This window comes from Tetrao urogallus, assembly GCF_951394365.1.
Source record: "Tetrao urogallus genome assembly, chromosome: 6".
Lineage (NCBI taxonomy): Eukaryota > Metazoa > Chordata > Aves > Galliformes > Phasianidae > Tetrao > Tetrao urogallus.
This window is the reverse complement of record NC_136819.1, coordinates 51,728,527-51,800,615: the sequence shown is the minus strand read 5'-3', so window position 1 is coordinate 51,800,615 and position 72,089 is coordinate 51,728,527. Positions and strand designations below refer to the sequence as shown.

Sequence of the window (72,089 nt, the reverse complement as noted above, 5' to 3'; positions counted from 1 at the left end):
GACTAATAAAACAATTTTATAAGTTTGGGGGTTTGGCTAAATTTAAGAGCAATTACTTTACAAAAAAGAGCACATTTTTTGCATCAGCAAGGTTTAGATTCAGATAACAAAAGTACCTCTATTATTGCACACAGAAAAAAGAAATTTGTGCTTTAGAACAACATCCAACATAAATTCTGCACAGATAACAAGGAAAAGCCCTGACACTTCGTATATTAGTATCAAAATACTTCTGCCTTATTATTTAGCAGCTACTTAACAATGTCAATTTACCCCAGATTTACAAGTTACACTTGCTTCTAGTTACAAGGAAGATTAAAACACTTCGATGTTCCTATGAATTCATAACAAGATTAGAACTGTTAATCCTGCTGCTATACATCTGTATTTTGATTAGTGCAATTCAGCATGTCCCTCACGTGATTCTTCTGAGCTAAACAAATTCAACTGGCTTTAGGCTCACCAAAACCTGACTTCTTTTCTTTTCACCCACTTGTACTGTAGAGAAGTGCTGATATTTGACTCAGGGGCTCCTGAGGTCCCTGCTTGCTAGTAAACTGCCCCATTCTGTTTTCACTCCAGCTTTGCACGCATAGTCCTTATGGCCCGGCATAAGAGTATGATGGAGCAACTTCAGGAAATATTTATTTTACAATATATAGAAGAATACGATCCTTGAAATCAAGTTCACTATTTACTTAGTTTCATTTCTAAGGCAGTAGTGGAGCATCTAAAAGAAGAATCACACAGAGCAACACATGAAAAGTTGTAACCATACTGATTTACAAATCTCAGAACTGTTTGATTTTAGAAGGGAAACACTCTCACACACTAGAGAAGTCCTGTGACCTTATTACACCACCATAAAATGACTCAGCTTGTTGTTAGCTTAAAAGAGGCAATTCATACACGACAAAAACAAATAATGTCCTACCCTGCTGCCTTGGAAACAAAGTCAAGATCTCTGGGAAGCTGCAGCAGGTCATTGTGGTTTTTTTCAACCTCCTAAAATTGAAGTAAAAAAATCATTACCTTTCACTGTTTGTCAAAGGGCAGGAAAGTCTTTCAAGCTGGACAATATCTGGATTGAAAAATGAATGCTTCAGTTTTTGTCCTTATAAGTGCTAGGGTAAGTTTAGCCTTGTTCATTTCTTTCTGTCACAGTTGGCAGCCGTAGGGAGGAAAGAAGAAGGAAAAAAAGGCTCTTAACTGCTCAGGCTTACATCCCATGTTCTGCCACAGCACGCAAGCTGACCTGAGATTTTGTCTTCATAACACTAAAATTAACCTCATCTGACAGATGCATTTGGAAGGCACGTCCCTATGAGAGAGCAGTTGCAGAAGAAAAAGAAAACACAAAGCAGTCATGTTAAGCAAACCTGAGGAAGAAAACTAACACTAGGTTTTCTATGCATTGCTGCTAATGGGTTTCATCTTTATTTTTGCCCAGGGAGCGGTGGCAAAGCGCTCATTGTATTTCAGATACAGAGGCTCACTCTTCTGATGTCTGTGGTGGGTACTGCTGAAATTACAGCCCCTTGGCTTCTGGGGAATTAATAGTAGAGAATAACAAACACAGAAATTATTTCACAGTTTTGTTCTACCTCCAAAATGTGGTGAAGCAGAGTAATGTGGCTTTGGTTTGCTTTTGTGTCTGTTAGTTTGAGCAAGGCGCTGATTTTAAAACCTCCAGCATCTCCAGTGTGATGCCCCTGGAAGATACAGAAAAAAAGTTCCTTGTGTTTGTATCTTAGGCTACATTTGGAAATGGAAAAATTAATTAAAGAAAAAATATCAGCTTACTTACATAGTTGAGAAAGTTTCCAACTTTAAGAATCAACTGACAGAAAACCGGCAGTCGACGACTGGTAAGAAGTGCTGAGGAATAAAAAAGCATTCTCAGTAAATTAAATGGAGCTGTCTGAAGCAGGGTTTTCCTTACATTTGACAGTGAGTTAACAAAATTATCATCCAAGATTGTTTAAAGCCTCCTTTATGAATTTGGAAATCAACCAGTACAGAAATAATTCAACTTAATGAAAGTAGAATGAATGAAGTTTCTGTTTTAGTCTGTTTTCTGCAAGTATATGGAAAACCAGTTTTTCCATCAAGTATGGATGTGTCATCACTGCAGCTGCTTATAAGGGAGACCCACTAAATGAGGCAGTGCTTAAATTGGCAAAAGTTGATAGCCTGCATTTTCAGTACATTTATTCTAGGTTAAGAAAAGCATAGCGGTTTTTTTCTTTGCCTCAATGCCATCCTTTAAGGCATAACTGGTGTTAAAACAAAAACCAAGGCTAATTTCGTGTGAAGGGAGTTTCTGAAATGCTGGTGAACAGGGACATTTGTTTTGGAAGCCAGTACAGACTGTGATGTGTCAACCAGCATGCAACCAGCATGGATGGAAGGAAAACTGGAACCGATTTGTTGTTAGGGTCAAAAATCATTGCTGTGGACAAAAATTCAACCTCTACTCAAACAACATCTGGCACTGACACGTAGGAAATTTCCTTCTTCTGTACAGGGGTCACTGATGGAGAGAGGCAGTGTGTTTTATTTATGTTGACAGAAGCTCCACTTAAAGCACAGCAGCACAAATTGCCATTCTACTGAGTGAACTCTAAGGGGAAGAATCTGTTGTTTTGATTGTTAACTACATTTTCTGCAATTAAAAGGTTAATTTTTATTAGATCATAGCCTATAAAATCATTGATGCCATTTCTAATAGCATCAATATTAGAAATAGAAGCTTCCCATGACTGAGCACTGGCCATAGACACATCTGTGATACACTTACTTTCACAAGCTGTCCTGATGGCTTGTGCTTTTGGCCACAGACACTGCAGAAGAATTTGTGTTTCCTCACAAATCAGCATACATTCAATTCGCAACTGGTAGCTAAAAGAAAACAGCAGGGGAAAAAGAAAAACAAACTATGCACCTAATTAATCAAATTCAGCAGAGAATAACCCATTTTAGGCAAAGTGCAGTACCATCATTGTTATGTTCACTTTAATGTTCTGACACAACATGCTTCTCACTGAACTGCATTATAAATAAACCAAACACTGAGGCATTTCCAAAGATGCCTCGTTCAGAAAGCAATGTTATGCTGAAATCTGGCAGTCGTTTCCTTGCATAACAAGGCAATAAGTTTTGATGATTCCTGGGCAGTGCTAGCTAGGATTTTTGTTCTTCCTTTTTAATTCCAAAATAGAAATTCTGATTCTATTTCAGTGATGCCCTTTAATGATATTTATGCCTAGCCATGGATTAATGTTGTGGAAGACCCATAAAAACATTCTCTAAAGTAATTTTAAAGCTAGCTGTAACTTTGAGAAAAATAAATGCCACATTTTAACCACTGCATTTTCAAAAAAGGCATCTCAGGCTATGGGACAGGCAGCTTCTCATATTTATGGAGGCTGTTCCTATGATTTACAACAAATTACTCTGTTTTTAAGAGCAGCACAAAGGTATGTATGCATCTCATCTGACTTCATAAAAGTCAGGAAATTCCTGGAAGGTGGTCAAAGCACAAGCAGTGCTGTGATTCACCCTTTGGTTTGTGGGATCCCTTTGGTGTACCAGTCTCTGGAACAGAGATGGAGTGAGTAAGATCCTGGTGGCTGGGTTCCGTCTGCAGCTTTGTGTCATGCAGACAGTGCAGCACAACAGTCAGAAGTTTTCTCAGTAGCTTATTAATACCCAGGTTAATTTAACACTAGTTTGCCAAATATGTTTGACCTTTGGGAAAGAAAGGTTTCTACAGCTAGCTGTTCAATTTGCAGTCAGATTATTTATCTTGAGTGCTGACTGTTAGAAACATCCCTCTAGTACAGGAAATGGAGGTGTTGATTCTTACAAGTCAAACTCAAGGATTGAAAACAAAGGCAATTTTGCTTACCTAGGAACCTCCAAGAGATGGAGATAAAACTGGTCTGCGTTTGTTAGTTCTGACCTTTCTTCTTTGCAAGATTTCAGTTTGTTTATCTAGCAACAACAGAAACAGCAAAACACCCATAGAGTTATTTCTGGTGCCCAGTGCAGGATCCAGTCACAGTTTCTTGCTCTACCAGTGAAAATATTTCAAGCCAAGCAAGCACAACCAGCTCTGATATGGTAGCAGGCTTCGTAATACCTCATGGCTTTCAGGCAGCAGTTTAAGTAGCTGTTTCAGTATCCCAGCATCAAACCTGGATTTGTCCCCTTTCTGAATCATGTTAGCAATCTCTTCATTGGAGCTGTGAGAAAGAGAGATGCTGTGAGCAGAAGAGACATTGAAGCCTGAAGGAAATTTTCTAACCATTTAGATGTGCTTTCTGAACTTTGTTCCTCTCCACGCAGCAAACCCAGAGGGCTCTTCTCTTACTGCGTCCAACATCACTGAGGAGAGATTTACGCTTGAATCCTTCACCACTTCCAGCAAAGCTCAGGCTAAAAACTGTTAGCTCTCCTCCTGCTGACAGATAGTTAAGAGTATCTCAGAGAGCCTTACTCCAAATCTTTGCCTGTAACTTTGGCAGTCCACATGTCTTTGAAACGAGCCCAGACTGCTCTACTTTGGGCTCAGATCTGGCTGTAGGGCAGCTCCATCCATCATGGTGGGGCTCAGCTTGCTGAACCACAGCCACTAACTGCCCTGAGGAGAGCTTCACAACTACCCAGGGAATCATGCAGAAAGAAGAAATAGCAACTGGGTTAGGTTATTCACAGATCTTCCCCACTGAGAAGAAGAATTTGTAATGGAAAAAGAATTTGAAAAAAATCCTTCAGACAAACTGTGGTTTATTCTCAACATAAAGGCTGAATTTCTTTTCAAAGGCCTTCTAATACGGGCTGTTGCACAAAAAGGCAGGCATCCATGGACTTCATCCTGCAGTATTTCAGAGCATCTGAAAATAATTCTATTTTACTAGGAACTAACACAGATTCCTTTCTTCTGCTTCTTTTCATTCCAGTGTGAAGACTGTCACTTACCAGATTTCCATTGATTAATTATAGAAACCCTTTTCTATTAATAGAAAAACCGAATAAAAATTGTGAATGATTTTTGGACCTGAACTTCTCAGGATGTCTCTTTCCAAGTTACTTAATTTTTAATGTTCAGTCAGGAATCTTGACTCCTTGCTAAGAAAAGATAGAGGTTATAAAATGTTCCTGCTACATTTCATTTAATGTCTGAAACATACGTACGCACATCAAACAAATACACTTATCTCCAACCTTACCACTTAAATTGCTTCAGAAATATACTCAGAAGGAGACTTTTCTTTGGACTAATGAATGTGACCTGCCAAAAAAAAAAAAAAAAAAGTAGAAAAATGCAGTCACCTGCCTTAATTTTAACAGAAATTTTAGAGCTTCTCTTGTTTGTTGGGCCAGATTCACTCTTCTCTAGCAATAACATTATCATCATTCTGAACAATTTACAAAACTAACAATTTACAGAAGTACATGTAATAACATTTGAGAGAGGCAGAAGCATAGAGAAGGGAACAGATCTGTCTAGAATAATGCATTTTTTTTAAGAATTAGCACTCTAATTCCCAAGTTCTTCCATTCTAAAGTACTGTACTGTACTCAGAGTTACTGCAACAAATACAATTCTGGACCTCTCCTGTTTCTGTTTCAAGGCAGCTGTAGGCAAAGCATACCAGAATATCTCAGCTTTTCTACTTTGTTATAGAAGATTGCCAACAGTAAAGAGTGAATAAGCTTTTCACATTTGCCAAGCTGTACAAAAAGTGAGCAGTCCAAGTACCTGTTTTGACTTCTTTGCTGGTCTCGTCTCCTTTGGTTTTGTTGGTGAGGCACAGAAAAGTAGCTCCAAGCTTGCATAGTCAGGCTCTACAAGCTCCTTGCTGCCATTTGGTACCACAGCCCACATGGAGCGGCTTTCTAGAAGAGATCAACACCTCAAGATGGATTAACAGAGAGAGGAGCGCTTTCAAGGCACTGTGATAAGTAGAAATAAAGCAGAAGGTAAACAAAACGTGACCATGGAGGTATTTAAGAGATGAGTGGACGTAGCACTAAGGAACGTAGTTCTGTGTTGGGACTTTGGAGGTCATTTTAATGGATGGATTTGGTGATCTTGAAGCTCTTTTCTAACCTAGATGATTCAATGACACTCATTAGCCCTGGTCTACTGTTAATTGTTGAAGATTTGCATACACCAAAGACAGCCTCCCAAATGTTTGAAGGATAATTAAATCTGGAAGACTATCTCCACATGTGATTCACTAAAGCAGCAGATCAACTCAGTTGTTCTTTTTACTAGTACTGCTACTGCTACGGACTACCCAATGCAGAATTGTGAGAGCCACACAGGGGATGTTGCATTAGTTAAATAAACTTAAGTATCGCTGGACAGAAAATAAAAACTCCAAAACCCTGGGTTATTATAGGATCACTAGAAGCCACCTGAATAACACAGCACTTCAAAGTATGAACTTATCTACAACACTGGAATCTTTAACAAAGGATCTCACCTCCTTTTTCTTCAGGAGAGATTGCAGTAGTATAACTGAAGATGTTAGATTTGAGGCCGAATTTGGATCATGACCTAGAGAAGACGACTTGAGCCCAAACTGTTTTTAGCATGTGTATTTGTATGTTTTATCATAACAGCAAGTTCTTAGCTCTCTGATTTCCCCCTTTCTTTGTGACGATGGAGAACTCTTACAAGATGTATCATGAGTTCTAAAAGCTGCAGCAAAGTGGAAACTTTCAGCATTCTCTTTGCTGAAAGTGGAACAGGCCACGCAAAGCCCTTTGTCAGATCACATTAACCACAAACCTTAGTGTTATTTTTCATGGAAAAAAAAAAAAGGAATTAAAAAAACCACATAGCTGTGGTCAGAACAAAATGAAGTTGGAAGCTAGATCCTGCCCTGAGCCTATGTGTTCCTCAGCCCTATTGACAAGGGTTTTCCTGGATGATGCATCTTCCGGCTGTGCAAGGGAAAAACAAAGCAAAAAAGTAGTAAAAGCTTCAGCTGAAACAGCAGTCAGGGATGGCATGCCAGGAGTTCATTAGAAAAAAAGCTCAAAGAATCTCAGGGCATTGCTTTTCCACACATCTTTCCACTCAGTGCAATTCAGTGTGTTTTGAAAACCGTAATTAAACTTCACAGCATCACGTAACGATGTTGTGGAAATTAAGAAAAAGAGAAAAAGACATTTTAGTGGCCAACAGAGCCTCAATTCAGTGCTTTGCCCAAACTATTATTTCGTTCACTTTGTCCAAATTTAGTGAAGAATTTGGCTTTCCCTATCAGTGATTACTGGCTTTTTTTTTTTTTCTGTAGGACAGAGGTTGAGCAATAGGAGCACTTGTATGACCTGACGTGCTGAGCCAAAACCTAGCTCCCAACATTAGCATCAGCCTGGTTGTTACAAATAGGCACGTACGTCTCACCACGTCAGAGGGGAGCTTCTGCCAGTGAAACACCTTCATCCTTAGCTTCGGTGTCTTCTTAGGGCAGGGCTGCTCGCTGTATCCACAAGTGAAATGGCTGCACTCAGGATTACTGCACAGCTGGGGAGGTGGGAGTGATGGTGCATTTATGCCAGGCATGAGAAGGGGTGGGGGAGGAATCTTACACCTAGGAGGAAGGAATGGAGGTGGTGGAAGCAATGGTAGCAGAGCTGGCATAGCAGGCTGCCCTTGGGAAGGTGAGGAGACACCTTGCTGGAGTGGTGACGTGTTCCCTGGACATTGCTGAGGCTTCTTGGAAAGGCTGATTTTTGGAAAAAGAGTCAAATCTATACTAGGATTCTCCACTTCCAAGTCCATGTCAACCTGAATGCATTTGTTCACCTTCTCAACAGATCTTCTGGGTAGTGATTTGCGGTGATTCAGGCACTGTGTGCTTGTTAGCAGGTTCTTCATGCTGTCCCTTGGTTCCATATGGCTGCCCTACGAGACAAGGAGGAAATGCATAAATTAACAAGGTTCCCCACAGCTGTTGGTTACTGCAACACCTACAGAAAGACAGAGAATTAGCAGTCAACTTCCTATCAAGACAGATAGTATTTTTTTTAATCCACCAGTAGCATTTCACAGTTGTTTCAGCTCTGTGAGTCAGTAGCAAGACAGTACTTCTAAGATAAGGCTCATTTGGGTCTTTCGATCCTTCTACTTTCTTGTTCTGACATAGAAAGTTAGGAAGAGCAAGTGCCATCAGCACTATAAATCCCTACCTGGTTGCTTTTTTGGCCCTGTTGCTCAGCCATTCAGTGGAGTTCCTCTTTTGAAGAGGGAAATGAATTCTTCCTGCAGGTGCTGTGCTGTGCGCAGGGGACTTCTCAGGCAGCAGGGACAGAGTCACTTATTCCTAAGAGACCACATTACCACAACTTAGAATGACTGCAGAAGGGTGGGGATTTTGAGAGAAACATTAGCCTAATAAATTAAACAAGCTGCAGCTGAGGAGAACTCAGCTGAACTGCTTAGAGAGTTGTGATCCCCTAGGGAAAGGACTGGGAAGAGTGAAAATAAATAATATTGTCTTATTTTACCCTTTAACCACATTTTAAGCTAGGGCAACTTTTTATTTTTGCCCTGAAATTGTAGAGTTTTTCTCAAAGCTTCCTGTACAATACTACGCAGAAGTCTCTACTTACATGCGTGTCTGGTTTTAGACGCGGAACTGGACCTGCTAAGGTTAGCAGGGATACTTGCTGGTTTGTGGTCGTATTTTCTTGACTGAATTATTCTTTCTTCAGCAAACAGTTATATATTTTATGCCTAAATAACTTCCTAGGATACTTACACTTAAGTAACTGAAGTTGCCTTGTGATTTCTCTCTTAATTTCCATAGTAATGGCTATCAACGCTGGTAGAAACATCCCATGTTGATAAGGGAGTGATGAGCAAACCATCAGCATTCCACAAGCAGCACAATTAGTGACTATATGTAGAAGGAAGCCAAGTCCTCTGTTACCCCAGTCCTTGTACAGATCTTTAACAAAACAAATTTGAACAGTATACGCAGTTCTGATGGAGTCAGCTGGATAAACGCTTTCACTTTTACGCTCAGCACAGAATCAGTTGGGAAAATACCATGTTTATACTTCCAAAGGACTAGATTAACAATTATGAATGACCATTTTCTTCCTGGCCCAGCAATTCTAAGTAATGACTTTTACAGACAAAATTATCTTAAGGGAGCTGCGTTAAAGCCTACAATTGAGGCTTCTCTATTCTAGAGTGCTCCTCTAAAGCATCTCCTGTGATTGAAATAGTTTGTCTTGAAAGCCTAGCAATTTGTATTGATGATAGCATCCAGCCCTAATGACAGCCTCGGTAGAACTGTGAACCAGTGAATCCAATGCATAAGGAAGATACAAATCTTTCGCTTTAAATTTTAATCATAATTTGGTGATAAACAATTTACACTAAGAAGCGTTAAATATTAAATCAACTGGAAAATAACTATTGATTTACACATGAAATGGAAGGTAGATGTAATAGCTAAGCCAAGGAGATATAATAGAAAATGAGAAATAACTGTATTTTCTGTTTACTTGAATTAATTTTAGTTGCCATCCATAAATATATATTTTTTAGCACAAATAAGCACTAACACTTTCCCAAAGGTAAAGCAGGATTACTTTTAATTTATGTAAATGACTTAATATATCCCCCTTAAGGCCTCACTATTTTTCTGCTGAACTTGTGCAGGTGTTTGTTATTACATTAACAAACCTCGTCCCAGGGGGACAAGGGAGAGATTTGGTGCTATGAAAGAACCAATGAGGAGCTACTCATTTTCTGCCAAAAATATTAGGAGTAAAATGACAGAAAATCTGATTAGAAATAATATAGTTAAAATTTTGCTGCCTATTTATATTAATTAAGCCATTAGAAGAATCAATAAAGCACCACTAATTAGGAAGGTTTTTTTTCCTTCTAACTAGACCCTTCCTCTAAATCATGATAGGCATTGTATAAAGGAAACCTTTGTTTTGTAAAATAAAAATATTACACAAGAAACAACAAATATGCTTTGAATGATGAACAGGTTTATAATAATGTAATAAAAGATTACACTTCTGAGACTAGAGAAATTCCTACTTTTGAAAGATTAGAGCTTCAGTATAGCTTCAAAGCAGAAATAACTTACATTGCTGATACTGTTCAAATGAGCTCATGAGTATGAAGGAATTTTACCATCTCATGTAAATATATGCACTCGTGTCAATGCAACCAAGTAAGGACTGGCTTGCTCCTGAAAGCTATGAAAGCAAGGTAATTGCTTGAGACCATTTAGGCAAGGCAGGGAATGGAGACCAATTCAATTCACCATTCTAATTCTGATGATACAGTTGAAATCAATTAATTTACAATTAACTTTGAAGTTGTTTTCAGTACTTTGTTTGAGGACTACTACAACATAGACTCTCATTTCTATTTGCTTACTAGTGCACTGAAAATGTGCATGCTTCTTGTTTGGCTCAGAAAGATGAGTTGTGTTTTGATAGGCTAGGATATAAGCTTTTAAGTTTGATCAGAAAATCTGCTTAACCTCTATGTCTTGGGCCACATGAGTGCTCTCATTTTCTTTTTCCTTTTTTAGCATTACTGATGAGCTGATATGGGGCTATGTTATCAGGTAAGAGCTAGTTTTCTTTCTAGCTAGAAGTTCTTCTATTAGTCATTATTATTGTAGAAGTGGAGATTCCAAGAAGCACTTCACAAAACCTGGTATTTGCCCTTGTAAGTCATTCCCAATTAGAATATAATTTGAAGTTGATTAAAAACACTATGTCTACAAACTTTCAAGGTAACAATCAAAAGAATATGCAATGAGTCAATTTGTGTAGCTTCAGATATTTTAGACGTGCTGTTTGCTGAATAGCTAAAAGTGAGCTATAACCATGGATAGCGTTAATCAGTCATGCAAAACTGAGGTCCTTCACTAGTACAGAGCTGTTGTTTGCCTCCTGATAGGCTACACTTGCTGCGGTTTGGATTTGTGTTCTTGATTGCAATAAGAGACTTATGTCATATCCCCCATTGTTGACTATTTAACAGATGTGATTTAACCTTGATATTTAAGATTACTACAATGATAAAGAAGTTAAAGAAATTAGAGCTTGCTCAGACAATGTTTATTGAGTATCGTGTTGTCACAAGGCTTCCTTTCATCTACATTCCTACTGTTTACAAGGGTTTGCTCCAATCTGATTTCAGGTCTTACAATTATATTGTTCCTTTCAAATTTGTTATAATGACAAATGTCTTTTGATGTAACTGATTTTGTGCATATTAAAATTATCTCTTTTGTTATATTGTTAATCAACAGTTGTCAAATTGTTACCTACTGCTCCTGTTTTACAAATGGGGAAACTGTGGCATAGAGAAATGATTTGCTTGCAACCATGGCTGCCAAGTCTATGCGTTTGATGCTTCTAGGCTCAAGCCTAGTGATGGAGTTAACAAAAACTTCTTTATGGGAACTGGCTGCACTTCTTAGCAGCTGGCAGAACGATAGGAACCTTGGGATCTGCTGTAGGTGGAGTCTGGGCTAGCAGCAGCTGTGGATGGCTAACACTGAGTGAAACTGTGCTAAGACCTCTGAGCTGGTCATTGTGTGAACACAATGTGAAGAGGACAGAGAGGCAAGGCATTTCAACCAACGAGCCATGCAATAAGGTGTGAAGATAGAAGATGTATTGTAGGACTAACTGAGAACTTGGTGGTAAGTAGGGATGAACTTTTCAAAATGAAAGGGAATTTCACGAGTTACTTTAGTAGGGGCTTATACACGTGAAGGGATTGCTGGCAGGATATAATAGCTTTAGTCTTTAGTTGTTTGCTAAATTTGGGATAGGTCATGGTTTGGAAAAGGTTACTATATTAGCTGCCATTTGATCTAGGTGTGGTTATGCAGACTTGGGCAGGTAGATGTGTCTTGTGGAGCTCAGGATATCTTTTCTATCCTCTAGACCTCTGGAAGAAAATAGAGCAGCTGAAATTACCTGGAGGCAAAAAAAAGTCCCTCAGTTCTTTTCTTCCTAGGATCCTTCCTACTGAGGTGATATTTTAGAGAAACAAAGCATGTATAGCTGAGATCCAGGATGGGTTTGTGGACTGCCAATGCAATGAATGTACTGTTATTTTAGGGGCGTATATTTTTGAGCATTATCATACTGTTGTTTCACCAGAGAGACTGGAAGTATAAACCTGAAAGAGTTTCTAGAATCCTATCACTCACTTTTTTTTTTTTTTTTTTAAATTCAGAACTACTCATTTCAGTTTCTTGCTAAATCAAGAAAATTATGAATATTTGTTGGGAAGTACATTGGACATCATTTGTCCAAGCTCTCATTCAGAGGACTGTCACCCCCACCACTAGAGATCAGCTCAGCTCTTGTTTTGTCTGACTGAGCCATGAAAGCCTTGAAGAATGGAGATTATGGGATGTGGCAGTCTATATAGGAAAGGTCTGTTGGCCACAAAGGATAGCTCTTGAATATTGGGTGCTATATTGGGTTTTATTTTGATTACAGAATAGACTTCTGGATTTCAAAGGATTACAACAGCATATGCAGATTTTTCTCCCTTTTGCCTGTGCAACCTCTTTTTTTTCTTTCTACTCTCTATCTATTCTGACTGCTGGATTTGGTAATTGCTTGTCACCAAATCGTGGCTAAACTCATTGCAGATTATGAAGCTGCTTAAGTGCTAAACAAGCACATCAGGTCCTGCATGCTGAGAGCTAGGCAACTGTATGTGATGTAGCTGTCAAAAGCAAAGTGTGTTGATGCTAGAAGAAATCCTGCTTTGACAGTCTGGGAGTCTATCAAAACTGACTTGATAGGAGCTGACTGTCACAAGTAATTTTGCTGACTTTGAGTAACGTAGGCTTAGTCTGCTTGAAGTCTCCATTAGAGAGAGAGCTGTTAATTCCTGCTGCCACCTGGCTCTGTGTGAATTGTCACACAGAGTTCTTGCAGAATTGTACATCCCGCAGCAAAGAATCTCTAATATGAATTAAGAGCTAGATCAGCATGGATGAAAGAGTGAGTTAAACTTAGTGCTGAAAATGTTGATGAACTTGCAGTGATCTGTGGAGAATCTGGAATGATATGTGCTCTACACTACATAGGTGGAACTCTTTCTCTTTACAACAGACCCACACTGCCATTGCAAATCCTGCTGTCCCTACATAGAATAACCACTAATAAGAGACTCAGCAAGGTCCTGTCACTATTGCTGCCTAACTTTAAATACTCTGTAGTCAAGTTTCTAAATGTGGCAAAGCTGTTTTTCATACCCTGCCTACAGTGTGATTGTGGGGTGACCGAACAAAATGGTGGTTTATGATGGAATTGGTTCATGACTGTATTTGCTTTCAGTAGAATTAGGTGAATAGTTCTGTGACTATCTTGTTACCTCATATTTCGTTGTTGTTGTTGCTGCTGCCATATGTGTAGATTGAGTGAGCTAGGATTGGTACAGTGTTGGTTATTAAAAACCAGTAAGCCTGTATACATGGTAAGTTTGTATATCAAAACTTGTAGGCATGAAAAATTCTGGTGAATAATAATTTCCATAAAATAAAGAGACTTGTCAAGTACTTTGACTTCTTTTATTCTAAATTTTGAAATATTTTCAGTAATGAAATTAAAACAAAAAAGCACTGAAATTCCAATTCCAGCCTTTAAAACATTTCCACATTTTGATGCGAAGTACTTGGAAAAAACTTCTGCAGATTTCATCCACAACTTCATTTTTATCATACAAACAATGCTTATTTGAGGAATATGCAGTTACTTGACAGCTAGGAACTTGTGGTGCTCACAGGCTGGTTTACGTAATGGACTCCATGTGCATTTGCTGTAATATAACCACAGGAATTCTCTTCTGAGGTCCAAACTCACTGTTGGCTTAAACGAAAACATACCTGTTAAAATAGCTGCAAATTTCATGGCTTTTACCAGCAACTGATTTGGTCTTACAAACACTGAAAAATGAACTTCTAAAGTGACAAATAGAGAAAAACTGCACATCCCAGTTGAGCGTGTTTCTTTGAGTTGCTCTGACTCCATCCCCCTGTTCTTGCTAAATAATCACAGTAATTGAAGCAGAGCTGCTTTGGAGTAATACATTATAAATGCTGTGCTTTGATCTGTTGATTGGGATTTGATTTTAACAGACAATTTATTATAGTTTTCAAAAATGACTGCGGAACAAAGAACCAGCAGTGGCTCAAAATACCAGTTTCTCCATAAATGCTTGAAGGCAGTGGGAACATAATGCCAAACGCCCTCTCTTTGAAGGCCCTCGGCAGGTAACACCAAAAAGCCTTGCTTGTTCCCGAATACTGACAGCAGTTTTGATCCTATCGATAAATCAGCAGGGTGGGCTGGAGGAGGCTGGCTGCTCTCTGTGAATCTGGGCTGCAGGCTCCTGCTGGTAACACAGAGAAGGCAAAGCTGCTGGGAAAATGTTTGCTAGTTGGACTTTGGTAGACTGGAGTCTAATCTGAGAAAGAAAAACTTGATTAATGACAGCAAGAAGAACTGATTCTTGGGTGATGCACTCAGAGACTGAAATAGAGGAGAGAAAAAAAGGAGAAAAGTTTAAAGGTGGCACAGTGGTCTCATGTGTCAAACCTGGGGTGGGTTATGTGGTTTTGCAGCTTGCTTCTGCCAGCCAGGAACGTGAATTCAGCTGCAATGCAGTTGTGCTGCTCTGCAAGGCCTCCTGAGCTGAGTCTGCCCATGCACCTACTCCAAACACATCTTTGCTTTTGTTAACAATTCTCAGTAACAATGCTTTGGTTAAAATAAACCATTGATTTAATTCTTGGCATAACCTTTACCTCAGTCCAGCAAAGTCTTTGATGTTGCAAGGATGTTGCTATTCCTATAGAGCAAAGCAAAATAAGGTTTATCCTGAACATTAGTCTAGACAGAGCAGGTTACCATATAAAGGCATAGTTCTTAAATACAACAATCTCTCCTGCTTGATTCCTGTTTCAGCACAGTATCACACCATAGATTCAACAAGCATAGATCATTTTCAATTGACAGCTATGTACAAAACCATCGTACAACGTTATTACAAAACTTGAGAAATAAAGCTCTGAATCTTTAAAAACACAATACTGCACATTCCCAGTTTCAAAGCAAAAGTAAGGTGAAAATACACGTTCTGCAGCTTGAATGCAAAGGCTTAAGAGTGCAAGCAGCTGAGAATGGGATTGAAACCCGGAGACTTACTAAAGGATGAGCTGAAAATGTGTTTAACACAGTACCCTGGAAAACTTTTTTCTTCTGACAGGAACTGGAGCCCTACTTCTCCAAATTTTATGTATGTAGCTGTACATGTGAGATTACTGCAGGACCACAGCCATGCTTCAACTTAATTGCACATAAGTGTTATCTGGGAGCCAGATGTTGTTTACACAGCCATATGTTGACCGAAATGCGTATTTTTGTTGTTGTTCTTGTAATTGATTTTGCTTGCTTTAAGTGATTGAGAACACAAATACATTTTGGGTCTTGGTCCTGGCCAGATAAGACTGAGTGTGGGCAATGAAATGAGGGGTAACGCTTCCCCCATGAGGGTATGGCCACTGCTGGATTCATACCCTCCATTTATTTGAGGCACTGCTATTTTTAAAATTTCCCTAGGGTTGAACACCGGGCCGCATTCTGCCATTGTGTTAAGAGAAGTTTGGCTTAAGAGCAGGTAGGGATGTTGGGCATTAGGATGGAGGCTGAGAAGCCTGTGCCTTCCCTGCTGCTGCATCAATCTGGACCATGACCCCACAGACACCCCCGGGCACAACGCAGGTCACGTAAGGCACGGGCTGAGGGTGCTGAAGCCTCCATGGCGGCTCATTGGGCCTTTGGGCAAAGGGTGGAATGCTGCATCAGGAGGAGTGTGATGTCCAGTCAGGGCAGGAGGCCTTCTGGTGATGCAGAGCCTGGCTTCCGAGAGGCTGGCAGTGCTCTGGGGATGAGTTAGCATGTCTCCGGGCCTCCGTTATTTCTTCTGCCTTGCTGTGATGCCTGCAGGAAGAGGGGAAAATACAAACTGTTCGCACCTCTAAAGTGAGAGTGGTCTGGTTTGTTGTGTGGATTGGTTGTGGTACTAACTCAGGTAACTTAAACTTCTAGCACTGCCAGTTTTTACATATTTGCTACAAACCTTGCTCGAGTTTCTAGGACTGATACTGATGTTGAAGAGTTTGGGCAGCTCTGTTCTTGAACTAGGCAACAACGCGAGTCCTGTGTTTTGCAAGCAGAATGTTGGTATATGGATCTACGTGTTAAATTGCTGAATTAATAAATCTGGACACCCATTTTGTTTTGTCCAGTGTCACCATCTGTCAAATGAAGCCTGTGTGTGGCACTTCATGAAGTTGAAGAACATCTCCCACCTTGTGTGAGAAGTGCTACTGGGGAACAGACTGGGTTACAGCCGTGAGCCTGGGACTTCAGAGGGCACAGACAAACTTTCTGTCACAGCATGATAGAGCAAAATGTGTGTATTGTGCCTTCACTTCCTGACCCATGGGTAGGCTCCCATCTGGGAGTGTTTCTTGAGAGAGTTCGGGCTGTCAGAAGGAAAGAACTGTGTGTTGTTGATTTAAACACCAGTCCCACTCAACAGCTGAAGGAAATACCATTTCTAATGACAGATATGATGGCAAAGGTTGCACAGGAAGACAGCCGTTAGCTTGATCGCATTGCTTTGGTTCATTAGAAATCAGCCCACAGACACCACTGAGTCTGCATGGGGTGAGGTGAAGCATCTTGTTGTCTAAATTTAAAACATTAATTAAGTTAAAAGAAAACAAAGGAAAACCTTGATTCCAAAACTTTGTTCTTTGGTGAGATAGGCTGAACTCCCATTGTGTCCACATATGTATCATAGCTGCTGGCAAACAGCACTGTGGACTTTTGCTTTTGCCTTTTCCCTCTCAGCCTCACCAGACTGCAGTGTTTGAACACTTGGCCTATGCTTGCTGTTTGGTTTATCCTTTATTTTCTACCAAGTAAATCAAGTAGGTTTGTGAGCAGAACTGCCAGAGTCTGGTTGTTTATGAACTGTTGTGCTTTCAAGTTGAATTGCGTTTCTGTTCGACCTCTGACTGAACCTCTTCTTACAGGAGTTTGTATGAGGGAAAACTTTCTCAGTACAAGGACAGCCAAGGAGGGAATCTGGCTGCTCGCAGATGTTGTGCTGTTGCCATCCTTATTGGGGGACTGGTTGGACTGGAAACCTCCTGTATTATGCTATAGATATGAACATTTGTCTGGAGAGATTCTGTAGGGCCTAATACGAGGGAACTCAAGCACCTCCTCCTGTGTCCAAACCTTTGTACGGTGCCCTCTGTCAGTTTTTGTAAAACATTCCTTCTTCAAGGTTTTTCAAATTTGGTTGGAAATTTGTTTAGCTGTTGCCAGGACACACACAAACACAAGGTGACCCCCAATATATTGGAGATAACATGAGAGATTATTTGGGTATAAAAGAATAATGGTGTTAATACAGAAACTGCTGCATAACAAGTTATGGTCAAGAGGAGAGAACTGAATAGCTGATTACCTAAGTCCTTATACAGCTCTGAAATATTATTTCACAGAGTCACAGGCTGTTCCTGGCGGGTCAAATACTGTCCCTTCTTTGTTGCTTTTATAGAGACTCTAAAGGATTTTGGGGTGTGGGGAATAAGGAGGTGTAGCCTTTATCACTGCAAGTGCATTTGTATAAGAAGGAAAATTCCTACAGCTTCACTTCAACCTGGCAAATTCTAGCTCCAGCCAGAGAGTACAAGGAGTGTGACAAGAACTTAAAGGTGGTCTCTGAAGAAAAAAAAAGATAGGGTTATAAATCAGGTGAATCACCCCGGAAAAAAGTACTGGACTTCTTTTCCTGGAGTCTCCCATCTTTGTGATGGGGAGCACTTCTGGTTTGCTAAGGCTGCCAAGAGGAATAGGCTTGAGTTGCATTTGGGGGAGGAAACACCATGGCTACAGACTAAGAAAAGCAAATAGATTTTCTTTCCTGTGACTTTTCCAAATGACACAGGAATGAAGAGAAAAAGGGAGTTGAAGATTTCAAGTGCTGCTTTTCCACTGCCCTTGCAGCTGTGAGCACTTGTGGGCACTGGTGGCATCTCAAGGATGTGCCTGACTCAGTCACTTCTTAGTTCTTAGTGGCGCTGGCTTTCCATGCATTCCTCTATATTGCTTTGCTATGTCTCCAGAGGAGAATTTGAAGCTGTCTGCATCTCCGTTTGTTAAAAGTAACCTTTTTTTCAAACCTGCATGCAAGAATCTCTGTGCTTAAAATATATAATTTGAGTTACACAACTCTCGGTTCCAGCTGCCCTCCCTCTGCAGCATAATCACGAGCCCTCACTGCTACTATTTTCTACTTCTACAATTTTCTGCTCTTGCTGTAAATCTTCATTAGGATTTTTAAACTAATACTACCACTCCCCTTTTTCTCTCAACATAATCATGAAACATGGTACTGAAGGGCCAAGAGGAGAGGACAGCAGTAGTCAGGAGCATAACTACCCAGTATCTCTCATTTTCTCTTCCTAGCAGTGATGCTTCAGGTGCAGAAACAAAAGCAACCCTAAGTGGGAATCCTGCAGAGCTTCCTTTGCTCCATGCCCTCAGGGCTAGGGGTTCCTGTCCCCCTATGCATGGGGGATGCTGAAGAATAAACACATTCCTTTCAGGAAATGAGAGAGTAAGAGATTTAGCATCATTGATTCAGTTCACAAGAGGTGTTCATCAGGGTGGAAAGGACAAGTAACTATGCAATTTCAGTACAGTGGATGTTTTGACTGTTTATTTTTCCTGCTTTTCTTTGCACTTTCAATAAGCATGCAAACTTTTGTTTATAAAAGTTTTGGCCTGAAACTGCTAAAGTTTTCTCACAATGGGCAAGAAAACTGCCCATTGGAGGGAAGTTATATGTACCAAGATCTCTGCATGTTAGTTTTTTCAGTCACAAAAGCTGAATCCCCTCCTTTACCTTGTCCCATAAAAATGCACGAGTGCAAAGAAGTGTGCATGGTCTGTTTGCTCCAATGCACTACCTTGTGTGCAGTATCTGGAGAAATTGAACTTGGCTTTGAGTTGGAACTGGTATCTCATCCCAGCATGTATTTATCCCTGGGCCCAGTGTTTTATTTCTTTATCCAGATGCCTGTATGTATATGGTGCTATAGTAAGTGGCTACCCACAAGCAAACCAAACATCAGTATTTGCAGGAGGTAGGTACTGAAATTGCATTTTTACAATTTTTGAGAAAAATAATGGGATCAAAGCAAGGACTTTGTTTATCACATGAAGCTGGATTCACGTGGTTAGAATACTGTCTTTTAATTATCTGCAGGGAAAGGCGATTGGCTGCTGCTGACACAGAGGATGGACATGTGGGATGTGACCCAGTGTTGTGGGGAGATCAGCACTGACTCCACTCAGCACAAGATCAACACCCTAGTCAGTGAAAATCAGAGTAGCAAATTTGTTTTAGATGTATTTGTGATTAGACACAAAGACAAAAAGCTTAGCTGATATGCTAACTATTGATTAGGTCTGTAAAGTCCCGAAGGAACTGGGGTTAGTTCACATACAAATGTCTTTGCAAGTTTACATACCTCATTGTACCACACAACCTTTTTTTGTTTTATAATCTCCAGAATCAGTCTCAACCTCTGCTTTTAAACAAAAGAGACACACTAAATATATCTGATCATGGCAAGGTAAATGTAACGACAGGGAACTTCTTACAACGAAAACACTGTCCAGCAGTAGACAGGTTCCTAGGATGCCACCACTGGATGATCAGGGAACTCTATGGCTGTTGTGGGGTTCATTACAGATACAAGGGAAGCATGGTGATGGCTGGGAGCTATCTTTGTTGCAGCTCTACCTGCTGCCTTCTGGAAGGCAAGTTTGGGAACCACTGTTCTGGGAAAACACCTCTGTTTCGTGCCTTGGTTTTAGCTAGGGGAAGGTGCATGCTTGAAACATTAATACTTAAAGCCCCAGGCAATGCTGGGACTACAAAAGTAAGGTTCTCCATGGTAGATAGTCAGCCCAGGCTCTCTCTCTCTGTAGTGAGTATTCAGACTCTCCTTTACTTTCCGCTCTGCCTTCCTTGTCAGTATAAACATTCAACACTAATAAGGAGATCTCTCCACTACTTTCCTGCCCATCTGCTGCATAAAACAAGCTTTGGACAGCATACTGTATCTTTAAGTGCTGCTGTTTGCTGGCTTTATGCATTTATAAGTAGCTGAAAGGGGTGATTGCTGATTAAGTATCCACTATTAACTGCTCTTAATCACAGCTCTGGAGTCTAATGGAGCTCTTGTTTGCACATAATTGTGCCTCATAGCTGTCTTTACCATGCTTGACAGATGTGCTTATTGCCATCTTTACTATGCATAATGGGCTTTTAATTATTTATTCATCTTTACCCATTTATAAACTACTTATAAATGTCAAAAGAATGAATGATGCTTATGTTTTTATTTTTACATCTTTTTCAGGTTAGAAAAATAATAGCTCCATTAAACACAGGGACAAAGGGCTTTCTAGGGATAGCATCAGACCTTGGAGGAAACAACACCTACAAATGTACTAGGAGGTCCCCCCCATTTAACTCAGTGCCCGAGGGCTATATAGGCTACCTGAGTAGCTTTTGCTGTGCCTCTTCTTCTTTCTCCGTTTCCCAGATGTCCTCTGCTTTTCCCTGTCAGTGTGTGTTTCCCCTGGAGGAAGTGTTGCTGAACAAGAAGAGTCGGTGGCTGGCTCCTCCGAAAAGGATTTCTCTTGGGAAGTGTCCAACAGCGAGTCTGTACCAGGGTCTTCATTTTCCTTTGCCATCTCTTTCAACTCTGCCTGATGTGCACCATCACAGGGAGTGGATGGAGTGCTGGGATTGTCTCCATTCTGGCTCAGCTGGATGTCCTGAGCTGGCCTGCAGCTCTCCAAGCTACATTTGTTGTCTTGCTCTTCAGAGATGGACCCATTGAGCTGTTCTTTTAGAGCAGCACCAGAGCTGCTGCTGACAAATGTTATATTGGCACCTATGTTATCAGCAGAGAAGGAAATGGCACCACCTGGCTGGAGGCTTGCCATCCCCGCACCCTGCCCATCTCCATCAGCTTCCACTAAGTTTACCAAAGGGCCTTCTGTCCTAGACCCTGGTGGCAAATTTTCTTCAGCATTATTTTCAGGTAATGCCTGGTTTGGAGCTGAGACATCTCCAACATCTCTACCCATCTCTGGTAGGGCAGCGGCCAAGGACAGAGTGCTTTCTGAGGGATGACTGTTGTTTTGCTTGGCTTTATCATCCATCTGCTGACCTCCTGCTTGCGGATCCTTAATGCTTTTTCCTTCAAACAAAAAGCATGAGATCAGCCATATACGCAGAGTTGCATCCAAAATCAACCATGGTGTTTCTGGTATTGGGAGAGGTTACAGGCTTGCTGCTGCCTACAGTGATTGCACTGCCCCTAAAGCAGCCATGGTGATGGGTTGATGGTTGGACTAGATTATTTGAGTGGTCTTTTCCAACCTTAATGATCCTGTGATTCTATATAGGCAGTACCCTTTCATCCTACAGCTAAGGAAGAGCGTCTTCATTAGCATTCCCATCTCCCTTCCCAGTGCCCCATGTGGTCACTCCAGTGGGACTCTGAGGCTCTACATTAGCAAAAGGCATGTTTTCAGCAGGTGCTCTGGTGTCCCATGGTTGATGCCTATGAAAGTCTTTGCACTTGCAAAGGGTATCTGAAAACCTATATCAAGAAGAGATCCTGAACCAGCTGGGAACACTTACTTGGTTGGCGCAAGTACTTAAAAATTTCTTGCTGGCCCTTCTAAAGCCACAAAGTCAGGCTTTACCACACACCAGTGCACTCTGACTGTAATTGTGTGTTGATATGCTCAGGTCACGAGCCAAAAAAAAAAGGCTAAAACCATAGGCTATCTCCTAAAAAACACCTGGGTGAATGGGGTTCTTCTGCAGATAGGACTTTCTAGTCCTATTTTAAGTGCTGCCTTAGACTCCCAGATGTAGACAGAGGGTACAGCAGACTACAAGATGAAGATAAGCTATGCTAGTGAGATTTGATTGCATGGGGGGACAGGTGGGGATGACCTTAGTGCCCCACCAGAAGTGTCCTGTGGCTGAGCCATGGGCTGTGACTCTCAGACAGTTCATCAGTGCAGGCACAAGGCCACAAAGTCTGAGGCACACCTGGCTGTCAACAGCTCAGGGCTTTTTGCTCCTGTCCACAACTCTGCTGCAGATCCTCCTTAATTAGGATGCCCCAAATGCTGGAAGGTTACTTGCTTGCGTGCTTGGCTCAGACTCAGAGACAGATGGGAAGAAATAGCTGCAGGTACAGTTGGGTATGTGTCCTTACCAGACCGGCTCTCCTCAGGGATCTCCGCAGGCAAGGCTTTAGGAGGTGCGTCTGACTCGTGTCTGTTCTTCGTCTTTCTCAGTGTGAACCCTTTCCTTATGTCAGCCAGCAGTGCATCAATGACGCAAACATCCTCCTGCTTCACCAACCCCTTCTTAACTGGGATAGAGAGAGACAGGTGATAAATGTGCTCCTGAGAGAGGAAGGATGCAGACTGCACAGCAGTGCTATCACTTGGGGTTGGTACTGCTTCCCTGGTACAAACAGGGCATCTGCAAGACTTCTGAGATGTCTGCAGCCTATGGTAAGCTGGAGCAAGACTATTTCAGAGTAGGAAGAGACTTTTTAGGGGAAAGTCAAATGTCTGTTGTTAGGTTTAGGATTCAGAAAGTTTGTTTAGAAATTGAAATATCTAAAATAACTGAAATGTTTCAGTTTTATTTTTGTCTCTCTCCTTCTCAGTCAGCAAAAGTAAAATTCTCTGCCCAGCTGCCACTGTGAAAAGTCAATTGCTATCTGTGGCCAATAAGATGCCTAAAAACCTTTAGTCAGCCTGCACTTGGAAATTCAGAGAATAAATTACCTCTACTGGTCATTAAAGCAGGACCAGCAAAGAGCTTTCATCAGCTCTTCCAGTCCATTTGGGATTGCAAGTCCTCCATTTCTTTTGATGCCCTTTCAGATACTCACTGACTTTTCCATTTTCTCCCTTCTGTCTCTTCCCCTCTTCTTCTTCCAGCTGTTTCTTCCTCTTCTCTGCTTTTGCAGCTTGTTCCTTTCTGTCTTTGTTTTCCTGCAATTAAGTAACAGGGACATGAAAAGGTTGGCTAAAGATCTGCTAGGAGAACCAATGAAGAGAAAGACGATATGCAGATGGTTGCAAAGGCAGAAGAGAAATCCTCAGAATAAATAAAAGGAGCATAAGGAGAACTGTTTTGCCAAGAGAGTGAAAATGGTTTGTGCAGGACTTTGCCCAGACCCAGTAGGAAGTGGCAGCGGTCATTTGAATAACACAGCTACCCCTGTGCATCTTCTCTCACTGACAGTCATCTGAGGCAAATGTGGAAGGTACTGAAGCCATACATTCTTTCAAACTAGTGGCCTTTTGACTATACATTCCCCTTCCGATCCTATTTGTTCAAGTTGAAGAATTAAGTTTCATAATTCTGTTCTAAAATTTATGCACTCAGCTGTGAAGGCATTGGACTTGATGATTCTTATGGGTTCCTTCCAACTTGGGATATTCCATGATTCTATGAAAGCATCTCTGTGAATATGCAGCTGAAGTTGCACTGAAATCCCAAATCATCAGGGTCTGGATCAGGCCAGGAGCACTGGCAGTATATGAGGATGAAGTGGAGCAGGAACCAGATACCCATTCACCAGGTGACCTCAAGCCAAGTATTATGAGAAGAAGTCCATAATCAGCAGCCTCCCCTCCGGGCTCTGTGCCTGTCCCACCAAGGACTGTTGGAGTAGAAATACGAAGCACTATGATGTGTTCATCTTTGTGTGCACTCACTAACCTTTAGGGCTCGGATGAAGAGATCTCTGAAAGTCTTCATGGTGCTAAATACATCCTCTAAGGACAACTTGCTTGGGTCCTCACAGAGATAGTTTGCAAGTTCTTCTCTCTTCCTGTCAATGGTTTCAAAATCTTCTTCCAGTTTTCTGGAAGCATCAATGCTATCCTGAAATGCATTTAGTATAGACAGTGAGACACCATCCAGAGGATAACAAGTGAAGTGTACATAAAGAAAAAGGATGTCAACATAAGAACTTGGAGCAGAGCTTTTGGGGTGGGAAAAACCAACACATGGCTCCTGGTGAATGTGTTGTGCCACTGTGCAGGGGTGGCTTTAGCAACACACAAAAAGCTCAGTGCAAAGTTTCATCCCAAGAGAAGGGGTTTACTTTGGCGACCTGCACAGAGAGTGAACACATCGACTCAGACATAGTGAGGAGAGGCAGAGTAGGGAGAGCCATTGAAGCAAGCCTTTAAGAAAGCCTCACTGAAGGTAGGTGGGTTTGGGGCAAGCAGACACCACTGAGTTCTGTGGCATTACAGCCTGTTTCCAAATCTGAGAGTGCATCTTGTGGTAATATTTTTCACCCCCTTGTGAGCGTCCTCAGCTACATGCAGCATGCTGGCTTTGTATGTGTAAGGTGGAAGCTATAAGGGAACTCCAAGACTGACCTGGATAGGTTTCTCATACTGCTGTTTCACATCGTCATTTGCTGATGAGACCTTTCGCTGGAGCTCCAGCAGCTTTTTTAAATTGGCACTGGATTCTGAGCGTATAATATCAAGATTAATTCTGAAATCACACAGATGCCCTGTATTAGTTCTCATTACTGTATCATGCTCTTACAAAAGAGACGGCAAGGCCTAGCAGGTTTGGTTGTCCCTCTACTTCCCATGTGAGCTTGAGCCCTCAACCCTGTACAGGCTGAACTCATGAAAAAGTTCAGCACTTATGGAAAGATGCTCAGTCCCACTGCAGCATCATGCATTGAGTAGGTGAGCACCCAGAAAGTCCACCCAGGGTTATCTGCACCCACATTGCTCAGCATTTGCTCAGTTTCCCTGGTCAAAGGCACTTTAGAAGCTCCTGCTACTGCAAATGCGGTGCAGATTGTGGAAGGGCCCATAAGGCAGTATTAAATAAATGCACTGCAAATGTCAGACCTCAGTAGTACCAGCTGTAGAAGAACTATAATATATTAAATAGGTGTAAGCACTCATCACCAAACCTTTTGGTTAAAGATAAGTAAAATGCCATCTTATTAACATGCTGTGCCAGCTGTGGGTATCCTAATTTCTGATACACTGTTGACATGCATGGGCTTTATTTTTGTTTTTCATTTGAAGGAAGTGACACACAATCTTACCCTGCTGCTTTTGAAACATATTCAAGGTCCTCCGGCAGTTCCAATAGGTCTGTGTGGCTGTTTTCTACTTCCTGAAGCAGAAAAGAGAAATAAGCACTGTTTGCTGAGTGGTGCAAGCTGGGAGAGGAGGCAGCACTCAGAAGGACAACTGCACTATGCCCCTCATCTGGCCTCCTTTCTGCAGAACTTAACCATGTGTAACTGATGAATGAGAGTGGCAGAGCAGAATATGAAGAAAAAGAAACAACAAACAGTAATGCATGGAATAAGAAAGTCATAGGCACTTAGTGGGGAGTTTGAAAAGCTCAAACACAGCCTGGTGGAGAAGCGAGTGGCCGTGAAAAGGCAGAAAGGATGAATGGGTACAGAGCAGCCAGGATGGCTTTGGTGGCCACAAACTCTGTGCTTTGCAGCTGATGAACAGAGATTGTGCAAATATGAACAAAGGAAGTTGCAGCAACTGCGGGGAATGATGCTGGAGGAAAGCAGGACAAAACTAAAAGGAGTTCCCTGAGAGCTGAGTAGTGCCCACAGGCATTCACCACCAGCCTAAGAGAGCCAATGCTTTTAACTTGTGGCTAGATGGGGAGGATAATGAATAAGAGTGCATTACATTAACTGAATCTAGAGTAGGAGGAATGGTTCACTAAGGTAAAAAGCCTCCCTTTCCTTTCTGCCCAGAACTGTAGTACCTCCAGGATATGGTGGAGCAGCGTAATGCGGGTTTGGTTTGCTTTGGTTTCTGTTAGTTTGAGTAAAGTGCTGATTTTAAACCCATCAGCATCGCCTGTGTGACTTCCCTACAAGATAAAAAAAAAAACAAACAAACAGATGTAACTCTTCTGTCCAAATTACAGCCTTAGATGTGAAGATCATACACACATTCTGTAGATAGGTGGAGGGCAAGCCAAACAAAGTCCTTACGTAGTTCAGAAAGTTTCCAACTTTGAGAATCAGTTTACAAAAGAGAGGCAGACGGTGACTGGTCAGAAGATCTGAAAAACATAAAGGGCTTTTAAGCAAAAGCCTCAGATAAACCAGAACATTTTCTAAACTGGATAAAAAGTGGGACTCTGAATTCCAGCAAACCAAATCTGATTTTTCAGGTTTGCGGCCCAATGGCCCAACCTGCAGAGAAACTGATTCTAAGTAGATTCAATCCCAGTAGCTGGCCTTAATGAAAGTTTCTGCTCACTTGTATTTCTTTCTTTATTCACATCTGGTCTCTCATTCCTAATGGAAAACGATGTGGAGCTGGACTCTGATCAATTGGAAGTACCCAGATTTAACCTGCCGTGGGGTACGAGGGCTCCAGCTTTAATCCTGCAGACTCCATTCAGCTGTGCAGCAAAGCCAGTTCTGACAGTGCTCCAACTACCTGCCAGCTGCTAAAACCAGACACACTCCATCTTTTCCTGGTCTCACATGGTGAAGGTGCTTATCAGGCATGAAGGGTACAGTCCCTGTCCTTGCCCTTACAACAAGGTGCTGCAGAGATGTGCTTTCTGAAGCACTCAGGAACAGATTTAAAAGGAAAAGATGGCTGCAGGGAATTTTTGGGGAGAGCTTTATCCCAGCAGGCAGCTGTAATTTCAGCTGGAGAAGCCTAGAGCAGGCATTCTTTAAGACAAACAGTACTGACAAGAAGTGCTTTCAGCAGTGGGACCTGAGATTTCTGCCACAGAAAAAATATATATATATCTATTGCATAATTTCTCCGTGTATTCACAAACTTGAGCATCAGCAATTCAAAGCCCAAAATAACAAACTTTCTCTTCTGATTACTTTTGTAGGCAGGGAAAAAACTAAAGTATCACTGCTTTCTTGGGAAAGTTTAGGTATGCTTTTCTGGAAGCAGAGAAAATTGCTGTGTAAAGATCTTAACGTAATGAATTAGCTCTAGATTCAGCTCTTTTGGAAATTCTGACAAGCTTCCAACACTTCATTGTCAAAAGTGGTTCAGAAGAACACAGCTGCTGCAAAAGAGGAGGTCTGAGGCTGAGGGAAAATGGTCTCCAGTCATATTAAAGGCTTTGATAATCAGTGGAGATACCGAGAGCTGCATCCTGTACTCTGCAGCAAACCAGTGAAGAGGCTGCAGGAAAGCTGTGGTGCTGGGGAGACTCGCTGTATTGCTCTAGAGGGTTTATCGAGGCTTTACAGCTGACTGTCTTAAACAAGATCCAGAGTTAAGGTCAGACGTTTACCTTCGCAGGCTTTCCGGATGGCTTCAGCTTTTGGCTGAATCATATCCAGAACAACAGTAGTCTCTTCACAGATCAGCATACATTCAATCCGTAGCTGATAGCTAAGGATGGAGATTGATTAAAAGCTTAAAGGCATTACAATCTTGGCCAACACATCAGCTCTCTTCCCACATCACCTCTAAGCCTGGCAACCCCATCGCCAGTGCTGACAGCATTGCTGCCTTCCACATCCACATGAGATAAGTGCTTGTGGAGGGCTGCCACTTTAGACAGGGACCAGTCCTTAGCCACATGGTCCACCTTCTGCAACTCTCAGCATAAATATTAGGAAAGATTCTTCTGAGTAAGAGTGGTTGCACATTAGAACAGGCTGCCCAGGTGGTGGAGTCACCGTCCCTGGAAGTCCACAAGAAGCATGGAGATGTGGCACTGAGGGGCACGGAAGGGATGGTTCGGGGTTGGACTAGGTAGTCTTAGTGGTCTTTTTCAACTTTAATGATTCTTTGATTATATACTTCAGAGGGAGAAGAGGTGCTGCAGAAGTGACACCCTTTCATACAAGAAAAAGGGGAAGGGAGGGCTAAGGTGGAATTGGAGACCGACCAACTGTATCTGTTGGTGTTTGAGACCTATGAGACTAATATAGAAACTTGAACTTCCCATAGAAAAACCGAGGAAAAGATTGGGTTGACGTTCACAATGAGCATCCTTACCTGGGAATTTGAAGGAGGAGAAGATAAAACTGATCTGCGTTTGCTAGCTTCGACTTCTCTTCTTTGAAGGCCTTCAGGTTTTCCATCTAATGAAAAATAAAGAATCAAGACTGCAGGACTTCACTGCACATTCAGCTCTTTGAATCAACGTGTGCAATTTTTCTCTCCTGACCTCATGTTTTTCAGGCAGCAGCTTCAACAGCTGCTTTAGAACCTCAACGTCAAACTTGGTCCGATCTCCATTCTGGACCATGGCAGCCACCTCTTCATTGGAGCTGCAGAGAGAAGCACAGGTAGCAATCACTGAAAGGTCCCCCTTCCACAACCACATGCTCCTGAGAGATGTACTTGCACAAGCATTCTGTGCTTTCCTTATTGAAGGTCACAGAGATAGGAAAGATACATCCCAGTGATTAACTCAGAACTGGGACCTGGAAGATCCAGATTCAAGTACTTGCTATGCACAAAATTTGCTTCTGGCCCCGGTCAAATGACTTAAGACTAGGGATCAATGTTCCAACTCAGATGTCTGTCTCTGCATATGTGACTACCTTAAAATAAATGAATTCTTATCTTCCTTCTTGGTCCTTCTTTGAGGAAGAGTTTCACTTCCAGAGGCATTTCACAGCCAAAGCTACCCTAAGAGTCTGTGCTATAACTCCATCTGTAACATGGAGTTGTAGCACTTCATGAAAAAACACAGTTAAATACCCAAGCCTAATATTTTAGAGAGAGTATATGACAAGCTGTGAAGTAATCAGATTTTACAGCAACACAGACTACAGAAAGAGCATTGGCAAGAATAGATTTCTTGAGGACCTTACAGGCACTATGCACGACCTATTCAAAGTTTTGTCAACTGTCATGAAAATCAGCTATATCTTACCATTTAAACTGCTTCAAAAATATGTTCAAATTGAGACTTTTCTTGGAGTCCAAAAATGTGATCTTCATTAAAGAAAAAGAAGATATCACTTATTAGATGAGCTGTCTGCGGCAATCTTTACTCGAAAGAATGAGAGTGGCCCCCTCACCTCCTTCGGCTCTGCCTTCACTGGTGCGGCTGTTTTCTCCTTGGGGGTTGGTTGTGGAAAGCAAAACAGCTGCTCAATGCTTGTGTAGTTGGGCTCTATGGTTTCCTCGCTGCTGCTGCTCACTGAAGCCCACATCGAATGACTTTCTGAAAAAAAGACAAGGGATTAAGAGTGGCTGCAGAGCTGAAAGCTCCCAGCTTTTTTGGGTAGTTTGAGTTGCTAGAAGGGAAATTCCTCAGAAGGTGAATTAAATAAGAAGAGACATATTTTTGATTTTGTAATCAAGTCTCCTTGTGTTACGCTGGCAATAGGACTGCTTAAATAAATCCCTATTGCATTCTCTTAAGCATTGAATTAATCTCCACTGCACTTTCTTAAACCTCTTCTTTTCTTTAAAAAACAAAAAACATCACCTAAACGTGATGCAGGAAGCTCTACTGAAACAATTAAATGTCCCATGATTAAAAACATGCCTTATTTGTACTTTAACTATGCCTTGCTTGTTTGGGGCAAAACCGACCTTATTTGTCCTTGCTTCTTCTCATATTTCATGTTCCATTTTTGGATCCGCTAGGAGAGGGAAATGTGACCCAAAAATCAAGAAACAATTCAATACTTCTCATGTCTCACCAATTATTTCAATGTCCTTCCTGAACTATGAGCTGATTCTGATCCGTACTGCTACATATGACTTTTATGTACTTAGAGTCTGTTGAGAACTCAAGCTTAAGGCATGTCAAGGTGGATTAGGGCAATCTTCCCATTCTTCCCCCTTCTTCAATTTCAAACAATTTCTTTATAAACGAGCTATTCCAAGCTATTTCGTTGGGATGGTTATTTTGTCAGTGATTCCATCCTGCTTCCATTTATTTAAGCTCAGCATGTAATAGAAATCAGGGAAGTTCTGTGTCTAAACGGAGTTAACTAAACCTGACAAATAGCAGTTTTTCCCCTCCTATAAAGTAGTTGTGACTTCATACTAGAAGCACCCACCTCTCACCACATTGGAGGGCAGCTTCTGCCAGTTTAGCTTCTTCATTCTCAGCGTTGGTGTCTTCACTGCCTTGTATGCAGGCCTGATGGAGCCGAGCGGGCAGCTGATCTGGGAGGCTACAACAGCTTCTATGTGATCTCCAGCCATACCAGGCAATGGCGGTGGAGGAGGTGGGATGCCCCCTGTACCAGACAATGGGGGTGGTGGTGGAATGCCCCCCATGCCAGGCAGCGGGGGTGGAGGTGGGATTCCCCCCATGCCAGGCAAAGGAGGTGGAGGTGGGATTCCCCCCATGCCAGGCAACGGAGGTGGAGGTGGGATACCCCCCATGCCAGGCAATGGAGGTGGAGGTGGGATTCCCCCTATGCCAGGCAACGGAGGTGGAGGTGGGATTCCCCCTATGCCAGGCAATGGGGGTGGAGGTGGGATACCCCCCATGCCAGGCAATGAAGGTGAAGGAGGGATGACCCCCGTGCCAGGCAATGGAGGTGGAGGAGGGATGCCAGGGAGTGGTGGGGCTGGTGGTGAATTCATGGAGGCTGTGGGGGGCATGGATGCTGGGCTAGATGGCAGGGGTGGAGGTGGTGGGGGTGGAGGCGGTGGTGGTGGAGGGGCAGGAACAGCGTTGGGTGGAGGGTTAGAGGTCTGTGGTGAGGTGAAGCAGGCTGAGAGCGGTGAGGACGAGGTCTTCTCTTCACAGGCTTGTGGTCCTGAGGAAGCTTCTGGTGTCGTGCAGGGGTTTGGTGATCCCACCAGGCTCTGAACTGCACTTGTGCATGGTTCTAGTTCAGTCTGGATGCCTCCATTTGCATTTCCAGAAAGATGTTTTTCAGCTCTTTTTTGCTTGTTTGGATGCTTCTTGATAGATAACAGCCTCTCAATTACTTCTTCAACAGTGTTTCCTTGGACTAGAAAAACATGTTGAGGTCAGAAAAGAGGATGATGCTCAATGAAATGTTCATGCTATCCAGCTCCCACAGACCTGGAGCCACAAAGCTCCAGGATAATTTTACCCAGTGGTACTTTAATTTAATAGGGAAATTCTCATGGTACTGGCTACACACTGTTTTGAGCACGCCTGCCAGCAAAGCCAGGCAGCCCCAGTGGCAAGATGCCAATGAAAACAGATTCTTGTTGACTCTCGTGACCCACAGCTCACTACAATGCCAGGGATTAGCCATCAAAGCAAGATGGTGAATCTCGAGCCCAACATGAAACTTGGCCAGTTCTCATTGGCATCTGTAGAGCTGGAGCTTCCCATCAATACATGACCCTGTGCAGCAGGTACAGTTTTGTCTCTATTACCTTCCCAGGGAACAACTTTTGTGGGCACTGGGTTGGATGAGGAAAAAAGACAGCTGACTACAAGGCTAGATGTATGTCATTCTTACTGTCTGCAAGGCTATATGTATGTCATTCTTACTGTCATTGGCGAGCAAAAGGGCTCTGTTCACTACTGCATCCAGTGACTCCCACAGCAGCAGGCTGGAGTGGTGAGACGGTTCCAAGTGGAGCAAGCTCTGCAGGATGGACAGCAGCTGGATGGAGACTGGGGAGCGGCTCACCTGGAAAACAGGGCAGCTTTCCATCACACCAAGTCTGTGTACCAGACTGGTTGCAAGCAAACTCTGTTAACTTTGCCACTGCAGGTCTTTGCAACCTACATGAGGGCCTACTTACTTTATTGAAGAGAGATGAAAAGACCTCATGGTGATCATTCATGTTTATCCCATCACATATCTTCAGTAATTCCTCATCATCTTCTATCTTGAACTCTTCAAATGTATCACACTGGATAAGCAGATCCTCCTCCTCTATGTCTCTAAAGTATTACAGAACTCATTTTCACTGGAGAGCCCTTCACTGATTTTCATATAATTATTTTTCTTTAAATGGCTTTTAGTTCTTTGCCTCTCAGACTCAGCTGGTTCATGCTGGAAGTGCCCAACTCTACCTTACGTATAGAGGATCAATTGCCATTAGCATATCTTTTCTCGAACTGAATATACCTCTTTGTATAGCCAACACATAGAAGTCAATGGGACTACTCATGGAATAATCTAGCCCAGAGTATGCTTTATATGTACTTCTCCTTGGAGCAGTAACAGCAGAGTGGCGTTTCTACCTTTTCTGAAATTGGGCCGGCACCTTTTTTTTTTCTTATAGTCAACATAAACATTGCTTTTTAAAAAGCTTCCTTCTATGCTGTTCAAAATTCGATTAAAAAACCAAAAACATTCTAAAGCCAAGTTTTCTAGCACTCTTGAGAGACTCAGTGCAGGAGAACTCTGCTTGTGCTTGCTGTCAGTAATGACAGACCTTCTCTAACTTTTAAGGGTTTGGATAGAGCAATTCCAATTACATAAAATGTTCTAAAATTTATCATGGGTTTTTCTGATAGAACATCATTTTAAAATTATGAAACCCTGAAGTCAGATGCGTGCAGATATGCATTAGAAAGGTGTCACAGCATTCATCAACTGCTTAGTGAGCCCACAGCATCACTTCAGGTTAAGTCTGAAATGTAGCCTCAATAATATCATTGCTGATCTGTGCTCCATCTGTGCCAAAGCCTCTGTCATTGCCATCTGCAACAACAGCTGCTCTCATGACACTGTGGTCGATGAGAGCACCTGAACATTGGCCTAACGTCTCCAGTTCCATGTAATGGCTGCATACCTGTGTGGTCCTCTCCACCCATGTATACCTCACAACTGAAGACTGCCAAGTATTAAACTTCCACAGCTATGTTACTGTGACTCTCATTTGTATAAGAAAATTTAAACAGTGATCCTTACCTTAGCTTGTCTAAAATATCCAACAACTGAAGACCTGGCAGAACAAAAAATACATATATATATATATTGGCATTATGATCTACTTGGCACTGATCTACTATGATCTTTATATAATGTTACTCTCATAAACACTTTTTGCAGAAATAAAAAGTGAAGCTATCCCAAATCTGTCAAAGTAGGTCGGTTCTTTCCATAACTGAAGAGACCTACAGCTCACATCTGCAGCTGAGTGAGCTACTGAGCATCCCTCTGGGGTTGCAGAGGGACACTGGCACTTCTAGGGCACAAGTCTTCTCATTCTAAAGTAGATGTCTAAAGCAAGTCATATGAACTGTGTGATCAAATGTCCCTTTTTCTCCACAGAAGGAAATGGAGCCTAGGCTCACCAGCACAGATGTGCACATTATATGAGGTGAATCCAAACTTCATCTCCTTTTATGATGAATTGTAATATAATGAAAAGTGCCCACAAAAGATGGCTGGTTATAAAAATGTGTTTGAGAATATCAGGGGGTGGTGGGATGATAGAAAGGATCAAAGGTATGGGAGAGCATCAAATACATCTGGCTAAAGAAATGTTGATGAAGAGAATAAAGAACACACAGACACACACAAAAGCAGGAATCCAGCTGTATTATTTGCAGTTTTCATCCCCAGCCCTCTTTAATTACCCTACAGGTACATCTAAAGATAAAGCCATAAAACTGCCCTGTACTTGGCCATGAGAAACTTAGGTCCTACAAATATCCTTACCTATGAACTCATTTCGGATCTGTGTTCTTGTTCTTAGGTCTTCTTTCCCAAGTATGATGGCATTGATAGCACTCAGCAGTGTCACCATGTATGGCACATTATCTGTGTTCGACAGCTCATTCATTATGACACTGAATCGATACTGCTGGTTCTTCACACTCTGTTAGTGACACAAGTGACATTTCTGTTTAGACAGTTCAGTAACAACTTCTTTAGTGCAGGCTCTCAACTAGGGTCACCATCTTAAAACCATTCTCAATTTATGCCTCGGAGCACAATACAGGAAGATAGAGGTAAAAGCAGCACTCTTATCATGGAACAATGTCTGGTCAGCGGGGGACATCTGTGAAACTTCTCCGGCTTTCTGCTAACTTACATACCTGGTCTTGTAACCAGTGAAACCCATGGATGTGGCACCATCTACCTTCGTACTTTTCCTGACATAAAGAACATTCTTATTGGTAGTCCTTTGCCCAGAGACAAATCACAGAGCAATGCCTCTGGGCTTCTGCTGACCAGGCCAAAATTCCTATAAATTCCTTTGTAAATCCCTGCCTCTCTTACCAAAATGATGCAAAGTGACCTTCTCTCCAAACCCTTTTCTCCTCCTGCAGCTCAAAACTTGCCTTGTAATGATCCAGGGCATCCAAAGCCAAACCATGGCCATCTGATGAGTAAATGCACAAGGCAGCCAGGAGTTCAAATACTTGCTTTTTCACCATGACATTAGTTGTGTCAAGTGCTGGAGGAAAATGAAACAAAACAAAGTGAAAAAAAGATTTTTAAGATCACAAAGTTCTGAACCTCAGTGTCTTCTGCTGTAAGGCTTGTGGATAGTGGCAGAAGAAAACCTGAAAGAGTGCAGCCAGTGGAGGACAGGAAGAAAAATATCCTTATTTATAGATGTCCCACTCCAATAGCAGTATGTGGTAGTAACTTCTAGTTAGTAACTAACTCAGTTACCCCACCGGCTTTTTGGTGCTACATGTAGCTGTTCACCTCTTCCAAGTACTAACAGCAGCCAAGATCTCAGCACTTGCAGTTATACATTTTATTTCCAATTTTCACATGCAAATGTTTTCTAGAACAGCAGATGAACCATTTTCCCCAATTAATGAATCTTATTTTTAGTGCAGAATCACTCAACATGCATATCAAATAGGCCATTTGTTCTTTCCAGTTCTCATACATTTCCTTTTCTTTCATTATTCTCTATGAGCCCTTGGAGGTGAGAGGGAATGGATTAGGTTATCTTATTTTTGTGTTTATTGGTGCACAAAGAAGCCAGACTGCTGAGAAGCCCAGGATATCCCATTGTCTTTCACAGTACAGTAATGCCAGTTCTGTATTTCACACTTGTTAAGAAAATACAGTGTGAAAGAAAAGAGGACTTGAAAACTATAGAGAGGAACAAGCCATCTTTCAGATGCATCAGATTAGATGCATTTTAATGAGCTATTAGTAAGGATATCCAGGTACAGCTGTGATCTCAGCTCTGTGGAGCAACACAGAAATTATCATCCCAGCCCCACTGCCTATAGTACCTAGAAGTACTATACAAGCAAACCCTAGGAGATGACCTGGAAGTTTCCTACCAAATGAATGGCAGGAAATGTCAAATGATGTTATATCTCATTTACTAGAAGGAAAAGACTGGGTAACATGGAAAATGGACTCTCTTAACATAGAATAGTTTGAGTTGGAACAGACCTTTGAAGGCCATCTAGTCTAGCCTCCCTGCAATGAACAAAGACACAGATCAGTCGTGCTCAGAGTCCCATTCAGCCTGACCTGCGGGGATGGGACATCCACCACCTCTATGGGCAACCTTGACTCTAAAAAACCTCTTGAGTCTAAACAATTCCACTCTTCCTCCTCCTTAGAGGCTACAGGTCTCCAAGCTCTTCCAACGCCTCTCTTTCTGCTCTTGGGCCTCACAAAAACTGATAGCAAATATCTGCTGAGAAGCTGGGTACTGGACTTCGCATTACTATGTATGGCCAATGCAGTGCTTATACCCAGCTTCTCATGAACTATGAAGACATCTGTGCAAAAATGAGTCCATCTAAATGCTATTAAGTGGCAAAAGCAATGTCATTTTAGAACAGACTTATTTTTAAGAGAAATTAATTCAATTAATCACTTGCAATTGACAACTTTCAAGAAGCCTGGTGCAGGGCAAGAGGATAAGCAACAGAAAAAACCCAACTGTGTGGCAGGAAGATGTCTCCTCACCTTGGAAGAGTTTTCTGACGTAGCCTTCATTGCTCACAATGTATTCAATGCCTCTGTGGGAGTTCATGACTGCTCTCACACAGTTAATGCAAGTGAGCTGTAGCAAGGCATCGGAAATCCTGGCCACCCCTCTTCCAGACAGCCTGTCCAGAGCCTCCAGGAGGAGGTCCAATCCACACAGCTCCAAGAACTGGACCATCCAAGCATCATCACTGCTCTCCAGACGCTTCTTCAGCCCAGAGTAGTTCACCACTGATGGCATTTGCAGGAGGCGGATGCACAGCTCTGGCTCTGCATTTTCCAGGTTGGCCTCTGACTGGTCGGTATCCTGGGGTCCGAGTTTCTCCTTCAGGGCAGCCCATTTCTTGTGGGCACCTTCCTTTTTGATTGACATCATGAACTGCTTGTCCTGAAAGAAAAAGAAAAGACAGCATGAGAAGTCCAGTTAGGCTGAGTACCAACCCCACATCAGCAATAGTTCTTCTCCTAGGGTCAGGACTTGAAGCACAACCGCAGAAGGTTCCTGCTCCTATACCAGCCTGCTGCTCGCCCGGCACACACTGGAACCAGTCTTCTGTTGAAGAAACTAAATACATCCCCTCCTTAGAACACACATTATATTCAGGCCCTGATAACCCTGCAGAGAGACTCTTAGCACCTCTAAGTCAGTAAATACAGCTTTAAAAGGCTGTCAATTTCCACCAGTCAATAGCTACTACCTATTTTTGTGCAGTGAAAGGATAATGTTGGAAGCAGCATTATCTGCTCTGAACTCCTTATGCCCATTAAACCACTTTGAAATCTCACTGCAGTGGAAATGCTATGCAATTTCTAAGTATTTGTAATGGGATGTAGAAGTCATTTGAGCATATCTTGTTCATATAAGCATCCAATTACCCTGTCATTTCTTTCTTGCTTTTGCTTCTTTTGAATGATGCAGAGGTTAATTTTATAACACTCACTTAATCTCTTCCCATCTGCTATAGCAGCAGATATGTTTGCTAAATGTGGTGCTTGCGTGTGCTAATATGAGACCCCAACAAGCTGCAAGCAGAGGGACTGCAGGGAAAGGCTATTAAAACAGCAGTACAGCTTTTTGGAGATGAAGCACATCCTTTCAAGGTCCATCTCTTATGGTCTGTCTCAGCAGCAAGGAGAGCGAGGAGTTGATTCATGACAGAGAAGGATCGAAGCCAAGCCAAATTAACCCTTTACGCTACATTTTATGTTTGAACCAGGATGCTCATTTTTCAGATCCTCAATGATGTAGGTTAGTTATCCAATGCAAATAATTTTCAAAACTAAATGCAATAGTTTTAAAAATGGATTACTTTCGGAAGGGAGAGTTCTTCCACAGAAGGAGGACAAACCTGGGGCTGGCCTGTGTGCCTCAACGCCAGCCATTAATGCTTCCTCCTTCCCCGCTATGCCACCAGCAACTTTGCTTCTCTGGGTTGGTGAGCCCACATCGAGACCAAAATAACCTAGTGCCATTTATCCCCCAAACCCATCACCTGGTAGACTGAAGGATTCCAGGAGAATCTTGCCTTCATTACCAAATGCAGCACAAAGGTTCTATCTCTGCAGCCAAAATGTTTGCTTATTCATCTGCAAGAGGCTCGAGAGCATGATGTTATGGACTTAAACATGGCTTTTGGATGGATGCAAAATGTGGTGGGATGGGATATCTGAGATAGCTCAAACATTTCCCTCAGGGCAAAGTGTTGGGAAGCACTTCTTGGCAGGACACCTCAACACACAGCTCACAGCATGAAAGACTGTGTAGAAGTAGGGTTGGAGGGTTTTAGAGTTGGCTGGATATGGCCACAGAAAATTCTAAAACATTTCTGGAGCTGTGGAGAAACATTTTTGCAGAAGGGAAAGTTCTTGTCCAAGCACCCAGTTGGCAATGGCCACGACTGGAAAATGAGAATATACCATCTAAGAACATAGTGTACAGCTAAAAAGTAATAAAAAGGACCACTAAAGGAAAAAAGAGAAGAAAAGAAAACAAAAAAATAACAAGTCTCCTGCCAGAGTATTGGCTTGAGTTTCTAAGATTTGTCATCAGTGTCTGCAGTCCAGAGCCGACTCACTCTTCATTCTTGGCAGAAGTCTCACTGGATTTAGTCAACTCCAGCTCCTTCTCTACTCCAACTCAGGAATTTGGGCTAGGCACAATGCAAAGAAGAATAGAAATCCTCCCTGTCCAGAGGGAGGGAGACAAAGCCTCCTGCCCCCAGGGGTCCTCTTCCAGTTTCTGTTGGTCAAGACCAGATCCACAGCCCAAGGCTGCATATGCATGAGGTACAGCACAGCCTATCCATTCCAGACCCTCCTTTGGTGGGTTCCCACAACTCAAGGTCCCTTGCCTTCCCTTTGACTCAGATAACTGGGACTCCTGGCATTTTTTCCTGTAAAAGCAATCAGCATGTGCTGGCCCCATCACCACCCCAATGTCCTGGGTGATCTGTCTCTCTTCTTTGCTCAGCTGGAGCCCCAGCTCTTTGCTCTCCCCAGAGTGAAAGTGTGCACCAACACCAAGCAGAGAATCTGGTTGCACTGCTGCTGACCACAAGCTTCTTCTCTCTTTCAGTGACTTATTTTTATACTCAATAAATTGCTTTTTCATTTGCATATGACTAAACCTTTTTTATCAAACCAGATAACATAACAGGGTGTTTTTTTTTCTCCAGTTGGACAAATACATCTTTATATATAGTATCACTTACAGGAAGTCAGAAAGATTATAATGGGATCACTGACCTTAACCTTTGCTGATTTCTGAAAATTAAGCTAGTCCAGTGCAACAGGAGACAGGAAATACCAACAGTGCATCCTGTTGGCCAGCAGAGTTGTCCTAAACCATCCTTTCCCCCCCAGCTGCTCCACACAGATGTGAAGAGATGAGAAGCAAACCCAGGCAGGTAAATCTCAGAGCAGTAAAGGCCTGAGCTGTTTTGCACTGAGCTGAACAAATTTAATTGATTAAATATTCTTTCCCACAGAGAGTGTATTCCCTTTTTCTGTGAGGAAGTCTGAAAAAAAAGAGACTGATAATGTATGTAACTGTAAAAATGAAATTAATTAAGTAGGAGCTGTGCTATATAAATGGAAAGCACCATTCTGCAGATGGTGTGATAAATCTGTTTACAAACAAGGATATGAGTGATAAATTATGAATGCAGCATGTTCCCCTGTTTTCCAAGCACAGTATTGTGAAGCTGCACAGCTCCATCCTCAGAGGGCTCCTGGCTTCACCTTCCATCTCCGACCACAAGAGCTTACCAGCAGGTAAATGATGGCTATGTAGTGGAGACAGATACGAGATTAAAATGGATTGCAGTGCAGTGGTGGAAGTGATGTCCCCAAGTTCTGGCTGGCAGTGCCCCATCTGTACTCTCAGCACAGCATGGGTGCTGCTCCCTCAGACATGTCCTGGTGCCATCCCTGCTCCCTGCACTGGGACACCCACAGCTCACACTGGGATAAACGCAGCGCCCTGCTGATCTTGCTTCTCATCTTTGGAGCTGGGCTAGACCTGGTGGTGGGGAATGACATCTGCAGAAGTCTGAACGCAAAAGTACTCCTGAGCAGTCAAATTTGAAGAGAGTCATCATAAATGAAATGCTCATCCTCTTGCTCCTGGCAACAGAAGCATTGATTCATGATGCTAACTGCCTGGATCATTGGGTTTGCAAAGCCACATCCATTCAGCCTGGTCCTTTAAACTTTCTTCTTCTTTTCCTTCTGAATCAGATGCTTTTCTGCAGCACTGTGTGCCCCTCTTTCCTCCAAGTAAAAGCCAGCTCCTAGGGAGATGACATCTGTAGGGGATAAATCAGGGCATGTCGATACTTTCTTCACCCTGGGTTGCTGGAGAGAACAGAGTGCACAGCACAGATTTCAGTTGCGATTATTACACGCCTCCAGGATGCCATGGATCACAGCAAGGACCCGGGAGGACAAAAAAAGGATGATTTTTCAGGACAGCTTGATAGGACTGGCTGGGAAGGAAAGTGAGAAAAGTAACAGATTCAGAATCGCTCATTTTTTGGGAGCAGACCCAATGCCCATACTGCTCGACAAAGAGATGCTATTGGGATGAGAATGCCCTTTCAGGAGGGCAGACTTCATGCACTGCCTTCATTAAATCACAGCTCTTTACTTCTCTCAGTGAGACCACTGCACATCCTTGGCCATAAGAAAAGCACTTTTGGGGCTGCTCAGGCCCTCCCTCCCTTCTGTGTCTGTTCCTGGTGCTGGAGAAGCTGCTGTGCTTGACTGCCTGCTAATGATAGGTTTTGCTTCTGGGTAGTTCCAGTTTTCACTCCATTGCTGGGAATATGCAGAGCCTTTGTATTTTGCAACATGTCAGTCTACTCAGTCAGTATAAAGAAACAACATCCCGGCTCTGCACTTTCCAAAAACCTGAAAGCCTGATGGGTTTGTTCTTCCTCCTGCTTTCATTTGCACTATTGTGTTTTCCTGTGCGGTATCTGAGCTGCTCAGTGCACACCAACTAATGAAATCATCCTCCCACATGCTGAAAGAGGGGGGCAGCTCTATTTTAGGCACAGTTTGACCCCTAGAGAGGACCCATTACTGACAGTAGGAATAAGGGGAGCTCATGTTAAGAATCTGGTGGGAAAGTGAGTCATGCCAGCCAGAGGCAAGATCTGCACAACAGAGGTGGTGGATGCCCTGTCATTGGAGGCACTCTGGGTCAGGTTGGAGGGGGCTCTGAGCACCTGATGGAGCTGTAGATATCCCTGTTGATTGCAGGGCAGTTGGACTAGATTACCTTTATGGGTTCCTTCCAACTCGAACAATTCTATGATTCTCTCTCCTGACCAGATATAAGCTACAGTATCATGTGATAGCTTGCAGAAACAAGTGGTTACTGTGTCCACTCAGAATAGATTGGCAATGATGGGGTTAAGCCAGGATTAACTACACTAGTAAAAAATAATTACCTGTGCCTGCTTCCTCCCCAGCAAATAAACAAGTAAATAAATCATTAGTCTTCTGCAGGAACCATGCATAAATCACACTGGAGTGAGATGCTCAAGGATGTTTGTGATAGTATCTTCAGAGACATTGAAAGTCTTATTTAAAGCTTGCTCTAGCTTAGATTTAAATGGGCTTAGAAAGAGTTACAGCAGTAACGCGGTCTGAAGATGCCCAGTAACCTATATCCTTTATCCTGGCAAGCCAGGTTTAAAAGAAATCAGTGCAACAGTCAGAAACGGCTGCTGCTACTGAGGAAACACAGCCAGAATCAACACCTGATCCTTCCCTGTCAGCCAAACCAATTTTAAAAGCTTTCCCTGGCAGATGAGAGCGCTGCAGCATCCTCACCTGCTACCACAGGTTTTGGGTCAGTGATGCCACATGGCAGCCAGCACCCATTCCATGCACACAGGGGATGCACTCCCACCTGTGCTGAACACAACCCACAGCATGATGCTGTATCCCATCACCAGGGCTTCCTCATGGCATCCTGAATCTTTTCCAGGTCCCAAGGAAACCCTGCTGGGCTCTATGGCACGTCTGGAGCCATCACAGCTCCTGTCCCAGCCGTGCCAGCGCCATTTAGCATTTTAGGATGCAATGTATGAGGATGATTTGGTGGCCACATGAGAGGCAGAAACTGTTACCCAGCAACATGCAAAGCGCAGTCATAACTTTCTAAGATTCTCACGGTTTGCTCACAGTGGGAAGCTGTCAACCAAACAGATACTACAAGAGCCAAAAACCTTCTGCAATTGCTTTTTTTTTTTTTTCCTCTTCTTTTAAACACCTCCACAGGAAGCCAAGAGGACAGAAAAATGAATTCCTACCTTGGAGTTCAAGCCAAATTATTCTCCAGTCTCTCTCACCTAAAAGGATCCTCTCCAAACAGCCCTGTGAGCCTGCACTTCCCAATCCAGCTCGTGTTCTCCTCTGCCAAGCAGCCCTCAGTCATTAAGGTCTAAATCCCCAAACTATCGACTGTCTGCAAATCACACACTGCAAAAAAGTTCAACAGGATGTTGGCGTTTAATAATATGTAAATATCAGTCTGCCAAATGGTGCAAGCAAATAATTTTCCTGTAGCCTTCAGGAAAGGCATTTGCATGTCGTTTGTCACCCCCTTCATTCACTCTGTGCTGGAGAAGGGGATCTGTGCACAGTCCTTGGGCTCTAAACAAAAGACATGTGGTGACTCAGAGCAGGAAAATGATCTGGCAAAGGGTGAAAAAAAAGAAAAAAAAAAAATATATATATATATATATATATATATGTATGTATATAAACCAGAAAAGAAGAAAGTCGGCCAGGGTGGGATGGACGGAGAGCCATCCTTCTCTCCACCCTTGTTGGCTGCAAGGCTTTGTAGCATTGGGTCCTATAGCACTGCAAAGTCAGCAAGGTGTTGGAGCTGCATAACTCAGGGGTGATGTCTCCTCTGGGGCTGCCCACCCAGCAGACATCATTCCATGTCAGGGTTGTGGCTTTAGGAATGCTGCTTGTTCTGCTCTATGCCTCAGCTTGGCCAGAGCTCAAAAGACTCTGAGGATTTTAATAACTCATTTTAATGGAAAACCTTTTCTGTTGTGCTTCTGGTTGGGTTTTCACAGAGCTGTAAAATGGCTGCTGCACTCACTCTCTTGGGAGGTGCTCGCTGTGAGCTGGCTGTTATTGAGTTGTGAATATTTCAGCATGGCCTGTGTAGGCAGCGGCCTGCTGCCTGGCTCGTGGCAGCCATTACACTTCAAATGCTGTTTTCTCTCCCTCGACGGGGCCTCCAACCAGAATAAATCACCCACAGGATGAAGTTCTCTGCTCTAATGAAGAAACTCAGTGCTTGTGTCCAGGAGCATTGCTGCACCAATTCTGGCTGCATCAGAAATGAATCTCAGAGTGGTTTGGGTTGGAAGGGAACTCAAAGACCACTAGTTCCAACCCCTTGCCATAGGCAGGCTGCCATCCACTAAGTCAGGCACCAGATCAGGCTGCCCAGGGCCCCATCCAACCTATCCCTGGAATACACCGATCCGCCTGTCCCTAGGCTCACACCCTTGCTTTAAGGGAAGCCTTTGCCCTAACTAAGGCAGTTTTGCTGTAACAATCCAATGCCGAGGAAATGACTTAGCATAGTTCTCTGTCCTGCTGTAGGAAGCATTACAGTCCAAGATAAACATTCTTCTGTGATGGATTTTACATCAGCACATGCGTTTCACTTTACTGTGCACTCCTGAGGTGCAGCTCCCAGCCCTTCGATCAGTCACTGCCCCGGTTACTGGGAGGAGATGGATGCACAGCAGGGCTGCAGAGAAGAATCAAAGGCAAAAATCCTGCAGGAAAGGCTCGCTGGTGTTACAAAATCCTGTTCTGGCAGCCAAGGGAAGGAATTTAAAGGGTTATCAGCTGCCATCAGGTTTCATCTGAACTCTGGACCCACAAGATATGCCAGAAATGTTTGTTCTCTGAAAGTCTGCACTCACTCCTATGTAAAAAAAAAAAAAAAAAGGAAAGAAAAAAAGAACAATAATAATAACAAGGAGCAGAAGCAGTGAAATCAGGCTACAAAAGCAGAAAAGCAGCCCCAGAATTGCAGGCCTTCTGCAAGCCCCCAGCACTGATCCCCAGATCTGGCAATGGGGAGCAGCTCTCTGTGACCACTTGTTGGGTGCCACAACAAAGGCAGGTGAATGGGCATGTGCTTGTGGGGTCTCTGGGGGAAAACGAAGGTGCCAGTAAGAAATGCAGATAATTTGATATCAGCACCTGTCCAGGTGATCCACTGCCACGGGGCAGGCAGAGGTCCAGAGGAGCTGTGGGGGCAGATGTTGGGGAGGACATCTCAGCACTCCCACAGGGAGCTGCTCTCTCTTCTGCTGGCTGAATTCTCTCCTCAGAGACTGAACAGATTTTACCTTCAGCCCTCCAGACACCGACCTCTGGCTGCCTTTCTGTGAAATACATTTGCTGAAGTTGATGGTAAAGAGGAAAAAAAAAAAAAAAAGGCCTTTTGAAGTAAGTATCTATCTGATGGATAATGAAAATAAAGGACCATTCTACTGCCAGCACGTGCATATTTCCTGGAACATAGTATCTAATAGGGTAGATCTATTTTAAATGTCAAAACCATTCAGTCCACCGTTCTTCTAGGAAGTTCTTATAACAACACACATCCTGTTTTTTGGGGATGGTGCTTTCAGCTGGGGAAGCACCATGAACTCCACACTTCACTGAGCAGGAGATGACCAAATTTTCTGCAAATAAATAAATAAATAAATAAATACACAAATAAATAAATAAATAAATAGAAATGAACCCTGCATCAGCAGTTTTACACAGAGCAAATGGCACAGATCTGTGCATGGATCTTTGAAGAATACATGCGCTCACACTGGCTACATCTTCTGCTACTTTATCTTGCATACATGCATTGCAGTGCATGAGAAGGAAGGCAAGAGCTCTGCAGGAGGTTGCATGCACTTCTGAACCAAAGAGCTGCTCGGATCCATGTCAAGGTCTGAGGATATCCACTAAAAAAAGCTACGGGGACACCAGAAGGGTCCTTAAGGAGGCTGCATTTTTCCAGCTGTTCCCCAAACAGATTGCAAACATGACTCCTTCCTATGGAGACTGGCTTTTCCATTTGATCATGATGCATGTGGCTGGCATTGCAGTGAGCCATCAGCCCAAGAGCAAACATCCTGAGCGCTTTCGTTTCGATAAGGCTGATCGTAGCCAGGATTCCTAGCGGCACAGTGAGGCATACACCACATACATTAAGGAGATTGGCCCCAGGTACCTGCCTGGGAGCCATATGGCTGTGGATGTTACTAAGAGCAACCAGAAAACATGCCCTGGTGCTAATTCCAAAACTTAAGCATTTGAAACAAATTTGTGAATAGAGCAGAAGACTGGCTTAGCATTATTTCAAAGCTAATCACTCCAAACATCCCTTCAGACTATTTTCTCCACTGCTAGGTGAAAAAGTTTGACGTCTCTTTTATAAGCAATAATCCCAGTGTACTGAGTGGCTTAACCCCTTATTGCACTGTTCTAAGAGGAACTAAAGCTACCCCTCCTAAAAGCTCTTATGCCAGTTCTAAGCCACATTCCTGTAATTAACATGAAGGGATTTTAACATGCTCCAACCACCTGGAGGTTTATGATGAGATATTCTCATGTTGGGGATATTTTAACATAATAACATAACCAGGTGTAACATAAATGTAGGGTATCTTACATTAACACTTTCATCAATGATCCTTATGGGTCCCTTCCAAGTTGGGTATTCTAAGATCTCTTTCAGTGTTTCTTATGAAATTATTTAAAACACTTTAGCAACAAGGTGTTGATACTGTTGTTTTTCTTTGAAAAGAAATTACAGAATCATTATAGTTGTAAAACATCAATAAGGTCACCCAATCCAACCCCAGCTCTTCCTCACCATGCCCACTGACCACATCCCTCAGTGCCACATCTCCACAGTTCTTCAACACTTCCTTGGAGAGTGACTCCCCCACCTCCTGGGCAGCTGTGCCACTACATTACCACTCCTTCTGATAGATAAATACACAACAAATGTTAGGATATCATTTTATCAGCAATTAATCTCTACAAGGCTTGCTCTCACATTTGCTTACAGGTGTTACCAGAATGGAAATTTGGGAATTGCAGGCTTGTAAATCAATTCAGTGTTGCCACAGTCTTTTGCCCTACCTTGCTCTCAGCTAAACAGAGGCCATGTTTAGGGCTTGGGAATAGGCTGTGTGAGTTCAGTGCACTCCAAGTAGTGGAAATAACAAAACCCAGAATTTATCCCCAGGCTTCTAAAAGAAACCTCAGGAACTGGAAAAACACAAAATAACTCATGAATATTGGACAGCTTGTTCTGAAATTTGGAGCTACAGTGTATCAGTGCATAAACAGCACATGGAGCCAAGCAGGCTGGGGAACAGCCATCTGAGGAAGCGGCAATACAGCTCAACCAGTGCCACATCACTGTGATGTAAAGCAGAAGGGAAACAAGTCATTAACGTCCATCAGCGAATAAAAACATTTGCTCCCAGGCTCACCTTCGTGGCAGGCTCAAGTTTGTGCTGTTTGTCATGTAAGACAGGAGCAAGACATGCTCACGGGCACTTCACAAATTACAGAGCCCACTGCTGGTAAACACTGCAACCCTCACTCACTTATTCCATGCAGACCTTTTTACTTGGGCTAGGAATGCTTTCCTTTACAACACTCTGCACGTGGTGTTAAGCTGACTACTCTAAATAACAGAAACAATTAATCTGCTTCAGAAATATAATCAACTCTTCCTGAGCTAGAGGCACACGAAGGAGACTGGCACCCTGGGGTACATTAAATAGAGCATAGCCAACAGGGTGAGGGAGATTCTCCTGACCCTTTGCTCTGGTTGGGACACATTTGGAGTACTGTTGCGATTCTGGGCTCCCCAGTTCAAGAAAGACAGGGAACTGCTGAAGAGAGTCCAGCAGAAGGTTACTAAAATTACTGGGACCTGGAACCTCTCCTGCACAAGAAAAAGCTAGGAGCCCTGGGGCTGTTCAGCCTGGAGAAGAGAGGATGAAGAGAGGATCTTGTAAATGCTTATAAATATCTAAAAGACAAAGACTTGTGTTACTACCTGGGGCTTCCATCAGGACCTCACACCACTGCTTCACTCACTGCTGCAATGGCTGAGTGCAGAAACAGGACGATGAGAAGCAGATAGATTCCAGATAGAAGAAACCAGCACAACAGAAGCAGTGCGGAGATAGCTGCCTTATTGAAAATAATGTGATTTACTGCCAGAGCAGAGGGTAACAAAGTTATTCCTTAGCTGCATCAACAGAAACAAGGCCAAACTGAAAATAAATAGGTAAACAGAATTGATGCCATCCTCTTCCGTTGCCTCAAGTGGGGAGAATGGGGCTGATGGGGCTGATGCTGCATCCATGCATATGTTCCTGCTGCTCCCAGGGCTGGACAGGAGCAGACCCCATGGCTCCTGCTTTGCTTGATCCACAGCAGGGTAAAATCATAAACATTTTCCACTTAAACGAGAACTAAATTTAGGTTTTTACAGTGTCATGGTACCTCCTTTCCCACACTTTCCTGGAGCTATCCCAGTACAGCTCAAGTTCCCCAGCTCTCCTCTCTCATTAAAACGTGACTCAGCTCTCCCAGCTGGAAGCACAGAGACCCACGCAGTCCCATTCTGGCCATCAGCAGCGTCCTGTCTTCACTTCTGCATTCACCATTAGGCTGAAGGCAACAGAAGGCTTTGGATGGGGGAGAAGTGAGTGTCACTGAAGCTGTGTGTGCTCTAAGCAGCTACACGACCTGTCAGCTGGAGTTTCTCTTGCGTCCCTTTTGGGAAAGTCCTCCTAACATACAGGACTGACCAAGGGCACCTGTACAACAGACCAGACAACAGACAACTACTACAATGGAGCAGCACTGCAAAGAGCAAGTGGTTTCTTTGCCTTTAAACATTTTCCCAAATTAATACCACATAACACTCAGATGAGTCAAAATAATGGTCGTGGTAAGAAGAATAAAAGGGAAGTCAATGCTAAACAGCACCACCTGGTGACACCCACTATACCCATACCAAGTTGGTTGTGTCACCCTGCCGAGATCTGGCAGCTCTTCACTTGCCTCTATTTTTTTATTGGACACAGTGCTGGCACAAGGACCCCTTGGAAGTGAGCTGCTACTTTCTGGGTGCTTAAAACACCCTGGAGTCCATTGAGTGCCTCAATCCTGGAGCCCAAGTGTCACCCACTGAGTCCCAGTCGTGCTGGCTTTGCCCACGGCCCTTTATCAGCTCAGCAGGTTTCCCAGAGCAATACACCACAAAATGCTACACAGCTTTCTGCAAACACATTGCTTGCTTAAGATTCTCATTGATTTGTAGCTTCAGTTTTTCCAGCACTGTGAAATGTCAGCGCAGGTATCAAACTACCAAAAATAGCTGAACACCATTGGTTACATCAAATAGAAAAATCACTAAACTGTTAAACACAGACCCTCTCTCAAAGCTCTCTGCAGATCAGAAGGGATACGTTGACAAAACAGCAGCAAACCTGCCACACTGTACAATCCCTTCTAACTGCAGCCACTCCTGCACGCTACAGGCGATGACTCAGTAGCTCATGAATTCCACACACCCTATTTGTTTCTACATTCAGTTCCACAAAATCGGCTCCTTGTCTACCGCCAATGACATCTGGTAGCAATGACAAGGCTTTTCTGTTTTTCAGTGGTTATTTTTTTCCTAGGAACAGAGAAGCCAGGCGATACGCAGCCTTCCTCACACAAATGCAGTGACCCCTTTTTGCAAAGTGTTCTCATGCTGCTTTTTGTTCCCCTCCTTCCATTGCTCTTCCACAGCTGGAATGTGAATGCTGTGACAAGACCCACACCTAAGCTCACAACAGCCCTACCAGCAAGGTGCCACCTGCTGGAAGAAGGACAAAGCCAAGGCTCACAACCTAACCTCATTTTCTTCCTTCTCCCAGTTTGGTCTTAGCAACTTGGTTGCCAGCCTGGGACCCAAGAGCTCTCAGTGCAATGAAATAGGGAACTGCCCGCTTGCTTTGTTGAAGGTGCAATGCTGAGAAACACTGCAATGATCTTGAGTTTGGCAGATAATACAGAAGGATAGAATGGATTAGGTTAGAAGCACCTAGTCACACTCATCCTGAGGCACTGAGCATTTTGAGGAGCCTCCCTCCTGCACAAAGGGCATCAGGCTGCAAGGCTGCACCGAGCTACTGCACAACATTTAGCCCATTTTCACCTAGTTAAATAAAACAGTGCACACAATGTTACAGTGTTAGCAAATGGAATGCAGATATCTCTTTATGATGGACTTGTTTGCATCTGCCCACTGTGGCATTCTGCACTGCGTGGAGCTGGATTTGCTCGGCGCCGCTGGGCGATCCTATGAGTTAACTGTGTTGATTCAGCGGGTGCTACTTCCACTGAATCATTATTGATAGATCTTACTGCAAATAGTAAGGGCAAAGATTTAACTGGGAGCTCAATTTGAGCTCAGATACAAGCCCTGAGACTGTCTGAAGTTGCATGACTTGCTCCAGCTCTATGAGACAGGTTAGTGAGCATGGTGGTGATGGGTTGGCAGTTGGACTAGATGATTTTGGAGGCCTTTTCCAACCTTAGTGACTCTATGTTTGCTGCCTAACCTATTGCACTGCATTGCTATCCACTGCCCAGCTACTTCCATCTCATGGCTGGTTACGGTGCAATGATGGATTAAAAATCCCTCATCAGCAGAATAATTGTTGCAGAGAAAGTATGTAATTGGAGATATGGAAGTAAATGGTGGGGAAAGAGGGACAATATGCATATGAGTTTGCTCTGATAAGAAAAATTTTCTACACGGTCACTCTGAGAAATCTATCATGTGTAGCTGGCACACAAGGAAGGGGTAGGGTTCAGTTTCCAACACCTCTGAAGCATAGCCACCTGCTGCACAGCTTGCAGCAAAGCTGGGAGCCAAGCCACGGAAGGTGAACAATTGCACTGAGTACACATCTACAGGGAACAGACAGCCACTCATGTGAAAGGAAGCAGTGGTGGGGTCAGCACTGAAAGTGGGGGAGATCCTGTCCTACCTTCCTTTACAGCACCGTCATGGGAAGAAGCAAGAAAGCAGGAAAGAGCTGAAGGAGAGTGCAGCAGTGCAGAGCATGGGGATATGCTATAAAAGTTGGATTGATAGGAGGGCTGGACTAAAAGATCTGCGTGCAGAACACACAGGTCAGGGGGACACCTGGGGATGGCAATGTCAGCTTCCCATTGCCATTACAGGATTGAAAGAGCCCGAGGAGGAGGTTTATTGCAACGCCTACTGGAGAGGGATCTATCTCCAGATTAGGAGTCATGGCACGAGTGGTACCCGACTCACCCTGCACCTCACTCACATCCCTTCAGAAGCCAGACATACAGCGTGGGGCTGCTGGGGACTTGCAGCAGCTGAAGCGTGCTTTATGGGAGCAGACAGCAAGTCCCAGCTTGTCTACCACTGTACAGTGCAAAGCAAGCAACAATTTCTATACTGATAAGAGAGGAAAAGAGCACAATAAAGAGAACTAAATAATCACAGTGCCAATATAAAGCGAGACAAAGAAACATATTGGAAGAAATGTTATATTATCTGTTCAGCAAAGTTCTGAAACATACCCTTCCCAGGAGAGCAGGGAGAAACGAATCACAGCGGTGTGCAATAAGGCATAATATCATTCGGTGCTCAATCTGCTGACCTGCCAGGTCCCTTCCTGTCCCACATTCAGACGATCTGTTACACAATGGCTCTGTAAAGTGCTCACATTTTTTGAAGCAAAATTCTTGGACAGCAGCCTGGAGGGGGATTATTCACTTACAACAGCACCAAAAGGCATTACCCAGGCTCCCAGCTGCCTGCAGCTCCCTGACGCCACCTCAACTTTGGCAGCTGCGTGGTGGAAAACCAAACTGATGTGGATGGAAGAGAAAATAAGATTAGCAACCAAGGAGCTTAGGCTGTGCTCCGTGGGATGGCTGTGACCTTAATGCAACTCGGCTGACTCCAACTTTTCTTTATAACCTACTTCAGTTAGAAGTTCCCCCACAGACAGCCGGGGGAGTAGCACAGCCTGCAATGTATGCTCAAAGCAATTCCCAGCCCTAGCAGGCTGATGCACAGCTCGCATCACCGTGGGCACAATTTTGGGGTACTTCTCCCAGATCAGAGTACCCCAGCACGCCTCCTCCTCCCCCAGCCTCCGGAATTTAGTTCCCAGTGCTGATGTCGCAAGAAAGCACTTCATCAGCGGAGAGCTGTTGAGCAAAAGGGAAGACGTGGAACGAGGGAAGTATGTAGAGCCGGGCAGCACTTGGGAAACCTTGCCCAAAATCCGAAGAATGCTTCAAAATAAAAGCCGAAACCCGGGGCAGAGAGCGGCTATCCGCAGCCCGAGCGGACCTCATCTCACACCTGCTGCAATCCGGACCAACCCCCGCAGCATTGCGACCGGCCCGTGCCGCCGCCGCCTCCCCGCTCCATCACGGCGCTACAGGAAAAGGGGCACCCGCACCCCGCGCCGCGTCCAATCCCCGCGCAGAGCCATCGCACCTGCAGCTCCGTAGCGGCTGAGCGATGCCTCCGACTGGGCACGGAGGAGTTTCCCCCCACACCGCCTTGCTCGCAGCCTGTCTGGCTCTGGGAGAGGACTCCCGACCGGGCTGCCGACACACGGAGAGGAATTTCAGCTCAACTTCTTTCACTGGCTCCCACCGAGCATCACCCCCCCCCGGTCCCGATGCCCTTACCGCGGCGGTCTCCTGCGGACGGGGGGCGGCGGTCTCGCAGCCTGCAGCGGACAGCCAACCTCCGCCAGAACACCAACCCGCCGGGCTCTGCCCATCCGCCCGCCGCGGCGGCCGCGCCCGGTTTAGAGGCGGGGCGGAGGCGGTGCGACGAGGGAGGGTCCGGCTCCGGTCCTGGCGGGGAAGTTTGCGGAGGCTGAGGCGCTCCATCCTGGCGCTGCTCACGGCCGGGACCTCGGGCAGCGAGCGTGCGTGCCAGTATGTGCTGCTGGGCTGCTTCCTTGCTACGGTTGTAGGAGGAGTAGAGGGATGGCTTTGCTTTGAGAATCATGGAATTATAGAATGATTTGGGTTGGAAGGAGCCTTAAAGCCAACCCAGCCGCAACCCCCTTCCATGGACTGTTTTGCCCCTACCAGCTCAGACTACCCAGGGCCTCATCCAGCCTGACTTTGGGTGTCTCCAGGGATTGGGGCAACCTGCCTCACCACCCTTACTGTAAAAAACTTTTTCCCTATATTCAGTCTAAATCTCTGTCTTTAAGTTAGAAACCGTTCCCCCTTGTTCCATCTCAACAGATCCTGCTGAAGAGTCTGTCGTCTTCTTTCTTACAGCCCCCTTTAGATACTGAAATGCTGCTCTCAGGTCTTCCTGGAGCCCTCTCTTCTTCTGGGGCTGAACAGCCCCAGCTCCCTCAGCCTTTACTCAGTCTTTACTAAGTGCCTCAGCTCTACAGATGAGCAGTGTAATGCTGGAGCTAAGTCTACATGTTATCAGCCAAGTAGGGAGAGTTTGGTGACAAAGATCCTTTCCCTTTGTGGATCAGGATGCTGCCTCCCATATTGTCTCTGTGCTGGTTTGAGGCAGCCATGCAGTGGTGGCTTTGCCATCCAGACAGAAATCTAGCAGGAAAAATCATGGATGGGAAGAGAGGGAGAGCTGACATGAAAATCCTGATCGGTGTGTGCTGCAGAGAGCTGCTGCAAGCTGGTGAGTGCCAAGCCTCAGACTGCTGAGTGCAATTACGGGAGGCTGGAGGATAGTTACAGGGGAAGAACACAGTGATGAGCGCCTCAGAGTCTTCAGATTGGAAAATGACACCAAAGATTTTACTCTTTGCTCATAAATGCTGCTTTGTTTCTAGCGAGAGAGGAGAGAAATGGGAGAAGGCTGCATCTATTGAGGATGGCAGTTAGCACACACAGCTCATCAGTTATTCTACTTAAAAGAAATGTTTCCGACCAGTATCTTATGTGATACTCAGACAAGCACATAATTTGTTTTACAAATCTGCATTGCAGAAAAAATGGATGTGTCCCCTGGAATCTTTCTCTGAGGATTTATCCTGATTTTAAAAGAGCTGTTTTTTGTTTAGAAAATACTGATCATCTTTTGCTGCTTCTGTTGTCTTTGCTTTAGCCAACACCTCTCTTCTGTATGTTTTTGTTACTTCAGTGTGTGAAGAAAAATAGGGACCACAGATCTTTCATAGGTGAGCCCACTTTTCTTCTGCTCTGCCTTTTTCCTCCTGGGGCTGCCCTGGCACACAGCTGGGGTTGGCTGCATGGGGAGCAGGCACATCATGGTGGGTCTTTCTTCTCCTTTTGCCTCTTGCATGAGACCCTTTTGGGCATTTTCAGTATCAGGTTGGAGGCTGGTCTCCTACCCAGTGTCTGCATGTGCTGAGCAGTGCATCATTTACTCTATTTATCGGCTGTGTCCTTATAGCCATGGGGCAACAAGGAAGCTTCAGTGCTGTGTGTAGGAAACCATCTCTTCATGGCCATATACCCAGGGTAGATAAACGACGACAAGACAGCTTGTTTTCTGTCACAGAATTGTAGAATCATTTGAGTTGGAAGGGACCGGTAAAGCTCATCTAGTCCAACTCCCCTGCAGTGAACAAGGACACCTACAGCTCCATCAGGTGCTCAGAGCCCTGTCCAGCCTGACCTTGTTTGTCTTCAGGGATGGGACAGCCTCATCTAGACATGAAATGAGCGGTGATCACGACCCTAGAATTTGCTTGTGGAAGATAAGTGATAACCACTGTGCAGGAGTGAAGAGCAAAGACAAGGCAAGGAGATAAAATAGTACTCTGTAGAAAAGCTCCTTATTTCCACCAACATGACCGCAGCAGATATGAGCATGGGGGCGAACAGTGAGCACAAAAATGCTCCTTTGTGGGAATAAAGCCACATTGTGCATGTGTGTCCAGGGCTGGATGCAGGCGTGATGTGGCCGAGGGGATGCAGGCACTGTGGATCTCAATGTGTTTTGCACCTTGAAATCTCATATCCTCAAAAAGCAGCCTGACCTTGGGCTCCTCAACCGCTGCCTAGAGGGGGTGTGAGCAACAAAGGTGCTTTACGTGTCTGTATTGGCATTTCCATTTAGCCCTATCACTCCAACTCTGTCCTGAACATGTGAAGTCCACCATGTGCACCGTCTCCCTTCGGTTACATCAAAACTGCTGTGACTGTGAGCTGCTTTTTCTGTTCTAATCCACTACCAGCCATTTTTTCTCCTTCGGCTCAGGTCAAAAATTGATGGCACGTACCTGGTCTTGGTAGGGGGTGGCCTATGCTCCCATGCCCATAGTAGAGCTGCCACTTGTTACTCATTGCCACATCAAAAAAGATTGAAAGGGTTAAGAGAAACATGACTGCAGCAGGACTGAGCTCTTAAAAAGTAAATAATTCAGGGGAGTAAACTGCTGCCCAATACTGATTGGCCTTCTCTGCTCTGTGTTTGCACTATCTACATGAAAATTTGGATTTTTTTTTTTTTTTTTCCAGTGAGCTGTTGCTTCCTGCTGTTCTGGGACCCACATCAAATTCCTTATGTTTTACTTATGGTTATGCCCCATCCCCAGGAGTGCAGAAACATTTAGAGCTCCTGACATGGAGACATGGCTGCAGAAGAGCTCAGGAATGCCTGTGATAAGTGAATGTTTCTGCAGACATTCTTCTTTGTGGCAATTAGCTGGATTTAAATAGAGATCTGCTATGCTGAGAACGTCATCACTGCACAGCTGCAGGAAATGTCGTCCCAAGGTCTCATGATGAGAGCTGTTTTTGTGTTTGTCCCTACTTGGATTAAAGCAGAACTTGTTTCCAGCAGTGGTCGAGGTTAAGAGTATGTTGCTGCACAGAGGGTGTTGGGATCTTTTTGTCTCTCCACTCCATCCATTTGCAATGGTTACAGCCAAGGTCAGGACACAGAAGAGAAGTGCTTTCTGGTTTTAAGTTGCAAAGTGTTGAATTTTCCTGACAGAGGGGCCATGGGAGGGTTTAGAGCCTTGAAGATGAAGACATTATCTGTAATATCAAATACACGATAATCTCTGTTTTCATGTTCCCTGAGCCACAGGAGATTAAGGAAGAACACTGGGGAGCAATCTAGTGTTTGTAAGTCAATAATGGTGCATATAAACACAAGGATTTAGGCAGACATTTTCAGATGCTGTAATGGGAGGCAGATAAAAAACGAACACTTATGAAGGCTGGAAACACAGAATGGTTGATATGATTGTGTAATTTAGATAAAGACTTGCTGATGTCGTATTATATAACGTAGCTAAGCACAGTCAATTTTTCTAAGGTGTTTTCAGTCAGTGCCTGATATTTTGTTCTGTTAGACACAATGCTTGGAGAACGAGAGAGCCCTTTGTTCCATAAGGGCTCATCTGCTCCCATTGCCTCATCTCCACTTTACAGCATTTCTTTCTCTATAAGCCATCTTGTTTATTTCCACAGCAACAATGATTGCATCTCGAATGTGGTAATAGAGAGGCTAAAAGCTTCCAGAACACAAGTCCACTGCACTTAACAAGATGATTAAAGCCTCCTGATTCCACATAATACACATGATCTTAACCTAGTGCATTGTATAGGACTAATGGACGTGTTTCCTGTGCAGTGGGACTTTATAGTGCCATGGTCCTGGCACTGATGCATTCAGCCACACCAGTCTTCTCAAAATGTGGACCAACAGGTCATGATGTGTTGATGGTTGGACAAGATGATTTCAATGGTCTTTCCAGCCTTAGTGATTCTGTGATCATTTTGTACTGATTCAGTGCTCTGGCTGCCCTATAAATCTGTCTTACTCTCAGTGCCTGATACGTCTGAGTACAACAAAGCCACTCATTCTGCCACTTGCTTTGGGTAAGGGGACTGGTTACAAACCCAGGAGAGAACATTTAGAGATGGTCTGTACACCTATTTTATCCACTGGTGAGATATTTTTCACCAAACTATGGGTGCAGGTGTTGTGAGCTCCCTATCCCTAACTCATAGGCTGGTTTCATTAAGATTCATCAGCCTGGAAATGTTTCCAGCTCTGGAAGGAGAGCCTTCAGCTTATATCTCCAGCTCTCTGGATTGCAGGTCCCCACTGCTAATAACTCTGCTAGGAGCATCCTTTGTAATGCTGTGGGTAGTTCTCAGTAATTCTCAGAATGGTCACTGTAAAGTGAAGTTGATGCAGAGAATGGGAATGACAGTGGTGGTTTGCAGTGTGAGATTAAAAGAGCTTGGCTGATGGAGTGTAACAAAACGAAGGTTTAGAGGGGATGTGATCATCTAAAAGCATTTCAGGAAAGGTGTTCCTGCCATGCAGGAACAAAATCCCCCCAGCTCCCAAAGCTTGTGAACTGTGCTGGCACAAGAACAAATGGGTGTTAATGAGGAACGAACACATTTACTTTGGAGATAGGAAGAGGTTCTTTAGTAGTCAAAGAAAAGTGATATTTCTGTCAGGAGATGAAAGGAAAAAAATCCTAGGCTAAGTTAAAAGGAAGCTTCATTGATGTGTGAAAAGCAATTGATGAGGGGTTTGCTTGCAATAGCAGAAGCCAATTTCATCAAGCACTTATGGCTTTGTCCCGTATTATCCTTTCCTTTTACTCACTGATCCCTTTGTAACCTGAAGAAATGAAGAAAGTCTGTGATACACATTTTTGCCCTCCCACTTTGGGTGGTGACCAAGGAGAACTACTCATGTAGATTGATCCAAAAGTAATGCCTTCTATTTATTTCCATGGGAACTACAACAGCTACAAAGAATGGAATAACAGTATTTGATAGAGAAAATTCTCAGATAAAAATATATATAAAAAAAATCACTGGTTTTCAACATAATCACCACCATTAGCTATGCATTTTCACCAGTGATGACTATAAAAATCTGCACCAGTGGAGGTGACCCTCTGTTTCACAGCTGCTATGACGGTGTCATAGCTGAAATACACCACTTGAGGTGTGGCCTCAGCAATGCCAAGCACAGAGGGATGATCACCTCCCTTGTCCTGCTGACTGCACTATGTCTGATACAAGCCAGGGTGCCACTGATCTTCTTGGGCACCTGAGCACACTGCTGGCTCATGTTCAGCCAGATGTTGACCCCCAGATCCTTTTCCTCCATATAGCTTGCTAGAAACTCTTCCCCAACTCTGTAGCAATGCATGGGGTTGTCATGACCAAAGCGCAGGAGCTGGCATTTGGTATCGTTGAAGCTCATACAATTGGCTTTATCTCATTGATCCAGCCTGTCCTGATTCCTTTGTAGGGCCTTCCTACCTTCAGGCAAATTGACACTGCCTCCCAGCTTAATGTCACCTGCAAACTTACTGAGGGTGAACTCAGTGCCCTCATCCAGGTCATCAATAAAGATATTGCAGAGGACAGGCCCCAGTACCAACCCCTGGGGAGCACCACTTGTGATTAGTAACCAGCTGGATTTAATTCCATTCACCACTATCCTCTGGGCCAGGCCTTCCAGCCAGTCTTTTACCCAGCTAAGAGTGTACCCATTCAAGCCATGGGCTGCCAGCTTCTCCAGGAGAACGCTATGGGAGACAAAATAAAAAGCTTTACTAAGTCCAGGCTTATAAACATTTAGATTCCTCTGGTGGTTGCGAACCTGATCCTTACAGTAGGAGCAACACTGCTCCTCCAGTCCCCACCTTCCACGCCATCTACTTGAGGGCTGTGTGAAGAGCAGTTGCCAGTGAAGACTAAGGCAAAATAGTTGTTGAGTTCCTCATTTTTCTCCTTGTCCATTGTTACCAGTCTGCCTGTATTGCTCATTAGGAGAGGTACACCTTGGACTTTCCTTTTCTGGTTGATGTACCTGTACCTTGGTCACCCCTGCTGTGTTTCCCTCCTTGTTTCTCAGTATGTATATGAATAGTGTACTTCATACACATTGAGACAAAAGGTGAAGGTTTGTGGGCTCTGCAGGCTTGATTGTCTCTTGTAATGGAAATTCCATCAGTCTTTGGAAGACCAATACACAGCCATATGAAGAAAAAGCAACTATCTTAAAGTGTGTGTTGCAGGCACTAATCATTGCCAAATTACTACATTAATGCTGTGGCTTTGGACTCTTTGCCCTCCTCAAAATACTGGAGGTGTAGGTGTAGCAAAAATAGTTTCATGTTTCTGGAAAAAGATTTTTGGAAATAGCTGGTACCTACAAATTTCTGGGTGTTCTGGCTGGATCCAGTACAGCATAATGCAATTATTTACTGTCTTTTCCAATAAAAGAATTAAATTCCTCAGAGAAAACTAGTAGAAGAGAAGTTTGAGACAGGAGTTGTTAGCAGGAGATGATTCTTCCATAAAATGAGATTAAGTTGTAAAACGTCCTTGCTGCAGGATGTTGTGGATGTTAAAAATCACTGAAGACCAATTCATGGAATAAAATAAGACTGAGGGCTATTAAGTCACTACCAGTGGATCTGGAATTCTCTAAGATGCAAAATGCTGCAGGCAAGGGAGGTATTTGGGTGTGTATCACTATACGCTGTGCTGTACTAAGACAGGACTAGCAAGTGTGAGGCATCTGGTTTGGCCACTTAAGAGACTAAATGTGGGGCTAGTTGGATGGAGACTTTGGTGAATCCTGGTACATCCACTCTTATGCCTCTGAGCTTTCTTCCCATCTGCTCCTTGAGCTGCAGGTAGCCCCCAGTCATCTGCAAACCCCATTTCACTATTTATTTTTTTATATGATGTTTCAATAGACCGTCTTACTTCCCTCCCTCTGCCTCCTTCCCTCCTTCCCCCCCCCCCAGAAAGTCTTTGTTCTGATTATGAGTGAAGAAGGGTATTTGTTTGTTTGTTTTCAGAGGCACTTAGGTGCTAAGATGGTGGAGACAGTTATCCCAGGTGGTGGAAGAGTGGAAGTACCATGACAGGAGAAGGAAGCCTGCCATCACTATTTTCACCATCCTATCCTGCTCAGAAGCAGCATGGTAAGTATCAACATGGCACTGAATTTCATGCTCAGTTTTAATAAATAAAATCTGTGTTCTAAGTGAAGGCACACAGACAGAGTGCCTTTGTGAGGAGGAGACTTAAGCCCAGTGTGTGTTTTTGGGAGAAATGCAGAATTCATTTTGGGCAGGGAAACTGACACAAACAGCAGGCCATTTTTCTTTACAAAGGCTCTCTTTCAAAGTTGGTGCATGCAGCAGAATGAAAGCTGACTCCATAATCTGTACTGAACAATAGCTTGGAATATTTGTTAATTTGGCTATTGTACATGCATACATCATGCTTGGGTGTAAATAAAATGGGTCGTAGTTGGATCCAGTGTGAGGATGTAACCAGTCTGTTACCATTCTGACAGCAAGGAAATGTTTACTTTGAGTCTCTTTTCCCCTGACCAAACTAATGTCCACTCTGAGGGAGCAGGATTTCCATTTCAAGTTCATCAACAAAGAAATGAAAGATTTTGCCATCACTGTAGAGGAAAACTCTGTATTGGTTCCAAACTTGTCTTTCTAGTCCCTGTAACTTCTCCTTAGGACCTTTTCTTGACTAAATTCCTGTTCTCCTTATAGCCAACAACAAGTAGCCAAAGAAGAACTTGGTCTTTATAGGTACCTTGAACTCCATGTTACAGTAAATGTATAAACTCTTACACTTCTGTTTCTTGTGCAGAAGGGGGATGATACAGCTTCCCAAGCCCACCCTTAGATGCCTGAGGTGTTCCAACAGTAGATCAGCACCTGCTTAATCACTTATGGCAGTGGTTGCCTGCAGATTTGTTTGTGATAAGTTGTCCACAAAGCTTTGTGGGGATGTAACATATTTGCTCAGTTCATTTTGTGATTTATGCCCATAATGCCAAGAATATTTAGGTTGCTGTACTGGAAGCACAGAAAATTGCTGGCATAAGGCACAGTGTGTTTGCAATGTAAGCATCTGAGATTTTGTTCAGATAATTGAATGTAACTGAGAAGGAAGCAATCCAAATTAGACTCTTTCAAAATCAGAAGTTGTTTTAATGTCTGAAATCTTTTTTCCTTGGATGTTCTGATCACATTCAGCCCACTGATTATCATTAGGCACGGGTTTTCAGTGGCAGTTGTCAGAGCTTGGCATGAATGACTTGCCTCCTATGTACATCACAAGGCATAACCACACGTAAACATTCTCTAACAACTTGAGAATTTTGTTATGTTTGGGCCAAGAACACAGAGATCTGTTCCAGCAGGAGAGTGGTGGCATATATGACTCAGTATATTGCACTGCCTCTAAACACATAAATGCTTGACTGCTACCAGTGCTGAGCTTTATGGTGTTCCTATAAATTGGCTTGTTTTTATTTTGGAGATCTCAATGGCCAAGTCCTTTCAGGGTGGGGGTATGGAAGTGTAGATTGGGTAGCTTCAGACTGTCCTGGGAAAATTGGTAGGTGAGGATAACAGTGTGGTCAAAAGGCCAGATATAAAAGGAACAGTCACTCAACCTATAAAAGGAAGCCACATTCATGGACTAATGACTGGTTAAAGCATACTAAGGAAAAACTTTTCACAACTGAGAGAGAATGGACTAATATACTGCTGTAGATGTTCATGCTGGGCTCCTTTTCAGTGTGTTCATAAATGATCTGGGAGAGAAGTGAGTTAGGAAATGACAGCACTTCCTGATGATGCAGAGTTTACAGAGAATAATAAAAATTAAAACTGACAGGAGAGAATAACAGAAGGATCTCATAATGTTTATTGGCTGAATGGTAAATAGCAAATGCAATTCATGTACTTAAGGAAAAAAACAATCCTAACCATGCACAGCAGCGAGGTCTAAAATTAGATATTGCCACTCAGAAAGAAAAGCTTAGACTCATCACATATAACCCTATGAAAATGTCAACTCAATGCTCAGCAGAGAGAAAACGGCAGATCAGATGGTAGGTATTGTTCAAACAGGAAGAAGGCACAAAAGGGGAAGAAACAAGCTCCTCTAGAAACGTTTTTCCTTCACACCTGGGATGCTGCACACACAGTGCATGCAGCTTTTAACTCTTGCTGAAAATAATCAAAATGAAGTAGGAAGGATGTGGAGAATGACAACAGGAATGGTAGAAGCAATAGGACTGCTCCTACTTGAGAATGCTTTGTAATGGCTGGGAAGGGGAGTGACTGAAACAGGGCTGTGGTAGGGGCTGTGTTGTTATGAGTGCGATGGAGAAGATGGGTAAAGAACAAAATGATAGAGCCCTGTTTGTTTGTTTGTTTGTTTGTTTTCTCCAAACAAGAACCTGAAATCTCAATTTTTTATTTATGTTTTTTTTTTTCTGACAACTCAGCTTTTAAACAAAGAGAAAGAAGAAATTACTTCTTTACACGGTCTGGCTGTAAACTGTAGAACTCCTTGTTCTGGTGTAGATGCTGAAGAATAAATGGCTTTAGAAAGTGGTTAAGCAAATTCAAGGGAAAAAAGTTAATTGGGAATATTAATTATGAAGATTTGATGCAGTGATCAGAAAGCCCATAAACTGCAAGTGGATTAGGAAAGTAGTAGGAGTAGTATGCCACATCCTTGTTGCCTAAACATTCATTACTTTCAAAGGTAGGATACGGTCCCATATTGTGTATAGGGTGTAAATGGACCCACTGTTAAGTGTTGTTTTCTCTTCTTAGCTGAAAAATTGGGCAAATTGGGTGCTAAGTTTCTTTCAGATTAGTACTAGGCCTTGAAACTCCAGTTTTCCCAAGGTTAAAGAGAAAGATGGCAACAGTCTGCAAATGCACATAGGTCTGTGTCCCCATGGTATTTCATCCCACGAGACCAGGCAAGCCAGTCTCCTCTCCTATGTGCAATTCTGGCTCTGTTGTTTTCAATTAAGGTACCATCTAATCACTTGCTAACATTTTCAAAACATTCATTTCCATCCACTGGCAAGTTTTGAGCTAATTTGGTATAGAGAAGCTGCTTTCTCTGAACCATCTGAACAATGCAGTCATAAAGCTGATGTGACAGGGAGTTTCCATAGCTTCTGCTGCTGCATAAAGGTTTGCTTTTTGTGACTCAGCCACTGATGTAACCAGGTTACTCATCAGAAAACTACTCAAAGAAAGGACAAATTCTGCCCTGAATTTGAATGTGGAGCTGAGGCAGAGCTGGAATTACTGGGAGGGTGGGATAAGGAGGATCAACAGCTTTCCCTATCGCACTGCTTGGCACAGTATGAGCCTCCACATTCCTAACCCCTCATTCCTTTCAGCCTTGTAACAGCTTCAGTAGCCCCAGCGCTTTGTGTTCACTTCAGGAAGCAGCACGTTCAGTCCTGGAGCCTGGGCTTTGGGCAGCACAGAGGCTTGCGTGTCCCCTTGGACGTGCTGCATGTCTGCCCCATGTTGGTGACTCCTCACCCCACAGCTGGCCCAGCCCACACTTGGTTCTCGTGGCACATTTCCCCGGGATAGCATTAAGTGCTTTCCTTGGTTGCAGGAGGAAACTAGAAAGGGAGTGATTCATGATGAACCTCTGAGTCATAACGCTTGAAAAAACGGTTTTAGGGTAGGGCAGGATATACCTTGCTTGGTGGTGAGCCTTCAAACCCCTGTCTAACTTTCATTTCCCTGCTATCAGTGCTGCTATGTGCTTGTTTCATTTGTACTATCACCCTTCACCCAACTGTTTAGATGAACACTGAAAATCGTGGTTGTGACCCTGGCTTTGTGCAGTGAATTGCCTTGGGGCTGGACAAATCTGTCCTCTCCCCACAAGGCCAGACCCAAAGTGAGAAACATGTCATTGCAATGGGATTTTTTTTTTTTGGCAGCTGCAAAGCCAAAGCAGTGCCGACACTTGTGTGGTCCAGAGAAACTCTTCACAGATGTAACAAGTCTATAGGCCTGTGTTACAGATCTGTTGGTCTAGTTCTCCCACTCTCTTCTTAATTAAACTTTAAGTGAGTGTCCAGCAGGCAGGGATGGAGGGGACCAAGAAGGCCTGAATCCCAAAGGCTGTCCCATATGAGGTCGGACCAAATCCTGCAGGTGCTGCTGAATGCTGCCATGAGCTCCTTGAACATTAGTGTAGCAAAAGCAATGATGTAAGGACATAAACAGCATGAGATAAGCAGGGAGAGGGATCTTTGTGCCTTTAATACTAACTTCAGTTTTTGTTTATTTATTACAACATTCACAAAGAGCTTAGGAAAACTGGTCTTTAAATCTGTCAGCTTTTAAAAAGACAAAACCTAAAGCTTCAGCGTGTCATTATCTGAAAAATTTGTAAGACAAAAGCTGGAGAGAGGTGCAGAAGCTGAGCAATGTTTTCCAGTGCCATGAATGGAGCTGAAAATGAATGGGGAATACATAGCTCAGATCTCCAACCTGCACCAACAGCTCTTCCAGAAGAGAGGCTGCTTCTCCACTGAGCTCACTCTGCTGGAGATGTTTATGGCTGTGTAAGATACTCTCAGGTCAGAACAGCAGATTTGTCACATCTCACATGCTGGGCATGGGATTTACCCATTTGACTTCTTCTTTCCATCGTGTCCCTGAACCCGCAACTTGCTCATAGGCAGTCATGTGCTGCAATAGCCTGTGGGATCTGATGTGTGAGTTCTCCATCATGGAGAAGAGAGAATGGAGGCAGGGTCTCTTGCAAACACTTTGCACTCATCTTTTACTCCAGACGGTCCAGACCAGTAAAGCATCAGCCTTGAAGTGATTTCTTAAAGGACCATCATGTTGTTTGTTCTGAAAATGAAGAAAGCTTTCTCATTTCCAGAAAAAAAGTTATGATAAATATTTTCATTTCAGTATGATTTTTGTTGCTGTTGTGTTGGAAATCAGTTTAATTTAGCTTCTTATCACAGTGACTTGGGGGCTAAGAATAACTGGAATCAAGCAGATCCGAGACGGTGAGACATGTATTTTGAGAATTGAGTTCAAACCAGCATTACTCATAAGTAGAGGAGAAAAACTGCTTCTGCTCTGAGCTCAGACTCCTGTGGGCCTGAGACAAAGAGGAGGAATATAAATTTTATTTCACTTAATCAAATTTAGAACCATTATGAACATGCAAAAATTCCAATCTCTTTGCATGGATGGTGCTCCATAGCAGACCAGGATGGAGCAGGACAGCTGCCTTCAGATTTCTGACTGGAAAGAGTTGAATCAGAAGTATGGAAAGGCCCAGGTCCCCTGTAGGGTGGGAGGAGAGAAGGAATGAACACACAGCAAGAGAATGCAGCAGAAGTTCCCTGTAGAATTTTATTACTGAAACTCACCGTTTGGTGAGAACAGGATATAGAAAAGAGATTAATTTGTGTCAAATGAAGAAAAGGAAGCAAAAACCAAGATGTATGCAGAATGTCTGAAACGGCGTGAAATGAATGGGCAGTCACTGTTAGAAGCTCTGTGTGGGTAAAAGCAGTGCATTGCACGGAGGATAATGAGGTTTATACTTTCTCTGCTGTAGTTAAGATTACACTCCAAGAAGGCAAAGAGGAAGATACAAATCTTGGCCACTTATAGAATTAGGAATGAATGTGGAGGGAGTAAATTTGGGATCTAGTTAAAACCAGAGAACAGCAGAGCTGCTGAGAGAAGGGAATCATGCAAACACTGAGCTATGCACCACAGCAAAGGGACAGAGTGCTTTTGAAACTGGAGCACTGCTAGCACAGAAAGATGCTGATAGAGATCACAAGCAGAGAGGTCTAAGGTTTTCAAGGTTTTCACCTTTCAGGGAGGAAGCACTATCAAACTCTATCTAGTAGAAGGTGTTAATGCGGTGCAGCCACTCTGGCAACCAGGAGACCCAACATCTGGCCACACTTCTGCACCTGGATGGTGGTGGGACTGTTTTTAGAGTCCATTAGGTAACTGGACACCTGAATTTTCAGGAAGATATAAAAGGGTTTCTAGCCATTGCCAAATAAATTGCTAAAATTAGGAGATGACTGCATATGCAAACCCAGGAAAGAGGTGAGTCTGCCTGCCAGGCACCTTCCATCTTGGTGGCTTTTTTGGTGGCACCACAGCGGTGGCCACAGAGCAGAAAGCATAGTTACAAGGGGAAGATGAAAGCAAAGAGGTTTTGTGACTGGGCCACAGTGTTACAAAAGGAGATCTGTCCTCCTGCTCTGCATTGGTTGTGGTTGTTTTTGCAGTGACTTGCTGCAGAGCTGCTGCTCTTGCACTGTTCATCTTGGTTAGCTCAAGCTCTGACCCTCTCAAACCTGCAGCCCTGCAGCCTGTCCCATCACCTCATCTTCCTTTTGTTTTTAAACAACGTGATGAAATTATTTGGTTGCCCCACAGAGGTCTGGAATACTAGAAAACATAACTGGGGATTGAGAAACCAAATCTCCCCTTCTCTCCTGCAGTTTCCCTCCAGCACTCTGGCTGGGCAGCTGGATATGTGCCATCAGATTGGCTGTTGCTCAAAACATGTTCCAGCAACCACATGGCAAATGCAGTTGGAAAGGAGATCCATTTCTTTGGGAAGAGGAGGTGTCCTAGAGACTCCTGTCTGTTGTTTTTCTCCGATAAAATCTGGCTGAGACCGAGTTCTACATTCACACAGAGGCCTCTGAGGGATTTATGATGATATTTCTTTCATTTGTTTCCCCTGGAAACAAATACTTGTTGACATGATATTTTTACGGCAGGTCTCACAAGGCACCAGGGCTATAGGTGGATGAGAGCCTCTGGTGCTTCATACAATGGGGGTCAGTCTCCTCCTGACACTCTGATGCTCCTAAATCAGCCCCCTCTCTGCCATAGATCAGATATTTTAGATAATGTCCTCTTAAAAAGTCAGAGATTTACACTAATTCAACCTGCTACGTGCTGCGTTTGCTACTCATTTGTGAATATATTATCAGTGTCTTATAGGAACACATTCCCAACATCCAGCCTAGCCTGCTATCTTCAGCCACCCTCTATCTGAAGGAACTCAGGCTCTAGGGACATCCTAACATTATCATGGTCATGGTGCTGGAGCCAGTCGTGCTGCAGATGGACGCTGGTAAGCTGTGTGGGGCAATGGATCTGCATGGAGAAGCTCCGACATTCAGCTGAGTAAGAGGAAAGGCTAGGTCTGCTTCAGTGCTACTCTGTGTCAGAGCCAGAGCCCTATTTCATTTCTCTGTTTTCTGGGAAAGGTTTAAGCTAGGTCCCTAGCTATGGAGCAACAGCTGAAAACACATTTTCTCAGCCTCTGACCTGCTGGGACAGCTCTGCTCAGCACACTAGGTTTCATTTTGGCCATCCTCCTCAACAACTGTGCAGTGTGGCTGCCTAGATATGGGGGCACTTGGGCACCAATGAGGTGCAACATGGTTGGGGGATGATCCTTTCAGCAGTGGTTGAGAAGACCAATCTATAAGACCAATAAATAACTTTCTTGATTAAGAAAGTTATGTAATCAGGATCTAAAACACATACATTGTTATAAATGTATACAGGGTACAGCTTCCACGAGGAGGTAGTGATGCATGGAAAGACATCGTAGTGGGGGGATTTACAGTTGTATCCTTAGCTGTTTTTCTGCCATCAAGAAACATCCCCACTTCCAAAATATTCCCTGCAAATCACCTAAACCTCTTTGTGGTCCCTGAGTCCTATTGCACTTAAAGTTCATGCCTAACTGACATACATAAGAGCTAGTGTGTTTTACTAACTGTGAGTAAAAACCAGTTAAGCTTACTTTTAATAAATGGCAGTTTGGCACAGATTGTGGCTTTAATGAATAAGTTTGAGAATGAAGGCCTGCCTCTACCAAAAGCACCTCACTCTGCCCTTCTTTCCTCTGTAAGAGATTTCCCACATGGTTTTCCATGTGGCTGAGGTCTCTGTTGATGCAGCACAACTCTCTTTGAATGCCACTCTGGAGTACATATTCTTATCTCTCTCATTTTAAAGATGTTATTTATTGACCTCAGACTGCAAGATGGTGAAATGGCTTGGGGCAGCCATGTAAAGTGGCTTACAGATCATTGATTGCCACAGATGATAAGACAGCAATTACACTGTTTACACCACAGTTTTGTTTTACAACCTAATTCATGTTCATTCCCCTGTAACAAATTTGCAAAGAAAAAGCACCCTTTCATTGGTGTTACTCATCTGTATAATTAAACAGTAAGTGCCTGATACGTCAAATAGATAGAGGCTTATTCAGGTTTTGCTTGCAATGTATTTGCTCAGTATAAGACTGCAGCCCCATATATTTGGCCCTGCTTCACTGTTAAAGTGATGAATGGAGGTCTAGCTGGTTACCCAAACTACTCTTATAAGGGAGCACTGATATCAGACAACAAGATGCTTTCTTGGGCTATGAGTTGTATTACAGAAGTGTCCCAGGTTGGGCTGGCTAATCATTCGAGCTGATTCAGAAAAAGAAGCGAATGTACTTTTCCCCTTCAAACCCTCTCCAAGTTACTGGAGAGGAGGTGACAATGACCTCTTCCCTTCTTAGTCATAATTTGTTTCAAATGGGATTATAATGTAAAAGATGTTTGACTTCCCTGTCCTTTACACCTGGTTTGTGCACAGGGAGTGAACGACACTGATCATACCAGATGGAACTGCTGTTTGATCTTCTGGCTTATAATTAATTCGCGTTTCCTAGCTGCCGTGTGTTCTTTGCTCTTTACATGAAAACAGTACAGTGCGGCCACGTGGGCACAGCTCTGTCCCACATCACCCTGATTGCAAAGCAATCTGTAGCACACTGCATCGTCCTGCGCTGATCAGGTATCTGTGGCTTCCTTTGAATTCCATGGAGATGCAGCAGTGAAGTTCTAATCTTTGCAAGTCTGGCCTGCAGGGGCTGATTTAGTGTTAGTGAGCTTTTCCTGTCACTGCTGCATTCCTTTAGGCAGCCTGCAATGTTCAGTGTCCTCATCCCCAACTGAGATCTTTCAAGCCAGGCTTGTAACTCTTGTTTTGCCTTGTGTCAGTTTTTGGGGTGCCAATGAATTCACCACAACCATGGCAAAATCATTAACTCTTTATCCTGCAGGGCAGTCCTCCTTCACATTACTTTGTCCAGCCACTGCTGTCAGGGTCTGCCTTTTTTGTCCTGTGTCTTCTTTCTGGATTTCACCAACCCAAATCACCTGAATGGAAACAAATCAGTCTGCACTGAAGAACATTACACTGGCAGAAGACCAAACTTTCAGAGGAGGATGCTTTGTAAGAGCCTTTCAATGTCTGTCAGATACAAAGGATGTGCCTTTTGTGAACAACCAAGGCAAGAGATGTGCTTGCTGCCACTTTGCATTTATCCAGGAGCTCTAAATGAACATTCAGTGAGACACAGGCTTTGGAACACCAGCTCCCCGTCCCAGAACATGAGGATAGATGTATTCCAGGTCTACCCAATGAGTCCTCATATCTTGCTGCTAAAACTTCAGACTTCTGTCTGTTTGGGCATTGTCAATGCAAACACTCTTTATATGGGCAAAGATTGCAGACCTGTGCAGGGTACTGCTCTGGGCCCATGGCCAACAGTTGCTGAGAGGCAGCTTGGTGACAGCACACCACCTTCCTATCATGTGGGTATGGTTCTGTGGTTGTACATGGGCTTTTGTTTTGCTCTGTTTCGCTCTGTTTTGGTTTTGTGAATCACATTTTTAGTTCTGGATTCTTGTAGGGTTTTAGAGAAGTGATAGTTGCATACTAAATGCCCTTTCTGTGCAGGCTGGCCTGGTTGTAGAAAGCATCATGGGCAGCAGGCAGTTGACTTGAAATGAGTATGAACCAGACCTGCTTTGCACTGCTATGAAGTCTAGAAAGAGGAACTATAGCAGTCAGTCCTCCCTATGTTACCCAAATATATCTTCCAAACTTCTAGCCCCTCAGTATAGAGTACCCACTCTGGATCAAGTGGTGATACATGGTGCTCTTCCCCATCTGGGTGCTTGTGCTGTTAGTACAACAAATGAATGTACTTCAGCAGAGACATATTTTACATGCATGTATCTCCTTCTATTTTAATCTTTTTTACAAAATCAAGTACTACACACTTGATTGGCAGCAACAAGGCATGAGCTCAGATTTAGGCAAGATTTCTAATAAAATCAGGAGCCCAGCTTGGGAAAACTAAACTTGCAGGTGCTTAAGGAGGTAATTTGTTCTGCTCTGCAGTGTGGATTAATAAAATCTCAAAGTTTGCTTTGCTCTTGCTAATGGCTTCTGCTTTGGAGACTTTCCTGTCTCTTTGCCTCTTTGGCACCCCAAGCCTCCCAGAACTTCCTTAGATGAAGGAGACAACTCATCTTGAATGCTTGGGCAATGGGTTCAGATTCTTCCCGGCTTTGTGCCATGTCCCCTCTTTGAACAGAAATACCTCCTAAGGTGAAGATGTTTCAGGCTTTCCATCTTCTCCCTTTCTTCCAGATTTCCATGTATTCTCCTGTCTCTTCAGGTGTTCTTTGTCAGGATCTTGGGTTTCACCACTACAGATTCAAGTAGGGTTTAAGGAACTCTGAGGGTAAGCAAAGAACAATGTTAATTAAGGCCAGAGACCTTGAGGTCTTTCCCATGGAGAATACCACTGAGTGGCTGAGCAAGATTTTCACTGCCATTACGCTGCAAGGTCAGCATAGTGCTCCTTCCCTTGCTCTTTTCCTCCAAATAAACTAAGCCAACTCCACAGTCATCTTGTGCATCCAGAAGTTTAATTTAGGCTGAAAATTCCTCTGGGAAGCTTGGTATTGGGAGATTCCTCAGATTGCTTGGGATGAGGGAGTGCAATGATTAGCAAAGCAGGGCAAACAGAACTGGGGGTATTCAGACTAAAACCATTGTCTTCCTCTCATTTTCGGGTTTCCAGTAAAAGATGCTCAGAGGCAATTGTCTGCAAAAGCTCAGCTGCTGAAAGCATGTCTGTGCTCCAAGTGGTGGCACAGCTGGCAGTGTTCTGCTCTTCTGCCCATCGGGCTCCAGGGTCCCCAGGCAGCTCCTGGGGGACAAGGACTGTGAACACAGTGACTACTCATCGAAAGCATTACTTATATGGTATAGCATGGCTCAGGCAGAGATAAAGCTAATTGGAACTGTGCTCAGATTCCTAATGAGTGGATGTCCTCTCTCTTTCTTCCATCTCCTTGTCCCTCTGCAAGCACCAGCAAAGCCAGAGTAAACCTTTCAAGGCCTGAGGTAACCCATGGTCAATGACCTAAAAGTTTATTCATCATTTAACTCTGGGTCTTGCTCCTAAACCAAGCGAGAAAGAAATTTTTTTATTTTTTTTTAATTTTTTTTAATGAGCAAAGCAAGTGAAGGTCTCCTTCACCTTTGCCTTTCTGGTAAATTCCTTTCTGACACGTTTCTGAAAACCAGACAAGCTCTCTGTGTGTTTAGCCTTTGTATGCAGTGGATAAAACTTCAGCCCAAACAGCAGCCATCTGAAAAGTTTAAAGGAAAAAAACCCAAGGTTATCACAGAGCAACCTTCCTTGAGCCATCTTGCCAAACTGCTTCAGTTCACAGCACATTGTTGCTCAATATTCAAAAGCCAGTTCTTGCAGATAGACACCAGCCCACTGGTGTGATTATAGTCCATCTCTGCAAATCCTATAAAGCACACACTGAAACAGCTGGCAGATGAACAGGAGGGGTTATCTCAGTTCTCAGATAATATTTTTTCCTCTGTTCTTATCTCAATCGATTTAAGATGTGATAGCAGCAAAATAAGCCACCAGTTGCTGAATTTCAACATTAGTATCACTTCTCCACTGTGATTCTTGAGGAAACCTGAAAGGCTGGTTTCCTCCCTAAGAAAATATTTTCTCTACTTCTAAAACTACAAGTAGGAAGTAGAAAATAGGATCTTCATAAAAATACCATACTTCTGATTATCTCTGTGTTTTCTGCTCTTGAAAAATTTTGCTGAAGTTGACTCAGTTCCCGCTGAAATCTTTGAAAAGGTTTCTGTTGACCTGAAGGGAATCCAATCTGGGCACCATAGAGAAAATCAAAGCAGCCCAAGAGTCAGCTTATCACACACAAACAGGCACACACGAATATTTTGTATAGGTATCTAAGGCTACATCCACCGACACTGTTTCATTGCTCTGGGGTCCTGGGCCTCTTGACCACACTTGTCCCTTGAGCAATGCATTGGTGTATTTTTCCTGTGTAAGCAGAGCATGATGGCAAAAGGAGGGGAGAGGTGGTTGCAGTCTGGGAGCTCCCAGATAGATTAGCTTATCCTTGTCCAAAAGTACATACACAAATCAGTAAAGGGACTGCAATACTGGGCCTGTGCTGGGTATAAGCCAAGCAATGTCTGATTTGTGCATCTTACAAAGCAGAGAAAGCAAATAGACAACTCAACCAGAAACCCACCTGGCAGGACATCTGGGAAGGAACAGATTATCACACTCGGTATTGCCAGAACAATAGAAGGTCTTTACTTGGAGCTGTGGCAGATTGGGCATCACTTGAGCTACTTTAAACCATGGGAAGAGCACTTTGGGAAGACTTGCTACAGATCATAGGACCAGGATGAGAGGTAATAGCTTTAAGTTGTGCCAGGGGAGGTTCAGGTTGGATATTAGGAAAAACTGCTTCTCAGAAAGAGTGGCAATGCATTGACACAGGCTGCACAGGGGACTGAGGAGTCACTGACCCTGGAGGTGTTCAAGAAACATAGAGATATGGCACAGAGCAACATGGTCAGTGGGTATGGTAGAGATGGGTTAGCGTTGGACTGGATGATCTTAGTGGTCTTTTCCAACCTTAATGTTTCTGATTCTATGATACAGCTCAGATAGACATATTTCGGTTGTTACTATCTCTGGAAGTTTAGGGGTTTATAAGAATAGTCTAGATTTCTCTGAAGCAGCTTCAGTCAGGAGGGATTTTGTTCAGACTATTCCCTAAGTGCACTTTGCTGGCACATCTCAGCAAAAGGGCTTTTTGGTGGCCACATTCTTCCATGTGCTCATGCCCCAAGCAAGATCCAACCTGCCATGCTTCTTACAAGTGCATTGTTGTCCCTTCATTTTTTTCTCTACTCTGACTAATTGTCTGGGCATTACTTTTGTTCCTTGCTTCTTCTCTCCAATTACAATGTGATGACAGCAAGGACACGTCTGGTGTGAAAGCAATTTCTCACCAGCTTTTGCAATGCTTTGTGTGTGCCAACATCCAGGGAAAGTGTAAAGCTGAGGTAACAAATGCTGCCACAGTCTTCCTTTGAAGGAAATCACAGTAAGGTTTTATGTCAGTCTCCAGGAAGGGTGTTGCAGGAGACATCTGTAGCTGTCTCTCCCTTATCCAAAATTAGCTGGAAGAATGAGAGTCTTCAAAAGCATGCACAGTCATTCATGAAATTTGGGATTTGTGTGTGCTAACTGAATTTCACATTTCCCTCCAGGTGGTGGGTTACAAATAGTTAGGACTGGTAATAAAGCTAA

At 43.5% G+C, this 72,089-nt stretch overlaps 1 protein-coding gene across 1 annotated transcript; it reads right to left on the bottom strand.

Annotated features, from left to right (window-relative positions):
- Positions 1-19,653: 19,653 nt before the first annotated feature.
- INF2 (inverted formin 2) lies at positions 19,654-50,339 on the bottom strand (the record flags this gene model as incomplete). The annotated part of the gene is made up of 22 exons (XM_079537535.1): positions 19,654-19,712; positions 20,691-21,398; positions 22,434-22,592; positions 23,124-23,226; positions 23,960-24,124; positions 24,631-24,751; positions 25,326-25,396; positions 26,018-26,125; positions 26,250-26,320; positions 27,533-27,633; positions 28,246-28,331; positions 28,418-28,520; positions 29,132-29,193; positions 29,280-29,425; positions 30,273-31,181; positions 31,697-31,838; positions 31,954-32,095; positions 33,072-33,105; positions 33,825-33,984; positions 34,451-34,566; positions 36,060-36,468; positions 50,280-50,339. 22 exons carry the CDS (start codon positions 50,337-50,339, stop codon positions 19,654-19,656), a joined length of 4,035 nt encoding a protein of 1,344 aa, XP_079393661.1.
- Positions 50,340-72,089: the final 21,750 nt, after the last annotated feature.